Source organism: Ascaphus truei, chromosome 5 (genome assembly GCF_040206685.1).
Source record: "Ascaphus truei isolate aAscTru1 chromosome 5, aAscTru1.hap1, whole genome shotgun sequence".
NCBI classification, from domain to species: Eukaryota; Metazoa; Chordata; class Amphibia; order Anura; family Ascaphidae; genus Ascaphus; species Ascaphus truei.
In genome coordinates, this window is record NC_134487.1 from 156,182,325 (window position 1) to 156,254,413 (window position 72,089).

Below are 72,089 nucleotides of genomic sequence, written 5' to 3' on the forward strand. Positions count from 1 at the left end.
GAGAGGCTGGCCGGCCAGCATGGGCAGAAACCCTGATCGCCCGACAGAGAAGCCCTACAACCCAAAGCCTTTGATTTACACCTAAAGGCACCAGGGGAGGGTGGGGGGTCCCTGTTTACCTTTTATCCTGATGACCAGCTGAACCGGGAGGCCCCTGCGTCTCACGGGCTGGACGGCGGGAACTAATACGTACCTCCCCGGTAGCAGAGCAGGCGAGTTGAGATGCGCGGAGGCAGGAGAGGGGAAACCCGATCCCTAAGGCAATACCATCTGCTAAGCCCCGCTGGGAACTCCTCGACCTACCCGCAGACGGAAGGCCCCATTGCCCAGGCCAGGTTTGAAAATTCCCGCCCAGATAAACATTATATCTGGGTCCGGTAAGATATAGCCGGTCCCCTGCCAGGACTAATACAGGAAAGCCCCTTACCTCTGTTGAGGATGTTGAACTACCCCCGCAAGTTACATTCCCCCCACCACTTCCATATGTTGATTAACATCCTGTTAAAAGACAAACCATAGTTGCGTTAAAATGTTTGTTATTACGGGCTGATCCAGCAAACTAAAAAGTAGCCCAATATCCTCCCCTCCCCCCCATCCCTCCCCCCTCAGTGCCTTAGAATGGGCGCGAAACAAAGCAAACCCGCATGATCCCACAACCCCGAAGTTATTATTGTTTTACCAGATGCAAACTGTCCAATACGTATCTCATACTGTTCCCATCAACTGGCCTGCTGAACCCCCCTCTACACCCCCCCTCCCACCCTACCATCCCTCCTCCCCCTAACCCACCAGCCCCCCCCTCCAACTTCCCCTCCTCCCCCTCCCCCCATCACCCCCTCCTCCCCCTTCCTCCCCCCACCAACCCCCTTTCCCCCTACCTCCCTCCTCCCCCACCATCCCGCCCCCACTCCCCCCTCTGCACTCCCTCCCCCCCTTCAATCCCTCCCCGCTGACCCCCCCCCTTCATCCACCCCCTCCTCCCCCCACTCCCACCTCCCCCCCCACAACACCCACCCCCCCTACCCCCCTCCAACCCCACCCCCCCCGCTCCCCTCCCATCCCACCACCTCTCCCTCCCTCCTCCCCTTCCCCTAACCTCCCCCACCTTCCCCCTCCCCCCTCCTTCTCCCACTTCCAATCCCCCCAGACCAACTCCTCCTCACCACCCCTCCCCACCTGAAATCACACCCAACAGGCTCAACAAGGAATAGGTACCATAAGCACACACCAGCAAACATGAAACCCCCAGCACCTACTCCCTCAAAAACCCGGCATAAGTAGAAGTGACTCTACACCCATCTTTACTCTAACCGCCGAGGATGATACCATACAAAAAACTGTTTGACCACTCAATGCAAATGCCGCCTCATCTGTTATTTTCACAATGTAATGTACAGTGCCCCCCTGAGTATCTCAACACAGAAAAGTAGCAAAACAGTGAACTTATATGACCACAGTGTGTAAAGAGGTTATTATATTGAAAGATGTAACCAACTTAATGTGTATACCCAGCTGTGACTACCTGCGGATTCATAGCAACCTACCCAGGGACCCACCCCTATCTCCCCCCCGCCCCCCGCCACCCCCTTTCCCCCCCAACCACCTCCTCCCCCCTACCTTTTTCCCCATGCCCCCCCCTCCTCCCCACCCCCCACCTCTCCCTCCCCCCACCCGTCCTCCCCCAAACCCCCCCCCTCCCCACCTCCCCTCCCCCATATCCCCTCCCCCTCTTCCCGGGAACTGCGTCCCCACAGACCCAGCAATACGTAGGGACAACAAGGCATAAATGTGAAAACCGCAATGAATATGAACTCCCTCACAACTACCTCCCCAATAACTAGACATACCCAAGAGGGACCCCACTCCTTCCTGTACAACCAGAGTTGAGAATGTTGTTATATAACTGTATATATGATTACCCAAAATGAATATCTCACTACTATATAAATAACCCAAAGCATTGTGCCAAAATACGCTCTATGCCTCTTCTCCCCTCTCATCCCCTCCCCCTCCACCCCCTCCCCCCTCCCCCCCACCTCCTATCACCTCCCTTCTCCCCCTTTTCTTTTTCTCTTACACACACCCCAGGACAGAAATGCCCGCAAACCCCCCCCCCCTCCACCACCCTAGGAGGACAACCCCTGCCCTAAAAGGACAACCCCCCAGCCACCCCCCACTACCAAACCAGATAGGAAAACTCACGGTGCATGCAAAGATCCGCCGAGGATAAAGAGAATGAGATAGAGGTCACAAAAGAACCAGAGGGTTCATCCCCCCCCCCTACTGCCCATCGGCTGCCGACACCGGAGTCACCCCCGATGGGCGCATTCGCCCAAAAGCCGGTCGCCCAAAGACCAGGCAACTTTCTGTCAGGTTCAAACACGAACCTAATCTTCTTTTTCTTTCAACTGCTGACCCTGTCCCAGCAGATCTGTACCCCACCCCCCCCACACACTCCCCACCACCCCCTCCTCCTCAGTCCATTCGACCAGTTCCCCATGGAAAGCAATTTACCCCCTGATGTTTGCCAGGGCACAGAATACACCCACACTACCAAGTCAAGACCCCCCCAGGTGGGAAAGGAGGGGTCCTAAGGTTCTGTACCACAAAAGAAATCAATGACCTCTAAGGCCCCAGTGAAGATAGTATCACTCAACGTTAAAGGGCTACAGTAATAGAAAAAGGAGGCTCGCCCTCCAGGATGTGAAACAATCAGGGGGAGACATCATATTCCTGCAGGAAACCCACTTCACATCACAAGACCCCCCAAATTTGTTCAAAAAAGTGTTTTCAACATGCTTTTTCGCATCATTTAGTAGTAAAAAGCGGGGAGTGGCTATACTAATTAGACAAGGAACTCCATTTAATCATGTCAAAACTACAATGGATCCAGAGGGTAGATTTCTCGTGGTATATGGCTCCCTAGCGGGCTCAGCAATCGCTCTTATCAATGTATATGCCCCAAACGAAAACCAAACAGAATTCTTAAAAAAAGTACTTGAGGGCATTGGACCGGGATATCTTTCATCGATGATAGTGGGAGGAGACCTAAACATGGTCTCTAACCCCACAGAGGACAGATCAACCGCAATGGGTCACCCCTGTACAACCCACTCCCAAATCACGGGGAAAAGGTTCAGGGGAATTATGGAGGAGTTCTCTTTGGTGGACATATGGAGATCCCAGCATCAGGGCCAGAGAGACTACACCTTTTACTCAGCACCTCACCAGACCTATTCACGCATAGATTATTTTCTGCTGACCAAAAATATCTTAGAGGCGACCACGAAATCAGACATCGGCCCAATCACGTGGTCAGACCATGCCCCGATCACCTTGACCCTATCCACACCATTCGAAAAGACCACATCTTACTCCTGGAGATTAAACGACTCCCTATTGAACCATCCTGAGATAGAGAGAGAGATCAGAGCCTCCCTTAAGGACTACTTTTTCTTTAACTCAGGATCTGTCTCGTCTCCAGCGATCCTATGGGAAGCCCATAAGGCGGCAATAAGAGGCAAATTTATCTCTATTGCGTCCCATAGGAAAAAAGTCAAACAGAAATTGATTACGGAACTCACCGATAACATTTTAAAATTAGAACAAGCCCTTAAAGCTAATTCCATTAAAAAAATCTATAAAGCCTTAACCACAGCCAGACAAAAACTCAAGCAAGTCCAATTAGAAGATGTGGAAAAAGCCCTTAAATGGACTAATCAACATTACTATGATAAGGGCAACAAGGTGGACAGGCTGCTGGCCAGCAGACTAAGAGGCATCCAAAAGAGATCTCAAATAACAGCGATCAAGAATAGGTCTGGTGAGACACAATATACTGTAGTGACAAAAAGATAGCAGCAGAGTTCACAAAATATTATACAGAACTTTATAACTTAAGCTCTAAAACTGGTCGACCAGAACCAAAGGCATCCGAAGCAATCAAAAAATACTTAGACAAATGTCAACTCCCTACCCTGACAGAGGAGGAAAACGAGGTCCTCAATGCTGAGATCACAAAAGAAGAATTAGAGGAAGCAGTAAAAGCTTTGAAAATCTCCAAGTCACCTGGCCCTGATGGCTTCACTAATGTCTACTACAAGAGATTCTTGCCCATACTATCCACGCATCTATTAAAAATGTTCAACCATTTTTTGGAGGGAAATTCGATCCCCACCTCCATGTCTCTCGCTAACCTAGCCATCATTCATAAGGAAGGCAGAGACCCGATGCAATGTGGCAGCTATCGTCCAATCTCCCTTCTCAACAATGACCTCAAACTATATAGCAAAATCCTGGCTAATAGATTAAACCCTATCTTACCACGGCTGATAAATATAGACCAAGTTGGATTCGTGGCAGGTCGACAAGCCTCAGATAACACACGTAAGATAATTAATATTATTGAGCATGTCCACCTCACAGGAACCAAAGCAATACTACTTAGTTTGGATGCAGAGAAGGCGTTCGATAGAATCGATTGGCTATTCTTAGACCATACCATGCGTAAATTCGGCTTCAAAGACGCATACTTAGAAGGGGTCCGCAGACTCTACCAAGACCCATCGGCAATGGTAAAATTACCAGGGGGCAGTATCCAGAGCTTCAAGATTAAAAATGGCACGAGACAGGGGTGCCCCTTGTCCCCTCTCCTCTTTGCACTAACTATAGAACCCCTAGCGGCCACAATTCGAAATAATGTAGATATCCAAGGGATAGAAATTGGAAGTACGCAATACAAAATATCCCTGTTTGCAGACGATATAATACTAACACTCTCAAAACCCCAAATCTCCCTCCCAAACCTACAAAAAGAGCTCTTAGACTTCGGAAACATATCAGGATATAAAATCAATAATGACAAATCCGAAGCACTAAATCTAAACCTGCCAGAGCCAGAGGTGAAACTGCTAAAGCTACATTTTAACTATCGATGGAGCTCCTCCTATATCAAATATCTGGGAGTAAAGATATCGGGGAGCTACCATTCCTTGTACCACCATAATTATCCAGCCCTTTTTCGAAAAATCAAATTAGACCTAGACAAATGGGGAGCGTACCAAATATCATGGATCGGGAGAATGATCTCGGTGAAAATGAATATACTCCCCAGATTACTATACTACTTCCAGACACTCCTGATCCGCATCCCTGGCTCAGAATTGAAGAACATCCAAAAACAAATTTTCCATTTTATCTGGCAGGGGAAAAAACCCAGAATCGCAAGGGCAGTTCTGCTTGCTTCAAGGGGGAGAGGGGGCCTGGGAGTCCCAGATATTATAAGATACTATCAAGCCACCCAGCTGCGACAGGTAGTAGTCTGGAACGCGGAACCAGGCCAATGCTGCTGGCTGGACATAGAAAGGCAATACGCTGGCACGCCTTCTCTGCCAGCATGCCTTTGGTCCCTGAGCAGGGAGGACTTGCAGAACAACAAATTTAAATTAGGACCAATGAGGCATACGTGGGAGACCTGGACGACATGCAAATTTAAATTCAAGCTTACAACCACCAAATCTCAACTCACACCAATTATCCAAAACCCCAAATTCCCACCTGGTTGTGAGCCCAGACAATTTGAGCAATTCACGACCAAAAAAATAAGGGCGATTGCCGACTTCTTGAGCATAGGAGAGTTCCTGAGTTACCAAAGACTACAAAACAAATACGAAATAAGGGGATTAAATGTCTTTAAATATTTTCAAATTCGGCACTTCATTCAAACGGTATCACCAACATTGGAATTTCCCCCTCTCATGAGCTTTGAAAGGCTGTGCAAAGAAACGACACACCAAAAAGGTCTTATAACACAAATATACGCAGAGCTGGAATGGGCAACAGAGGCCCAAGTTCATGACTATATGCTCCATTGGGCAGCAGAATTGGACATAGTTATAGACCGAGAGGACTGGGAAAGCATTTGGGAATCAGCCTCAGGAACTTCCATATGTACCACAATCAAAGAAAATATATATAAAATACTATTTCGCTGTTATCTTACCCCAGTTAGAATAAATCAAATCTATCCTCTGGCTTCCGACCTATGTTGGCGAGGCTGCGGACAAAAGGGTGACATGGCCCACATATGGTGGTCATGTCCAGAAATTCAGAAATACTGGGAAACCATACAGTCTTTAATTACAGAGGTCACAGACCTCACCATACCCATTGATCCGTTGACCTATCGAGAACATTGACCGCCCAACAAGAAAATTGATCTCCTTCATTCTTACGGCGGCAAGATGTGCGGTGGCGGCCTCGTGGAAAAAGGTGTCTCCCCCCCCCCTAGGCAAACAGTCAAAAACAGAATACAGGAAGTTCTGTTGATGGAGAAACTCTCGGCCTTCCTAAAGAGGAAGACGGAACCTTTCTATACCACGTGGGAACCATGGCTGACCCGAATGGCAGACTAAAGAGGGCCATCACCAACTAACTACGGCCATTAAAAGGGAGGAATCCCATATGATGAGCAGAGGAGGAAGGGCCCACCCTTCCCCAGACCCCCCCCCTCCCAACCTTTCCTTCTCTTCCCCTCTTTCTCCCCCCCATACTTTCTATTTCCACTCTCACGCCAACCCTGCCGACCCTTGTTTTAAGGTCGGGGGAGCGTTGAGTCTTTCCCTCTCACTGTTATCAAACCAGGAAAAACTTGTATTAGGCAATAAGATGTTTATTTGTTGATCACATAATGTATGCCAAATAATGCCTAATAAAAAATTTGAAACAAAAAAAAGGTCATTGTTTATATGTAAACATTTTCATTCAGTGTTTGTAACCAGAATAAGATTCAAGCAATTGTAGAATAGTATTTAAAGATTTTATATTATTATTCATCATTTGTTTACTATATATTTGAATTTTTATAATATTCATCTATCATAGATATTATTTATAAAACAGCATGTTAAACAAATGTTAGTAGCGTTATCCCTTTTTTTTTTTACCACAAATTTGAATCTAAGAGATTTACATGAACAACTTAATTTTGTTGTTGTTAAAGGCAGGAACACTTCACATGTGAGAAGGGAGTTACTGCACCGACACACTTTATTCGAGCAAATACCCAGTATGTACCTGGCAGATACCTGGAATGCGCCGCTCCTCACCTCTAACAAGCCCCGTTGCGTTTGCCTTCCCAGCCTGGGTTCATGCCTGGCTGACGGGCGGCTGATCTGTTAAATGATAATGATTAGGATTTAATAGGCTGCAATGCTTCGCGTGTCTACCAAATGGCATAAATTCATGAATTGTAATGCAGTATATATATATATACTGTGCAGTATTGCAGCCAGCGGGAATAAAATGCTTCAATCCCTGCCTAGAAAATACCTCAATGCACTCGGGCAGAAAACAGTCACAAACCTCAATACACCCGGGTATACCCGAATTCGTGGGACTAGCCGAGCTCGAATAAAGTGTGTCGCCAGTGTATGGCAAATATATTATAGTGTCTGTATCCACCTGTGGAAATCAAGCCACAACGTATGACATCTGCACGAAGCGCTTGATGATATATAAAGAAAATTAAAATCAAAGTTGCAAAGTGCACGTTTGCATGCCTCAGCATTGGTGGAAGACCTCCAGCACCCAATATAAGGCTGACTCCATTGGAGGAGCAGCTAAATGAGAAAATATTACCAATAATGGTTGAAGGGTTGCCTGGTGATAGGGATATTGGGGTATACGATCATCCGTTTCCCCCAGGTCGGTACTTTTACAGCAAGAAATTGTTTTGTATCTTAATTGTGTGTTTAAAAATTAAAAAATATATCATTAGTGTTTTTTTTATTTAGTGTGTGTCATAATAACATTATTTTATAGTGTATGTGAACAAAAAAAGACATAATAAATACTGTTTATGTATACTTCCAGAATAAACTGTTTAACATAATATTTGAAATGATAATTTTAATTTAATGCTAACCTTTCTACTATTTAGCATATACAGCTGCTGCTGATCAGTTAAACTATCACATACACAGTTTAACAAAACAAATGAGTGTAAATTTAACAGGAATCACAATTGAATGTAAATATACTTAACAATAGTAACACCTGTCTTATCTCCAATTTACGTAGTGCAAACTGCATCTCCCTTAAGAAAACAGCTGACAGCACCAGGTTCAGAAGTTGCAACACCCGTAATTGAAGGTGAGGCCCTAAAATTATAAATGTTATGTGTCAATTTAGATGCCACAACTACACATTCATATGAGCATAGGATAGAAGCAGATGTGAGTTACATCTGCACAGTTAGATAATAAAAGTTAAGATATATCATGTTCCAGTAACCTAAATCTAGTTATATAGTTTGTTAATATAAAGCATTTATTATGATAATTCAAAAATAATCTGTATTGCTAAGATTCACAATCAATAGTTATTGTTGACATTTTGTCAAATTATTGATGCACAATTTCATTAAAAAAATCTACATGCATTGGTTACCTAACAAATCTGCATAATATTTTTTTATGTTACAAGCTATTAATGCTGTAGTCATTTTGTCAAAATAGATATTTCATCTCCTGGACACCTCTCTGGACTTGAGACATCACCGTGTCTGTCTTTTGATACTGATGTTCCCAGTCCAGAATCACCACCAAATCAACCTGCAACCGCACCTCCTGATCCTGGCAACCAAGAGCATTTGTCCGCTATCGAGCTAGCTATATATTGGTTACTGCAAAGCCAAATTACACGGCATAATGAACTGATGAGGGTTCAGGAAAGGATGGTATCTGAAATAAGCAGTATAAAAGATATATTAGTACAAAATACTGTTGAGTTTCAAATTCTGAACAGATCTATTCAATCAATAGCTACAAGTTTCATACAACATAAACAGTTTCGTGCCTCTGCAAGACCTGGTGATGCAGGAATGCGTACTTGCGAAGAAGTGGAAGCCTTTGATTGTCCTGTGTTTTCCCCAGAGACATCTGTTGGCAAATCTCCCAGAACACCCGTTCAATTGTCATCGCCAAAGATCGCTGCACCATTGTCTGCCATTATTGAAGGCTCTACAGACACACCTGCAAAAAGTAGCACAAAGCGAAAATGACATCCTATATGTGCTGTTACTACATCTCTTCAAACTAAGAAACCTTGTGATCCACAGTGTATTCTACCCACACCACCCTTGCCACAGCAACCACAAAATGAAGACACAGAACAGAAGCCACAGGACCGAAATCTTGAAGCCGATCTACAGCAGTCACAGCCACAGGCCCAAATTGTTTAAGTCTATCTACAGCAGCCACAGGCCCAAATTGTTGAAGCCTATCTACAGTAGCCACAGCCACAGGCCCAAATTGTTGAAGCTTATCGACAGCAGTCACAGGCCCAAGTTGTTGAAGCTTATCGACAGCAGCCACAGCCACAAAACATTCAAAGGCAACAAATCGCAAAGATTGTCAGGGAGAAATGTACGTGCCCAACGAGCACTTTCCAGAGAGACAAACACATCTAGGCCGGTAACCCGATCCCAAAAAGAAATAAAATGTTTTATTGAAAGATGAAATTCTTTGTTGATGTTCTTTCTAACAATGATACACAAGCCTAAATTTTGTACAATTTTTTTACATTGAATGATATAATTTAAATTCAGAATTGTTTTATTTTTTATTTAATACATATACTGTATTAACAGGGATGTAATATTCATTGTATTAGAAATGGCAAAACAAGTGAATTTTTTGGGACCATTTTGTGGGGTTTTTTAAGAACGTGATAAAACATAAATAACATTACATATAGTTAATGTAAGTGGCATACAATTACAAATGAATAACTGCAACACTGTTAATGTAATAGCAAAAAACACTTATGTGCTTTCACTTTCATTTAAAGAACACAATTAGCTTTGATTTAATATTTTAATGTACTGGTTACGTTTTAATGAGATACTGTTTAATTAAATGTCAATATATTTAAATACATTACTAACATGTTGAAAAATAAAATAAAAATAATTGACACGTTGAAATTATGTTAAATAAACATTTTTAAAATTTATAATCGAATGTCAGTGTATGAGTGTGTGTGTATACATTTAAACAAATCTAATGATATATTTCTATATACAGATGCAGCTGCCATAATTTTACGAAATCACACGGTTTATACCTCAGACTACCCATGTGATGGCGAGGAATTACTTCCAACCGTACTGCCTTAAGACGTGAGTGCATGCTAGTGCATAAAATGGCATTTTAGTGTTCTGGCTTTTAAACACCTGAAATTGACACAGTAGCCAACTAGCACAGTACTGTACACATTATAATTCATTAATTTCATTCCATATAATTGATGGTCTAAATGAAGGGTTTTTATACACTTTCTTTCTATGATTTTCATGCCACTCCTTTTGCATTCCCAGTACAGGCTATATAAAGCATCTAGCCTAGTATTATTAGGACATTTAATCATGCCCCCCACCCCCCTTTTTTTCCCCCTCCCCTGCATATCCCACTATTTACACTCAGGTTCAGAAGTTATTACGATCCTGACTCTGATATTCAACCTTATTTTAGTGGGCTAAATATGTCTATATAATCAGCTCCTTTGTATATGGCCCATTCACAATGCTCATAATACTCTGATATTCATCAATATGGCCTATTTATAATGCCATCTACAGGGAGATCTGAATTTGTTTAGGGGTCATTTGACTATACATTATGCATCTTGATGGACACTGTTCATCAGTAAGGTATGTGACAGCACTACATTTACTTTCAGTATAATCACTCAGCGCAGAGAGGTGTCCCCAGTGACATAGGAAGGAGGCTTCTCCCTCCCTCTCTCTCTCTTCCCCCCCTCCCTCCGGCAGGGGAGCGTCATCCACAGAAGCGCTGCGATTGGTGAGGAATTACAACCAATCATAGAGCGCCAGTGTTCAGTAGCCATGGCAATGTTCGCGCATAAAAACCTCACAGGAGCTCCTAGAACCCGCCCCCAATGAAGCCAGTTGCGGTGAAACGTACGTAGGGTACGTCTGACGTCACCATCACACGACGATGGCTCATCGGAGAGGTGTGGGCCTGTGTTCCGTCTCAGTGCTTCGTAGACTGCATCCGTGGGCAGCAACAGCACTCAGAAACTTAGGGTATGCTAATCCTGTTATCGTTTACCTGTTCTCTGAGCCATAACTAGTTTTAGTTAGCTACAGTGATACCAACTAGGGCAGCTCCCTCAGTTCAAGTGCTGCAGCCATTACAGCTGCAGCTCTTAGGTGGGAACACATTTATGCTAACTTGAATTAGCAACTAGCAACCTCATGTACCTTACCCTGCACTACTGGACTAGGTTCCTCTGGGCTTACTTGCACTCCTGTGCCTGCTGCAGTGATACTCTCCTTCCAGGCAGCACTCTGAGTGCTTATCCTCACCCTTCAACTGGCTAGAATATCACTATACAGGTTTTTTCTCTAGACTACACTTTTGTCTGCGCAGGATATACTATATAGACAATACCCACACTATATATGTGATACACTTAGTCTAGTAACAGATATATATATAATACTGCAATACTAGCACTTCCACGCCACACCTCTTCGGTTCTTTTAATTGTTTTCAATAATGTTTGGGTTCTGTAATTGTGGTTTCCGAACTGTTTCATTTTAAGTTACTTAATAAATATTATGTTTTAATTAGGGTGTTTCTTTTGTGCCACATTATAGGGATTCTTTTCTGTCTCAGTCTACATATGACAGCATTAGACGCATCATATGTTTTACGCATGCGCTAAACTACACACACACACACACACACAAAGTCCCCCAAAAATATATATATACATATATACATATAAACATGAAGAAGAAAGGGATCCTGGTACAAGCACTCTAGCGTACAAAAATATTAATTTATTAATTGCATCATATACAACATATATACAACATATTATGATTAAAACCATGCCACAGTGTCACTGAACCTGAGTGATTAAGTTGAAACCTCAATATATAGCGTAAACATGACCTCTATAATACATGTAGTGTCTGTATAACAAACATGGATGTTACTGCAAATAGCACATAGGATAATAACAATATTAGCCTTAGGTGTGGTGGCAAGTAATAGTCATCCTAATAGACGAAATAGAAAGCAAACTAGGGTACGATCAACCCTTCGGGTCCCAAGTCCGGATTTATAACATCTGACATAGAATTATCTGATGGGGAAAACAGAATAACAGGGATAAGATACATCTTTTTTAGAAGTAGGCCAGCGGTTCCTCACAAGAGATCCATGGCGCGACGGGGAAAAGCGAGTCCAAGGGGACAGAAAAACCTTGTTAAAGGGGGCCTACAGCAAGAAAAACAAGCAAATACTGAAAAAATGAATGAAATGACAATCATCAATTTGGCAAATATAGAATTGACCAATGATCAAATTTCAGTTTTGAAACTCGGACTCTCATTTTCACCCTCATTTTCGGCAGACAGGTTTGATTGGATTAAGGATCTCAACCTGTTCTGCCGAAAACTTTTGCTGCACAAGTTCTTTAATAAAAACAAATATGACCTTGATAATTCAGAATTAGGCATGGAGCCTCTGTGGACAAGCCAGGAATTAAGGCTAATTGACGACATGGAGGTACAATTTGGGGAGGCAATGGGTGGGTCTGCTGTGGGTGAAGTGTCAGCCATATTTCCGTCATTTAACACCAAATCTGTATTTTGCCCTCCTTTCCAGACTTGTTCTCAGGTCGAGATATTCACCTATTTGGTGACTAAAGAGTTTTCCAGCATCTCGACAAAAGGTGTTTACACTCCTGAGGAAGCCATATACTATTTGGTAAAACGCATAGAGTGAGACCGCCCAGAGGAGGAGAAACTCTGTCAGATGTTCCCAAATTTAAGGACAAAGATTAATTTGTCAGCCTTAATACATTGTTGAATCAAGTGAGATTGTACACATACACAACAAAATGTGTCTCTATCTCAGATATAGATATGTTTACAATGAAATTAAACTCAACATTACTGCAATACAACACATTACTTTAACTTATTAATATTATGTATCCATACCTTAAATAATATATATTTTTTTGACTTATTAAATGAGGACTTATTACATACGGATAACAAGTTTTTTTTTGCATAATGTTAAATATCAAGAAAGATAATAAATGTCAACATGTATATATGTAAACTACGTTAACAAGAAGCATAACAAAATACAGGCAAACATTCCACATATTGTGCTAGGCAAGTGATGGTGTAAAAAATTGGTGCTGTGTGATGTAGTGCATGTGAGTTCTGAGTGTTCCATTCGTGCATGTGCATGAGTTTAATGTTAAAACTTATCATGCGTACGCGTCTACAAATATGTTCCATAACAATTCTACACAGTGTCCCCTTCCTCCCCCCAAAGAGTATGGACACACAAGACTCATGGACTGTGGCAATGCTAAAAATGTGGAATTAACACATTTAAAGCACTTCAAGTAATCTGTTAATACCTGTAAGCTTCTATGCCCGGGTTAATGTCATCTCCTGTTTTTTGCGGCCAATAATAATGAAGCCATTTCTGCTAGAGAAAGGACATACATGTTTTGTTATCTCAGTTCATTATAATGTATCTAATTGTCACGTACATATGTTAATATTTCATCCAAACTTTTTCTTTATATATAAACACAGAGTACATAATGTTAACCAAAATTGATTTAATGGTAAACTTTAATGTGTGTACATTTTTAGAGATGTCCAATGATGATTAGTTTAATATGAATGAAAAATAAGAATCACCAAATTTTAACGTATACACAACACAAAAATGAACATAACATTTGTACATGCTCAACATAGTCCTCTTATGCACACGTTACACTTGTTATTACATGTTTTTATACAAGATTTTTGAGCTTCACATACATTAGCAGGATGTGTTTGTACACTTGGGCAAAGAAGTTGCTTACAGGCATCCCTATCCTAAGATGATAACATTTGTAAAATGTCATTGTAATACATTCATGTTAACATATACATTGTTGGTTACCTGAAAAATAGTTGTTTATCACATTCAGACGTGTCTCCCCCCCACTGCCTGTGTGCTCCTGATCCCCTAAAGCAAGGACTAGAGGCTCCTCCTCCAGACCCTCCCGTATGTCACCTTGAAGATTATGACCCAGTTCAATATTGTGCAGAATGCAGCAACAAATCACTATGTCAGACACCTTTCTAGGCCTGTACTGTAGGGCACCACCTGAGTGATTCAGACATCTAAACCGACTTTTCAACAGTCCAAATGTCCTCTCTATAACCGACCTAGTGGATACGTGTGCCACATAATATCTTTCCACTGCAGGGATTTGAGGGTTAGCCAGTGGGGTTAAGAGCCACGGTCTGATCCCATATCGTGAGTCACCTATAATACATCATATTCAAATAATTAAAAAACATAGTACCATGTAATAATATTTCTACTTATATATTGTTATTGACTCAATAGTGATGTCAAACATATTGTATATCTAACTTATGAAGTGTTTATCCATATCTGAGAGGATCATGAAACATGAAGATATCTGTATTTGAAACCTTACTAAATCATATTATTTAATGACATTAAACATCCATAGTAAATGTAATAATAAATGGCATGTTTTGATGTTAGATACAGTAAGTAGTATTGAAATATGGCTCATCTAATTTTTAACATAACAGATGTATTGTATGTCAAATATGTTGTTGTGTGTGTTTGTGTTTTTTTATATGTGACAAAACCAATACATGGATTTTTTTTATTAACATACAGTAAATCGAATCTACATTATAACAATTAAGTTTACAAAATATTTATGTAGATGTGAGTATTTGACAAAGTGTATATGTGCTAATAAAAATAATTTAACTTATAAAACCAACAACATTACCACAAAATGTTGCCTAACAGTGAAATTAATTATTTTTACTCACCCATAGGGCTTATCGGCGCTTACAGCATAGTCCTCTTAGTGTTTTTTATTGATGTACATTGTTACATACATGTGAGCACCTAGATCAGGGGTGGGGAACGTCCATAGGCCCGCAAAATCATTTGGTCCGGCCCCGTGAGTCAGGTGGCCCGGCCGTGCCCCTGGTTACCACTGGCTGACAGGATTTAGCGCGCTCGCGAAGCGCCTGCAAGAAAGGGGGGGAACCTCCCCCTTTCCTGATTGGCTGCCACGTGTTGACTGCCAAGATTTTCTTTTTTTTGGCCCCTCCCCCCCGCACACATCCACGGAAGAGTGAGTCTGCGGAGTGAGACACCTCACTACCGACTCTGATCATCTTCCCCACACCAGGCAGCAGCTGCGGAGGAGGGCACCTGCTCCAATCCCCCCCTGCTCAGATTACCTCCCCCCCCCCGCGGCGCACGTCCACGGAAGAGTGAGTCTGTGGAGTGAGACACCTCACTACCGACTCTGATCATCCTCTCCACACCAGGCAGCAGCTGCGGAGGAGGGCACCTGCTCCAATCCCCCCTTGCTCAGATTCCCTACCCCCGCGCACATCCACGGAAGAGTGAGTCTGCGGAGTGAGACACCTCACTACCGACTCTGATCATCCTCCCCACACCAGGCAGCAGCTGCAGAGGAGGGCAGTGTAAGAGGTGAGGGAGCCACGCAGTGCCCTGACAGGGAGAGGGCAGGAGGGCCTTGGGACACCACCAGGCCTGTCAGTCACTGAGTGACACCTAATCCCAGCATCATTGGTCTCCTTGACTTCAATACATGTTGTATGATTAACTTTTGCAGACACCCCCCCCCCCCCCAATAATCTGTGCCCCATAAAATGACTCAGTGTGATCTAAGCTGTCAGACCGTACTTCATGCATCTCAAGTTGTCACTTCTTGCAGCGGATTGTCATTCTTGTTTAGAGAGTGTCTGAGAGTGAGAGAGAGAGTGAGTTTATGAGTGAGGGTGTGCGTGTGTGTGTGTGTGTGAATGTCAGTGTGTGTGAATGTCAGTGTGTGTGTGAGAGAGAGTAAATACAGACACCAACCTACAGTCAGTCATAGCACTCACCACCCAAGTATCAGTCAGTCACCCAAGTGTCAGTCAGTCACTCAAGTGTCAGTCAGTCACCCACCCCCAACACCCACTCACTCTCAGTCACCCACTCTCTCTCTCTGTCTCTCTCTTTCACCCACACTCTCTCTGGCTTATCTTAACTGTCCTATACCTACACCGAAATAACCTATACTGCTTTCTTCTAGATCTGACTCTCAAGCTTCACACGGGAGAACAGGGATCAAAGCAAAATAATTGCGTTGCTGGCGACACACACTGGATAGTTATTAAAACGTAAGTGGTGTGAATCCTACAAATGGCGACTACAAAGAAAAGAAAAGTGGATGCAGAGCGTTGATCTTTCCAAGAGAAATGAACAAATGATAATTTTTTTGTTGAAGTCAAAGGCAAACCTGTGTGCCTAGTTTGTGACAATGCTTTAGCAGTAATGAAAAAAGCCAATCTGGAGCGTCATTACAGCTCAAAACATGCTAAACTCAATGAATTGGGAGGCTAAATGCATCTGGATAAAATCAATGCTCTTCAGTGGAGTTTGGAATAACAACAAGCTGCTTTCACTAGGCCTCGTTGTGACAGAGACAATGTTATTCAGACGAGTTATGTAGTGAGCGAGCTAATCACAAAGAAGCTGAGGCCTCATGTAGAGGGAGAGTTTGTGAAAGAGTGCATGGTGGCTGCGGCGGAGTTGTTAGCACCAGACAAAGTAAAATTGTTTCAGAGTGCTAGTTTGTCTCGGAGAACCGTCTCAGATCAGAATACTGACTTAGCACAAGATATTGAAAAAACATTGAAGGATTCTGCAGGAGATTTCCAATTTTTCTCTCTGGCTTGTGACGAGACAATGGACATAACAAATACTGTCCAACTGACCGTTTTCGTTCGTGGGATAACTGCAGAGTTTGACACGCGAGAGGAACTGCTGTCACTGGAAGCCATGAATGGCACTACAAGAGGTGAGGACTTGTTTGAGAGACTTGTTTATTAATGAAAAAACTCAGATGAATTATGTAGTGAGCGAGCTAATCGCAAAGAAGCTGAGGCCTTATGTAGAGGGAGAGTTTGTGAAAGAGTGCATGGTGGCTGCAGCGGAGTTGTTAGCACCAGACAAAGTAAAATTGTTTCAGAGTGTTAGTTTGTCTCGGAGAACCGTCTCAGATCAGAATACTGACTTAGCACAAGATATTGAAAAACATTGAAGGATTCTGCAGGAGATTTCCAATTTTTCTCTCTGGCTTGTGACGAGACAATGGACATAACAAATACTGTCCAACTGACCGTTTTCGTTCGTGGGATAACTGCAGAGTTTGACACGCGAGAGGAACTGCTGTCACTGGAAGCCATGAATTGCACTACAAGAGGTGAGGACTTGTTTGAGAGACTTGTTTTATCAATGAAAAAACTTGAGCTAACATTTGAAAAGTGGCCTTACTACAGATGGAGCTCCAGCCATGGTTGGCTCACAAAAACGGTTAATTGCATTTGTCAAGAAAGAACTGGATCGTCTCAGTCTTGATCCAAGTGATTTAATTATATGCCACTGCATCAAACACCAAGAAAGTCTCTGTGCACAGTCGTTGCGGCTCAATAATGTGATGTCAACAGTAGTGTCATGCATACATTTTGTTAAAAGCAGAGGGATTAACAGCCGCCAGTGTAAGGAGTTACTGAATGATCTTGACTCTGAGTACAGTGATCTTGTTTATCACTGTGAAGTGCGGTGGCTGAGTCGTGGGAACATGCTCATGAGGTTTAACAAACTGCGGGATGAAGTCAAGCAGTTCATGGGGATGAAGGGAAAACCTGTCAGGGAACTCAATGATAGCAAGTGGCTGTGTGATCTAGCGTTCATGGTGGACATTACCAAGTACCTCTCAGAGCTGAATGTCAAGCTGCAGGGCCCCAACGAGCTTCTCAGCTCCCTGCTTTCAAAGGTGAAATCATTTGAAGCTAAATTAAGGCTGTGGAAAGTTCAACTTGAAAGGAATAACACAGTGCATTTCCCCACTCTGGAAGGACAAAAGCCTTCTAGGACACTTGAATATGCTGGTGAATGTGCGTAACTAATTGAGGCATTTAATGAAAGATTCATGGACGTGAAATGTAGACAAATGGAATTGAACATCTTTGCTACACCGTTCAATGTGGAACCAGCTGATGTGCCTGATAACCTACTGTACAACACGAAATCATTCAGCTGCAAAGCGATGATGAGCTGAAAGCTAGGTACAACAACCTCCCACTGCTTGAGTTCTATAAACGTTACATAAGCAATGACAAATTTCCCACTTTGAGGAAACATGCATTGAAATATGCATCTGTGTTCGGAACAACTTACTGCTGCGAACAGTTCTTTTCAAAACTTACCATCGCAAAGAGTCGACTGCGCTCCAGACTGACCGACCCAAACCTGGAAAACCAGTTGCGAGTAGCAACATCATCAATACCAGCTAACATCACATGCCTCACCAAAGAGAAGCAGTTCCAGCCATCACATTAGGGGTGATTTAATTAAATGTTTGACCAAATATAGCAGGCTACAGTAATTTTTAAGTTGATAATTCTGTATGGCCTGCGAATGATGTTATAAATATCCAAAAGGCCCTTGGCAGAAAAAAGGTTCCCCACCCCTGTCCTAGATCGACTTTGTAAGATCAAATGCATGCCTAAACACTCGTATTACTCTTTGCAACATTCTTGGCATGTTTGTACTGTAGCAAGAGAAGTCCGAACATGATACACAAGTAACTCAAACTCGTCTGTTTAAGAGTTTACAGCATTCAGGCACGCCAGCTACAGCATAGTATCTCAGCATACAGCTCCTCACAGATACCTCCGCATGATGACGTCACCGCGTCTGATCACCTGACGCACGTTTCACGTTTTATCAGCGCTTTTTCGAAGGTGAGTACATTCTATCTGCATAATGTATTTATAGAGAGAAGGTTGTCATGGCTACCGGGATTCTATTAATCCTTGCCATTCCAAGCTGGTTAGATGAAGGTGTCACCAGAATAGAGACAAGTTTAATGAAAAAGACAAAAGAGGACATCTTCTTCTTAATGTTAGAACACTAGTACAGAGAGGTTATTTAACAGATAAAAGACATCATGAACTAAACTACAGTCTAGAGAAAAATGGAGAAAAAATTCCCTAATCCAGTGCTCAAGGGTAATCCTAAAAACAAGCATCAAAAATAATAGTCATTGTAATTGTAATCCATATGTAGGATCTTGATTGTAGATGGATATGTATTGATATCCTTCAGGTATATAAATGTGAGTAAAGCTAGCAAAGCATGGTCATTAATGCTCACAGTTTAAGTAATAGACAACATATGGGTATCTAAGGGCAACACACTTACACTTAGAGCTAGACCTCCAAACTCAACACTTGGTGAAAGGAAAAAGGGTACTCACAATCTTTATAGGGTAATCCGGAAGCCAGCATGCATCAGCCCCACGTGGGGAGGGTATAGGCGGTGCACTGCATGTCAATACATACGTGATGCGTTCCAATTAAAGGAAATTTGACGGATACTGGATCACAGTAGCGAAAAAGAGGTTCCCTTCAGGATTCTTGTTTTTACTCTGCATGCTGCCGAACGCTCAATAAAATCTTTTTTGCTACTGTGATCCAGCATCCGTCAGATTTCCTTTAATTGGAACGCATCACGTATGTATTGACACGCAGTGCACCGCCTATACCCTCCCCGCCGGGAGGGATTTCCTTTCATAAACTACAGTCTAGCATTCATAATATCATTTTCTCGAAGACCAAGGATAATTCATTTGCAAATCTTTTGGAGTTCACACTACTGTAGTAAATAGTGAAGTATAGCTTACAAATAAAGATTAACAGAAAAACTTATCTGCTGCCGTTGTAATTGGCAAGCACTGTTTATGAGGAGTATACAAGTAAAACAATGGCACAAATGAGTATTTATATGCAAGCTACAAATACAGGAGGGGAGAAAAGAGGCATAGTTTTTCTATATTATATTTAGATCAGCAATCAGACCGCTGTGTTACTGAGTTAAAGCTATCCAGTTCCCATTATACCTGTCGGTAGGATTTTGGGGTATAAATCAAACCATCCTGCAGCGTAAGGTACTATTGCAAGATAGAAAAAATAGGCTAAAGCGCTCTAATGCAGATATGATGAAATGAAGTAAGCCAAACCACTAAACCAAGGTACAAAATGAGTATGATATAGTACTTAATATGCAATAGTATGGGTACTATCCTCCTGAAGACAGGTGGTAGATGTTACAAGCCCACTCACCCTCAGTCTCATCGGCAGGTTCCCCTGAACGTAAGCAATACTCACATCCTAGGAGTGGTAGGCAGGCTGTGCAGCTTCAGATATGCAGTATAACAGGAATATGGAGAACAAAAGCGCACTAGCAAAAACGGAGCAGGAAGGACCCAGAATCAAAAATAAATTAAAAGGGCACTTTAATGTGACAAAAGACCCATCCAACGCGTTTCGAACGTCACAGCGTTCTTTTTCAAGGATAAAACACAATGTAATAACATCCATTAAATACCCTCTTACCTGTGGGCCGTTTCGCGCCAAAACGGAACCATGATGACGTCATGACGCAATGCGCGTCATTGCGCATGCGCAGAGCGACCCAGTGCTGTTCTAAGGGCAAAAAACATCCCACCAGCAGTGTGGCCATGTTTGTTAAGGGCAAAACATAAAAACAACAGGTAATCTTACAAATCCAACCACCTTCAATGCAGTACAAGTCGCCATGGCGCCCACATGCAATGCTAATCATTGCGCATGCGCAACACGGCGCTGCGATGTCAATAAACAAAAAATAAGAAAAAAGACAGGAAAAAGGACATCCTAATCCATAAAGAAAAATATAAAAACAATGAACAAGTAGCTGGCCTCCTTATCTAATCATAAAGAGAAGAATTAAAGATAAAAAAACATATAACCACAATACCTAAAACCTAAGTGTAATAATTTTAAAACATATGAATAACATAGAAAACACAAGTAATATATAATGGGTCTTTTGTCACATTAAAGTGCCTTTTTAATTTATTTTTGATTCTGGGTCCTTCCTGCTCCGTTTTTGCTAGTGCGCTTTTGTTCTCCATAGTGTGAGGTACTAATCAGAAAAAGTGGACAAAATTGTGGTCAATAGTCTGTATATTTAATTAAAGGGGGAAAAGACGAATCCCTCATTAAGACCTTGTGGGGATAGCGTCCCTATATTAAAGATCCAGCGGGATTCCCTCTGTAGGATATCACTATCCCAATCACCCCCGCAAATGTTTCTTGGGACAGACTCAATTCCAAGGAACTTAAGACCAGTTGTGTCACTCTGAGGCATGCATTTGAACTTACAAAGTCGATCTAGGTGTTCAAATGTATGCAACAATGTATATCAATAACAAATACTAAGGGGCCTACTAAAGGTTCATTAAATAAATCACCGGGCCATTTAAATCACCGTTTTTATGAGCGTTGCTATCACGGTATTCAAAAAAACCTTCATTACCTGTCCATAGCAAAATTCACAAAACGGGTGATTAGCCGGTGATCTGATGAACGACCCTCTGAAAAGGCCTTACCCGGCGAGTTGTATCTGCTGCAGAGAGAGCTGCTCTGAGAGAGCCATCTCTCCCTGTGCACATATCGCCCGAAATTTATGTGTATACATTTTAATTTTGTTAATAGTTTAGATGAGCAGGGGGTCTTCTGAGCTGAACCGCATTGGTTTCGGCCTCAGGACCCCTTACTTCCAGAGATACTGCCCCGTTATGGTGTGCTGGTATCTCCTATGCATTTTATTCCCACGTCACGTGACGCGGACATTTAAATGCATAGGAGATATCGGCACCCCATAACGGGGCCTGTATCTCGGGAAGTAAGGGGTCCCAAGGCTATCCGCTATGGTAATGATGTTTACTGTAAATGCATTTTTATTGCACAGGATTCATGCCAGGGGTCTCTGGTGTTAATATTAATGGATATCAGCTCCAGAGATTCCCGGCATCAATCCTATGCAGGAAAATGCATTTTTTTTCCTATTTCCCATCTCACCGCTTCTCTGCAGGTTTCCAACACCTTTACGCCAACTTTTTCTGGCGTGAGGATTTTGTGATAAAATCACCATTCTAGAGCGGTGCTAGGCGTTCATAGCCTAATCACTGCTACTAGAATTGCGCGAGTTTATGAACATGCCGAAAAGCGGTGATAAGTAGCTTATAACCGCTGCCTCTGTGATTTTTTTTATGAGCAATTTTTTTGAGCGATTCAGTCTTTTATCACCCATTTATCAGCGCTTACTGAATAGCAGTAGGCATTTTGACCGATAATTGCTTGATAAGTGGCTTATGAATGCTTACTGCATAGGCCTCTATGTCTAATATATAGGCTGGATATTACCAGTTCCAAGATATATATGTTTAATATGAGGGCTAGTGAACCCGCTAAATACAAATGTGTTTAAACTAGCATTTTGTTACATATTTATTGCAGCAGTTATTTTGAATTAGAGGTTATAACTGGATACGGTGTGTGAACCGTGCCTCAAGGAACATATACTCATTAAGTGTGCTCCTATAACTGCAGCATTGAATAATCATATTTCACGGAAGGTACATATCAGACATTTACACATACCATTGAATTGACTATGCTGACTCTAATGTTAATGCATGAATACTAATGTTTAACAACCTTTAAAGGAACTAAGACATATGTTTGCAAAAAACAAAACAAAAAGAAATCCATTACCCACATGCTTAACACCACGTGGAGTAAACCGGCTAAAAACTGCTGGGTGTATTAATTAGCATTAGGTGTATTCATTAGCATTAGGGATATATAGAGTGCAGCAAATATCATTAGAGGCTATAATTGGATATGAGAAAGTGACTTTTGTCCATCCTCTGGAGAAGAAAATTCAACTTCAATTATCATGACAAATCCCAGTAGAGTAGAGGGCTATAAAGCTCCAAAAAACGGGGGAAGACAAGAAGAAGCAAAAGGAAAAGTGCACGTGGAATGCCAGCCAAAAGATTAAAGATTTAGAGAAGGGAAACTGTAATGTGATTAACATCTCTAAATATGAACTTACTGCTGCAGAGCAATCTGTGTTACATCTGGGACTTTCTTTTGCTCCAAACATAAGATTTAATTTATTCTCTACGATGGTTGATATGTATTGTTTTATATGCAAATTAACCCTTAAACGTTTTTTCTCCACTAGGAGTGTACAATCTGCAAACAATGTTACTGCCCCTCTGTTTGATATCAATCATACTCAGTCTCTATCCTTAGATTTCAGGGACATGTGTTTTCAGCAAGATTTAACAGATCTTTTTAATGAGAACAATAGTACAGCCTATGATCCTTACGAATTTTTAGGAAGACAAGACTCAAGTTTCAAAATTAAATCTAAGTTCAATCCCTCGTATATGAAGGGACAATTTATTGATACCTTCCAAAAGGCGGTTGAACATGACCTGACACTTTTGGCTAGAGACATCAGAGTGAGAGATATAGAGTTTCATGGATACAAACATGATAACTTTACTGTCTCACAGAGAGAGGCCATTAACACATTGTAATCAAACAGTCAGATTGTCATAAAAAAGGCAGATAAGGGGGGTGCCACGGTCGTCCTGGATAGAGAGTTTTACATTTCTGAGGCATTAAAACAACTGGGGGACACGGACGCTTATAGTACCCTGGCATGAGACCCCACCTTTTCTTTCCAACAAGAATTTGGTGAACTTTTGGTCGAGGGAGAAATGTTACATGTCTTGACCTCCGCCGAAAGGGACTTCCTCACCACTCCAGACCCCATCATACCCATCTTTCACCACTTCCCCAAAATTCACAAGACACTCACTGCACCCCCAGGTAGACCCATTATTTCCAGTACTGACTCCCTGGGTGAACACCTCTCACAATACATTTACCACTTCCTTCAACCACCAGTGCACAATTTACCTTCTTATGTTATGGACACCAAACACATTTTATCACTGCATTCACCTTTCACTTGGCATACATCTTATTTATGGGTCACTCTTGATGTAGCCTCCCTTTATAACATCATACATCACGAGCATGGCATCACAGCCACCAGGTTTTTCCTTGAATCACAATCCAATCTATCCCTTGCACACATTGTTTTCATTTTGGATAGTATCCGCTTTTCCCTCACACACAACTATTTCCCATTCAATCAGCAATTTTATCTCCAAACACGTGGGACTGCCATGGGGACATCCTTTGCCCCATCCTATGCCAACCTTTTCATGGGTTGGTGGGAGGCCTCCGACGTGTTTGGAGATAACAATCCTTTTAGGCACAAAATAGCGTTTTATAAACGCTATATTGATGACATGTTGATGGTCTGGAGTGGGGGGGAAGTCGAGTTGCTCACATTCTTTGACTACCTGTCAGATAATCAACTGAACTTTAAGTTCACACATAATTATCATATTAAGATTCAATTTTTGGATCTTAATTTATATGTGGACAATTCCAAATGCATTCAATCGGACATATTCCATAAATAAAACGCTAGGAATACAATATTACATGCTGACAGCTGTCATTCCCGCCCCCTGATCAGACGTATCCCACGGGGGCAGTTCGTACGTTTACGTCGGAACTGTTCCTCCGTGGAGGACTTTGTTCGGAGGGCGGAGGATATGCAAGATAGATTCTTGGCCAGGGGCTATCAGCAGGAAGATCTCAACACTGAAAGAGATTCCTTAATTTCCATGATCCCAACTAAATCCAAGCCAGTTGATAGATCAGATGTTCCTTTCTTTATCACAGGTTATAGCGACCAAGCCCTTGCTATTAAATCTATCATTAACAAACATTGGGGTACCTTGACACTAGATCCCCTGTTATCTAAAATCGTTAGTACAGGTCCACGAGTTGTGTTCCGCAAGGCTCCTACATTAGGTAAAAAAACTGTCACCTAGTGTGCTTAAACCCATTCAATCCGCTAGGTCGTTCTTTCCCAAACTAATTGGTTCATATAAATGTGGGAGATGTAAAATCTGTCCGAACATGCTGCAAGCTACCCATTTCTCCAATTCAGATGGGACACGTAGATTTAAGATACAATCTTTTATCTCATGTCGATCCGATTATCTGATGTATCTACTGACTTGCCGTTATACTAAACAATACGTCGGCCTAACAAGTCGTATGCTCAAGATTAGGATTTTAGAGCATCTTAGATTGATCCGTAATCATGACATGTTACATCCTGTGTCCAGACATCTCAATTCATGTCCATTGGGTTCTGCAGGGTCCTTCCAGTGTGTGGCAATAGAACAAATTGCTTTACCTATACTGGGTGGAGATAGGATCACAATCCTCCACAAAAGAGAAGCACACTGGATCTTTACTCTTAATACACTGCAGCCCAATGGACTGAATGTTGATTGGGATCTAAGATGTTTTTTTTATGATTGCATTTTTTTCAAGTCCCTTTATATACTGTGTATTTATGCATATCATACTGTTTATAATGTTATGAATAATTCTGCTCTCCTTGGCCCCTTCCCCATCCCCTTCCCCGCCCCCCCCTCCCCCCACCCCTCTTTCCCCTTTCCACTTCCCAGGGATTCGTGATTCATTAGAAGTCTTATGTAAAAGAGTACCATACAATTTTAAGAGTACAAATATTCAAAGACTATGTTTCATGGGACCCACTCAATGTTGCAATGTTTATTAACCCTTCATATGTTTTTTATTTGTGTTCTCAGCAATTAGTACCATCCTGAGATTTCTTAAATTTGTTCCTTGAATGTAATATAGGAAAATAGAATACTATTTGTCATGTTTAGCTCATGTGGTCATTATATGTCAATGATGCGATCACTGAGACAGACTTGTTCTCTCTGGAGGTCTACAGCTGAAACAGTTTTAATTAAGTCCCTGTTCGCGGGGTTTGTACTTTAAATGTTGGTCTCGCAGGCACTCTCCTCACTCCAAGATGAAACGCCAGCAGAGCGTGAAACACGTGGAGGAGGAGGCTGTGCTGCAGCCTGCTGTTTCACCTGTGTGTGTTCAATGAAGCTACTGTGTTCAACCTTGGATCTGACGTCATTTGGCTGTTTGCTGTCGCACCGGATTCTCCCCTTCATTTCTACACTTTACATTGCCGGATGCACGCTGTGGGACTGGTTATTGAGGAGCTGCAGGACCCAGGACAGATGAGCTGACAGGGGTAAGATTGCCTTCTTTGCCCCTGAGCCCCTACCTCTCTAGTGGTCACCCGACACTCCCTGTGCCTTACCTTCAGCCCTTTCACACTTTCCAAGTGTGTTTACCATTTGCGCCAGCCAGAGCGCATGACAGCCAATCACTTCTATAATTGGATATGGTTTGAGAACCGTGCCTCGAGGAATAAATACACATTTAGTGTGTTCCTTTATTTGCAACACAGAATAGCTATATTTAATAGTAAATCTACAGTACTAACTTGTTAACAGCATAAATTTAATGATAATGAATCCTTCCACATGCCTGATCAGTGACTGTCCTTATGTGTCAAATTGATTCTTCTGAGAGAAGAGCATATATCTACTCACAATACCCACGTGACTTCATGACAGCACCCATTCACAGTGCTGCAACTGCATGATATATATGTTCCCTGTGAATATACCTTCATTAGCACTTTATTATATTTTCTGTAGATGTTTGTGTCCAAGTATAGCTCTTTTCACTACAAAAGTGAATCAGTGCATGGAGATGTGTATATTCTTGTAATCCACAACTCTATGTTTAAGAAAAAAGTCTTCCTATATACTTAAAGAGCGCTTCCGAATGCAGTCAAATTATATATGTTGATGTATACTACTGTTAACAGCTTGACTCAACTCGGATGTAGTTAGTACCTCAGGACATATATTCTATGACTAAATATCTACTACAATATCAATTGAAAATGTTCAACATTATGAATTAGAATGTTTATGGGATGGGTCATGGATCTTTATACCTAGTCCCTTTACAAAATATTTTTAGTGCATGTCTAATTAAAAGGTTTTTATACCAAAAATTAATTCACACAAATCAATTTTCATGAGTGCATTCATTAGGGGTTCTTTGTCTGTGTATAGTGGACATAAGTAGGATAAGCGCGGTGGATAATCTGAGAATATCCCCTCTCATAGATGTTAGGATAGCCAGATAGTCCACGTGGTGCGCCGCGTCCCAGACCTGCTGATGGACACGAGTTGTCAAACTCTCCGACGGAACAGAAGGGTGCCTGATTCACACCGTGTACTCCTACTGCCTTCCGTAGTCTCCACAGGCTCCCTTATTTATATATTTATTTATACAGTGCCATTAATGTACATAGCGCTTCACAGCAGTAATACACATGACATAATAATATAAATAGCAACTAATACAAATAATAGATAATGGGAATATGCGCACCTCTGTGAGCTGTCCTAAAGCACAGTCACCTCCCGTGATCCTGATTTGTCCATCACGGCTAACCCTCCCTCTGTGATTGGCCAACGTAGCATCCATGCTGTGATTGGTCGACACCCAGTCGTCCATGCTTTTAGATGGGGACCAGGAAACTATGTAAACCCCTTCCGAGTACAGGTAGTTAGATTAGATCCAGACTCACTGACTGGGAGACAGTGGGTGTGTTATTCTGAGGTTTTTGCCTGAAACACACAGATCCAGAACTAGGCCTGGTGGTATAGTTTGCTGGCCGGACGTTTACACTTGTTAGGATGCAGCTAGCATCCCACCGGTACCGTGGTACCCAGAGACCCTGGGCATGTGGAAAACATCTGGGAAAGTGTACCAAAGTGGTTCCCAGCACCTACCCCTGTAGTGATCTAGGATTCCCTAAATAACCAGTGTTGTGCTGCGTTTGAACCTAATGCATTGTATCATGTTGCTCCTGTTGGCTCCGGAATAATACTGTAAACTTGTTTTATTTAACTCCTCCGTTCAGTCTGGCATTTGAGATCCTGTGTAAATTGTCCTGGTCTACCGTGACACTGCGTACAGTGCACTATATTATAACTGTGACGCATTTTGAGTCCTGTTGAGAGAAAAGTGCCATAAGAAATAAAGTTATTATTATATATGAGCGTGCAAAGTGAACAGAACAGTGAAGTCAGTCAACAAAAATGTGTGAACCACTATCTATGAACATGGAGACTGCAAAAGGCGAAAGGTCATGTTAAAACCAACTAAGAAACGTCTGTTGCTGGCAAGCAATGCGACAGTGACAGCGGCAGCTTCCAATAACAGAGGATTACAGAGCGGTGACTCAAAGCCAACAATAGGAAAATTAGGCACGCAGGCGCAGAGAGGTGATGCTCGGCTAGGGACGGGCGATTAAAAACACAATGGCAAGCTTTAGAAACGGAATGGTTCTGGAGAGGTGTCGGTCAATAAGAGGTTCAAATCCTTGAGCGAGCCTTGTGTGTGTACGTGGGGGAGGGGGGTACAGGGTACAGCTGCATGAAGGATTAGATGTACTGCAGTTCAAAGAAATGGCATATTTTCAAAAGGCAGGTTATCATAATAATTTGATCCCTACACCCCCAAATACATAAAAAGCACACAAATCTACCATGTGCAGTCAAACGCACAGTGTCACAGTCAAAAGATACAGCACAGATTGAATATCGTAATATCAAGATGGTTTAGGCAGACTTGTGGAGAAAATAAAAATAAAAAATGAGGAGAAAAATATATATATTTTTTTTTTGGTCACTCACTCTTGAACTTCGCAAGCAAGCAGTGGTGAACTTACAGACGCATGCACAGTAATCTTCAGCTATCAAGCAGGAATGTGATTGAAACCAGAAAGACATACATTCAAAGGAATGGTGTGGGAGAGGTGTACTGTACTGTAGATAAGTTAAGAAGTTGAAATACTGCAGTGCAGTAAATTATCCTGTGTGTGCGGGGACGAGCGAGGGGAGAGCGCTGTATATGCCGAAATGTGATACTGCTACAGCACATGCCTATGCGTTTCAACAATTTTCAAATGAGACATACAGCACTGCACATGCATGTATAAATATGCAAATTTACAATTACTGCGCGCGCACACGCAGACTGTGTACTGACGTAGGTTGAACTGCTAAAGTATTAGACTTCGAAGACAACAGCTCACGAACGCCACCCTGAGTTTTTAGACGGTATTGCAGTATTGCAGACAGCGCTAATAAAATGCTAATATTACGAGCGCTAAAATACCGCAATACACTCCGGACAAAAAAAAAACATACTGCATCTGCCCGCGGTTATCAGAGTTGCGCCGCTACGGCCGCACTAGGGTAAAGGCGGCCGCAGCTGTACTGTATCTTATACATTATCGTGATTCATCCCTTCACAACAGGTGTTAAACGGTATTAGCTACTAGATATATTATCACGTTTATTTACACTGTGTAAATACACATAACACTGTTACACAATCATTGTAGATATTCTGTAGATTAGTGCAGAGTTCTTATCTCTTTCCGTTGGATATTTCTAGTATTTTGTAGTTGTAACAGTTTGACCCCCACCCAATCTCATATTGGACCCTATGTGAGGATACTGTCCCCTATTACATGTCATGTCGTGTGGTGCACCTGGTGCTTTACAGGACTCCTGAGTCTCCCGCTTGATGGTATTTCACCAGGACTGGCTCGTGAGGTAGTGCTGAGATCGTACTCACAGTTGGTACAGCGCCTCCATCTCTTCCAGGTCCCCACGACAGCAGGGAGGAGTCTCTGGAAGAGAACCCCTGGGTGCAGCTTCTCCCTGAATGACTCCAGGCTCAGGCGAGAAGGTATTTTTAATCAAGGCACTCTTTATTAACATCTTCATTGGCAGACTGCCCCTCACAGCGGCCGATCTCTAGCCTCTCATTTTCAAGGTTGCCCACCTCAAGGAAGTCCCTGGACACCACTCCTAGTCAGGGCCCTAGAAGCTGTCCTTGCTCTTCCCTGACTCTCTAATAGAGAAAGGGGAATAGTCTGTATCCTCTCCCCTAAGGGAGGGCCACAATCTGTGCCAGAGCCCTGGCACAGTGTGGGGTCAGATTGTCACACTCTGCAACACTTGACAGACTGACACTTGAACTGCACAGACTCAACTCACTCTTGCACTGATAACTTTAGGAAGTGATGTGTATTATATAGCTCTAGGAGGCACCACCCCTATGTCACTGTAAGTGGACACAGAGCATGCTGCCACTTACTTTGCTACATATTACACCTCACAGGGGTTGAGGGCAAACCTCATGATTACTCCTGGCAAACATGCCCTCTTAACAGGGTTTACTGCACAGGGGGAGAGAGGCATGTAGCCCCAAAATTACACAGGGCTGCATAGTATTTATAGTGAGATAAGAAATCTTCTTATCTTCCCTTTCATCTCAGTGACTGGAAATGGCTAATGCCTAGCAGTTACCATTATGTTTACATGTTACATTATCCAGATTTATCATGCATGCATTTCTAGTAACACTGAAGGAAAATATCTTACCGTACATGTATTTTATACCACCCTGAAAATAAACTGCTGTAATAGAATAAGGTTAGAGCACAGTGTTTCCAGTATTTGTGGAAAATGTTTACTCAATCAGTAAGATTACAGTTAATGAGGGTTGTGTATCAAAGTTTCCCACCTGCAAAACTTGGGCAAAATGTGGTGCAAATATAGCACCAGATTTATCAAGGAAAAAGATACAATTCAATGTAATGGATATTCTTTTTTTACTTGTTTTTAAATGCAGAAGATGTTGACACACAACACCCACTGTGTTTATTGTGTTGTTCTGCATCTAATGCTTCCAGCTGCAAAACTAGGGAAAACTGCAGAAAAAAATTATAATGCACAAAATGCATCAAAGCAAAAAAATATTGCTTACTTTGGGACATTTTAATTTGATAAAGGGTTCAGTTTTGCCGTGGTTTGCTGCCAGGAGACTTTAATTTATATGCCTGCTGATCTCTTTACCCCATAACATGGGACAAGATGCTGTAAGCTTTACTGCACTTTGAAACCTTAGTACCCTTTAGTCCTGGCACAAGAAGTGTAGTTATGCAACTCGGAGGTTGGCAGCAAGTATGTTGTTTAGCCGGGTAGGAGGTGGGAAGTTGTTTGACATTGTGGGAAGGAGGGAAGATGGGAGTTGTTTGGCTTGATGGGAGAGAGGGAGGGAGGTAAGGAGGGAGTTGTTTGGCCCAGATGGAAAGAGAAAATTGTTTGAGGGTGTAAGAGAGAAAGGTGGGAAGTGAGAGAGAGGAAAGCAAGAGAGAGGAGACAGAGAGAGAAAGGTGAGGGGAGAGAAAGAAAGAGGGGAGAGAGAAGAGGTGGGGAGAGAAAGGTGAGGGAGGAAGGAGGAGGGAGAAGGAAGTAGGGGGAGGTGGATGTGAAGGGAGCAAAGAGAGAGAGAGGTGATGGAGAGAGGTGGAAGAGAGGGGTAAGGGGGGGGGAGGTTTGAGGGTTTAAAGAGAGAGAGAGAGAGGTGAGGGAGGGAGGGAAAGAGAGAGGGAGGTTGTTAAGAGACAGAGGAATAGGGAAAGAGAGAGGAAGAAAGAGAGGAGAGAGACAGAGAGAAGGGGGGGGGGGGAGAGGCAGTTATAGTGACTATGTGAGTCAGTTAGCCTGTAGGCTATTTTCTTTTTTTCCTTCCACCCATATGAAGATGCGGCTCATGGTTTGCAGTCGGATTTAAGAATTGGACCCCAACCTATTCTGAGTTCGACTGGGCTGCTTTAGACAGTTCATATATTATTACAGGAGAAATTGCTTTTATGATGCCCTCACAACACTGTTCAACACTTTTGTTTAATTATGTTTTGATTAAAATGTTAATCCTTTGTGAGATTATGTTTGCTTAATGTGTTTTTTTATGTTAAGAACTGCTAATTTATTGAATGCTTACTTAATTTCTCTGGTGCACCATGTAAAAAGTAGGGAGGAAACTACTTACCTTTACATCACATTTTTTTCAATCCCATTTTGGTCTGCTCAATAGATCATCAATGCATCTTAAATTATGGAGAAATATTGAAGCAAATTAATGGAAGACCAAAACTTAACTCAAGGATCAAGGCACCAGACAGGACAAAGCAGTTCCATAAAGAATTTTTATTCTAGCCGGACTCGGCAAGTACAACACAAAACATAGATCGGAGCTATACTCACAAAAACAGGAACACACAGGGGAAATCTAGCTGGATAGGTGCTGAGTGCCACATTGAAGGCTTACCCATGGTTTGCTTCCTTACTTCATAGGTGTAGATCTCTCTGGTCCAATTCGCGGCCAAGCACTTTCAAAATAAAAGTCATGCTCTCCGCTTGTCCGGCAATACACATTCCTGTATCACAAAGGACTTTCACATTTCCAGCATGGCTAGGCTCCCAGCCTCATTTTCAGGTGTCTGCAGCAACGCCTCAGAGCATACGCTTAGTTCACCTCCACATAAGGATCAGAATGAGCTCTGGAAGTGAGATCGTCAACTCTCGGTCTCCATCTGAAACTATGGAGGAGGGCTGCCAACCAATCAGAGCATGGATGCTACATGCGAGCCAATCAAAGTACAGATGTAATGTGGGCCAATCACAGAGAGCAATACATAGGCCAATTAGGGTCACGGAAAATTCAAACTAACAACTGGGAGCAAAGTGAGTTGGGGCTTAGGTCCAGACCTCAGGTTCCAGTTTCAACCGGATTCCTCCTGCAGAGATGGATGACTCAGAGTCTGGGCTGAACAATGGCCCTGCTCTCAGAGTCACAGATCCCCAGGTCTGAATACACACCCCTCACCCTTCAGTCCCAGCAATATCCATTTCTTCAGACATGCTGGCTGCACACAGGATTTCTCAGCCCCGCATGTCCAGAGATTTGGGCTATTTTTAAAAACATATTTTTACACTCAGTACATTTTCGCAACAGGAATAAACAAATCACAGTACAGGTTATGCAAGGGGCTACTCTGTACATTAAAACTATGTGGCTCCAGGTACTGGTGGCCATAAGAGCCCCAGTGAAGGATGGACAGGCGACAGGGAGCTGGCTTAACCTTTGTTTTACTGGTCCCTGGGCCCCTTTACGTCATAATCACTGTGAGCGTCTTCCTTTTACAAGGAAAGGGCCAGAAGGAGTAACTTTTGCAGCAAGTGAACCCAGTTGAAATTCCAGTGTCAACACTCCTTGTGACCTTAAACAAGTCACTATCTCACTGTGCCTCAGGCACCAAATTAGATTGTAAACTCATTGTGTACACTGTCAGAGCTATGTAAGAAGGAAATATTGTATTATATGTGTCATATCACATACCCATTATAGGACACATGCAGAATTGCAATCAACTGATTTCTATGGCACAGGTTGCTCTTTATTTTGTGTAGCTCTTTGCTCCCAAAAGTATCCAAAGTGCTTGATAATTACAATATAGAGTGCCCATATTAATTAGGCACTCATTGTCACTTCATCAGGTGGCATCTGTTGTGACATGCAGTGCTAGCAGTATGGGCTCCAGTCATCTGCCTACATTGAAGTTTTAATGAAGCAGGCAGCAATCACAAGAGCTGGCTACTGATTCTGTGTGCTAAACTACAGAGTGGACTAACTGCTCAATCCCACGTGCCAAATTGAAATCATATTAATTTAACTCTGGTGCAGAGGGACAAAATAAATGTATAAACAGATAAGTGAGATAAGATTCTCAGTGGAGGTTCCCTATAACTTGCACTCTAAGTACATAAATTGTGTAGGAGATATAGAAATCTCTGAGAATATAAATATTCCCATACAGAGAATCTATTATAGTATAATTGATCTCTTATGTACTGTACCACTAATGAAAACTAAAAATAATAAAGTTTTATTACACATAAATGTCGACGCTTAAATGATAAATTATTTACAATGTTTAAAAATCCCCAAGTGGAGAGGCTGTATAGGGGATATGTAAGCCCAACTGGGATACAGGTCAGAATAGTCCTTGATTGAACCCACCCGGGAACAAAATCCTTATCTTAATATGTCTCTTCAGAGATAGGTTGTATCCATGGGGTAATTTTCATAATTGTTAAAATAGCGTGTCACATATGATAGACTCGCAATATCTTATATGCAGTGGATTAGGTAGTAATATATATAAATCTACACAGTAACCTGCCTCCAATGTTGGTCAATCTGATGAGTAATACAGGAATCAGTATAGAAGCAGCAAATTTATTTATAACGTTAGCTGTTATATATCCGCTCTACAGACATACAATATGTATCACCTTAGCCTAGAAACACACCACTGGCAGATGTTTACGCAACCAGAGTGATGTTGTTACAAGCTGCCACATATACAGTACATCCACGGAGACCAGTGTCTCTATACAGCACATAAGAGGTTAAATTAGTACAATATATATACACCGGGACCGGGGCAGCAACGTGAGTACAGCTACTCTCTGCCACGAAGACCCACTGGGATTGTGAGACCCGCCCAAGGGGGGACCGCCGGGTGCAATCATTACACACAGGTCAGGTTAGAGGTTTCTCTCCCTATAGTGGTTTTGTTTACGGTGTTATGAGATTTTGCTGCTATTTCATTACTGACTTTATTGTTCTACTGGGGATAGAAAAAACCCTGCCCATTGATATATTGGATACTCTGGACCCACTAACTTATAATTGAAGAGAATGCATAGTCTTTCACAGTTGATGTTTTAGAGCACCCAATTAGGGATTTTTTTCCCTTACTAGTTGCTATATATAGATGTAATATGGGCCGTTCTTCCCACTTGGGGCCAAAGTTAGCACATTAATACAGACACAGTGCCAGTAGCTAATTAACCCAGCAGCAAGTAGGCTTATAATACCTGCATCTCAGAAATCGGTGTCAGTGGTTAAGTGCACATACAGTAAGATGTATTGAATACATATGGCCTCTCTTATTGCTCATTCAACTAACACTCTATGTATTAGATGTATGTTGTACCAACTGCAGCTGTAACGTCACGTACTGCAGTTCAAGTACACAGCAGCATCAAACACATCTAGGTCAGAAACAGCAGCAAATTATAGCAATGTTGTAATCATTTGCAATGTAACTAGGTGTGCAGAATTCCCGTGTCTCAGAGATCAATGCCTATAATATGATACACATGGAGTACATTGTATTCATGTAACGTAATACTGACACTGTCCATACCTTTTGTTGCCAATTCGACTTACACACAATGTGTTTGGTTATGATATTCTGACTGTAGCTGTAGCGTCACATTCCGCAGCCTAAATATACGGTAGAGCCAGACATAACCAAGTCAGAAGTACCAACAGGTAATAGTAGTGCTATAATCATGCATCATGTGTCCAAGTACGCCGTGGCACTAAACATTGCTAGATCAAATAAGTCAACCTATGTAACATTAGTAACAGTACTAGGATCGGGCACTGAGTATCTCCATACGATCTGATCCTGGTAATTAGCGAGCTCCCTCTACCTCTCACAAGTGTGGCGCTACCGTCGTGGCGTCCATTAAAATTCCCCCGTGAAGTTTATACATCTAATACATTTTTAATTACAAGCTTGAAGCAGGTGTCTCTGGTGCTGAACTGTGTTCATTTCAGCTTCAGTTACCATCTTCGCCCAGAGATACTTACCCCTGTAGGGGGTGCCGATATATTTGTGCAGTTTAAAGGTCCTGATCACGCTGGCCAATAGAAAGCTGCAACGAATTACATCATGGTTTCCTATTGGCTCGCGTGACGCGGAACATTTAAAGCCCCCATTATGTTAGGCACACAGTTCCCTGGCTGCAAAGATATCAGCATCACTACCGAGGTACTGTAAGTGTCTGGGAACAGGGGGTCGCCGGAGCTGAAATTAACACAGTTCAGCTCCGGAGACTCCCTGCTTCAATCCTGTAGTCAAAAAAATATAATAATAATTCAACGCAATGCAGCCTGTTCTGCAGCTTTAAATAAGTGTACCAGATTCAGTGCAAATTTATTTCTCTATGTTATGGGATCAATTGCAACATCTTGACACATACTGTATCACTCTTTGACTTGTTAGCCTAAATAAAATATGTTGTTGTTTAAGGAATTTATTCAATACTGTATTTGATATATATATATATCTATATATATATATATATATATATATAGATATATATATATATATATAGATATATATATATATATATCTATATATATATATATATATATATATATATATATATACATACACACCTTTCACCATTATCCCCAGCATACCATTGCTTCCACTGCAGCAAGGGATTCTGGGAAATGACATGCAAATGAGCACACAATGTGTCACCTTTTGTCTGATAAACCATTGTTACATGGAGCTCATATAAGCTAATGCTCGCTGTTAACACAGCTTTAAAGCACAGCATGGGAATCAGATGCAAAGCCAGAGAAACCATTCACAGACATGTTTCAACCTTAATGGGTATCATCAGTGTGACGTTGGTTGTACTGCTGACTTTGCATTTTCAAGACTGTAGGGTTTACCATCACATTTTAAGTTATGGTGGGCGAAAAAGGCAACAAGGAACCTCCATCGTATTGCATATAGCAAATAAAAAGATCACTTGTGAGCACATTCACGTGTCTTAGGCAGGTCTGCAACCCTGCCTTACACCATTATCCCCAGCATACAGTGCTTCCACTGCAGCAAGGGATTCTGGGAAATGACATCCAAATAAGCATACAATGTGTCACCTTTTGTCTGGTATATATATATATATATACACACACACACATACACTTAGTTAAGTTATGGTGGGTAAAAAAAATTACAAAAAACCTCCACAGCAAGGCATATAGCAAATGGAAATATTACTGTATGCTCATTTGCATGTTTTAGACAGGTCTGCAACTCCGCCTTTCACCATTATCACCCAGCACACAGCACTTCCACTGCAGCAAGGGATTCTGGGAAATGACATGCAAATAAGCACACAGTGCCACCTTTTGCTTCAAAATCATAAACATGGTTCCCTATAGACTTAAGCTTGCTGCATGATCACAGCATTGAGCACAGCCAGGGTTAAGATGCATAGCCAGCAAACCCACCCACAGACCGACTGTTTCGACCTTAATGGGTCTCCTCAGTGTGGGGTTGGTTATACTGGCTATGCTTTTGCATGTGAGCATAGAGTAGTAGTTCCATTTGCTATATATATGTAACGGGTTTTCCCTCCCCCAATCGCAGATAGGGTCCCCTAGGGAAATACTACTCTGGTTACACATGGCTATAGTGTGGTGCACCTGCTGGCTTACAGGACTCCTGAGTCTCCCGCTTGATGGTATTAAGGGGAATGGCATCAGGACTAGCTTATGAGGTAATGCTGAGTTATACTCACTCATGGTACAGCGCCTCCATCTCTTCCAGACCCCCAGCGTAGTAGGGAGGAGTCTCTGAAAGAGAACCTCTATGTGCACCTTCTTCCCAAGTGACTCCACACACAGGACAGAAGCGTTCTTACTCTTTGGCATCCTTTATTAACAGCAGACATGGGCAGCCACCCATCATAGTGGCTGGTCGTCTAGCCACTCATTCTCAGGTTGCCAACCCAAAGGTGGTCCCTGGCCTTATACTCCCAGTCAAGGGCACTGAAAGCAGGTCTAGCTCTTCCCTTACTCCCTAATGAAGTAAGAGGTATAGTCTTCCACACCACTCCCTAAAGGGAGGGCCACAAACCCTGCCAGAGCCCTGACAGGTTGCTGGATAGACTCACCTCACTCAGATGGTGAGGCACACCCACTAAATTCAGGAAGTGCTGCATATTATATAGCTTCAGTAGGCACCACCCCTGTGTCACTGTTAGTGGACACAGAGCCTGATGTCACTTCCTTCACTAAATAATACACAGCATATGAAGTGAGGGCAAACCCCATGATTACTCCTGGCAAACCTGTCCTTTAACAGGGATTGTTGCACAGGAGGAGAAAGACATGTAACCCCAAATTTACACAGGGCTATATATATATATATATATATATATTGTGGCAAGATTACCGTGGTTAGTGAGGAGGCAACACAGTTCTTCTAGTGAAATAATCTTCTGATGGTTTTATTTGTCCATAAACATAACAAAACAATGGGTGCTCCTTACCTTTAAGTAAAACAAAAACATAAACAAAAGCCTATCCCCATTAGGGAAGCTAACTAAACTAGGTTAAGCCTATCTACCCGGTTGGTTAGCTAAGCTAGACCAGACCAACAATATTTGGTAATATCACTTGGCTCTTTAACTGGGAGCTTTATTCAATTCGGGAGAGCATAAGTCTGAGCAGCCTTGGTCTGTGTCCGCTCTCCTCTGTCCTCTCTCAGTGTCTGAGAGAGACTGCTGCCCTAGAGGCATTTCCTCTTCTCCTTTTTAAAGCAGGTGCGCTCACTTAATTAGGATCACCTGTGGCCTGTCTAACAAGTTTAACTCATCACATACTGGAAAGCAGGCATAATGCAGCTTCCTGCTAACATATACAGAGTCTATGACTCTGTCCCAATATATATATATATATATATATATATATATATATATATATATATATATATAAAATAACACGTGGGGATTTAACCCCCATAAGATACCAACGGCCAGTGAGTATCACAGGATCAAGAGGGTCCCCAGAGCTGAAATGAATGCGGTTCTGCTCTGGAGAGTCCCTGCTTCTTTAAATAGTAATAGGTTTCTGAGGATGAGTCTAAATTTCCACAGAATAGTAAAAAGTTGAATGTCTTATCACAGTTTCTTATCTCAAGTAAAATGTACTTCCTCGTGCAAAATATTTTAAATGACAGAGGATAATGCTCACAGTCAGTCTTACCAGCAGATCATCCTAAGGTGTTGATCATGAAATTTGACCTGTCTCTCCTTTTTATAGTATTGTGTGCTCATAGCACATCTAGTGATAATCTTACGTGCTGGACTGCTAGTGAGGTTTTGCATTTGATCCTAAACCAAAATGTTTCATTTGGGGTAATGTTCTTTTTTTAATTCGTATTAGTACAAGCAAATTATTTTCCATTCTTAATTTTTATACTAATTTGAAGAACCTAAAACTGCAGTGCCATAGAACTGGATAATCTTTTACTTAGATACTGTGATGTGTATTTGTCAGTAATGATTACAGAACTAAATGAATTGTTTTGTTTCTCTTCCAGAACATATTTGTTGCAACTCCAGTGGAAAAACATGTAAGTAAAAAAAAAAAGATCCATAAAAATGTTATACTTGCTAAGTGTAATATAAATGTTTAAGTAATAATCCCCGAAGAACAGGGCCTTACTGGCCAATAATGACCTGGCTGGAAAAGTTGAAGGCCTGAGACGAAGCCGAGGGACTTTAACCCAGTCAGGGCATTATTGGCCAGAAATGCCCTGTTCTGAGGGCATAATTACTATTATAGGCTAAATGTAGGCTAATTTTTCATAAAAAGGATACACTTTTGTAGTCATATTGATTTTTATCAGCATGATCGTCTACATTCTTATGCTTTAACTGCAAGTTTATTAAAAGGAAATTTTACATACACACATCCCCCTCTATATGCACACACATAAACAGACACACACACTGCAGCCCCCTCTATACACACAAACACACTCTGCAACCCCCTCTATATACACAAACACACTCTGCTGTCCCCCTACACACTCTGCAGCCCCCTCCTCTACACCCACAAAACACACTGCAGCCCCCCTCCTCTACACCCATAAAACACACTGCAGCCCTCCTCTAACCTCTACACTCACAAAACACACACACACACACACACACACACACACACACACACAAACACAGCAGACACAACAGACACACACCAACAAAACAGACTCTGCTGCCCCCTCTACACCCACAAAACACACCAACAGAAGACACACACACACCCCAATAAAACACTCTGCTGGCCCTCTCTAGACACAAAACAGACACACAAACCTTTCCCCTCACTCTCCTATGCGGTTCTTCCTGCAGGCAGGGTGGGGGAGGAGTTAGTGCCTTGCTGCTGCCTCCTGTCCAATCACCTCCCCTGTCTAAGAGCTAATCTCACTCTTTGTGAATGAAAACTGAAAGCTGATTGGCTGAAAAACTTGGCAGAGTGCCAAAAATTCCAGGCCATTACTCATTTGATAATGCCCAGAATTTTAACCAATCAGAGAGCAGGGATTTCAATAATGCCTGGAATTTACCAGCTTTAGCCTATAATTTAAAATAACAAATCATTGAACAACACTTTTTTTCAGTCGGATGTACCATTGATATAGGCAAAGAGAAAGAGATATGGTCAACTTTAATTATGTCACTGGCACTTCGGGGGAAATTCTGTCTGAGAAATTTTTTCATGATTAACTCTATTTATCATATACATAGTGTAGAAGTGTTATTTACAGTATGTGTTATATGCATGATGTGGCATCGCTAGGAACAGTGAGGCTGGATACATCTGTATTTCAATTAAATAATATCTAAATATATGTATATTTGTAATTATTTCTTTTCCGCCCCCTCCTTAATATATAATAACATAGATTTCTATGACTATTTATTATGATGTCAATGTCAGTAGATGTACACAATATAGCAACTGTTATAACTTCACTGTCAACAGTAAGATTATATTGACTTTTCTTTTTGCTTTAGATAGAGAAATGTACAAAGGAATTCCAGAATGGTCTAGAAAATCTGCAAAGGAAATCGCCCAGCCTTACAAAGTTAACTGCTAGCTTTGGTAGTTTTGTGACTCTTCTAAAGAACAATGGGGTAAGTTTAGGGTGACCAAATGTCCCGGTTTAGCCGGGACAGTCCCAGTTTTTTAATGTCTGTCCCGACTGCCGCACATTCTTTAAAATGTCCTGTTTTTTTGTGGCTGGCCCGGTTTTGACCATCAGAGAGGGGGGGGGGGGGCAGCAGAGAGCAAGAATGCAGGGAGGAGAGCAGAGGCGGGGTCTGAGTGGCAGAGGGTGGGGTGGGGTTAGTGTCAGCGGAGCCCCAGCAGTGAGAACTTCCGGTGTCAGGGCTCAAGATGGCTTCCCCCCCCCATGTTCCACAGTGACAGGTAGGGACACACACACACACTCACTATAGGGAGACAGACACACAGCATGGGGAGAGAGACACACACAGCATGGGGAAAGAGAGACACACAGCATGGAGAGAGAGAGAGAGAGACACACACACACACAGCATGGGGAGAGAGAGAGAGACACACACACAGCATGGGGGAGAGGGAGAAAGAGAGAGAGAGCGAGAGAAAGCAGGGGGAGAGAGAGATACTGCATGGGGAGAGAGAGTCACAGAGAATGAGAGAGACACAGTATGGGGAGAGATTGACACACAGAGAATGTGGGAGAGAGAAACACACACAGAGAATGGGGGAGAGACAGGGAATGGAGGGGAGAGAGAGACACAGAGAATGGGGGAGAGAGATACATACATAGAATGGGGGGAGAGAGACACAGTTATTGAGGGAGAGAGACACACACATACACAGAGAGAATGGGGGAGAGAGAGAGATAGGGAATGGAGGGGAGAGAGACAGAGAATGGGGGCGAGAGACACAGAGAATGGGGGTGAGAGAGACACACAGAGAATGGGGGAGAGAGACACAGAGAATGGGGGTGAGAGAGACACACAGAGAATGGGGGAGAGAGAGACAAACAGAGAATGGGGGAGAGAGAGAGAGACAGGAAATGGAGGGGAGAGAGACAGAGAATAGGTGCGAGAGAGAGACACAGAGAATGGGGAGAGAGACACAGAGAATAGGGGAGAGAGAGACACACAGAATTGGGGGGAGAGAGAGAGAGAGTGGGGAGAGAGACAGAATGGGAAGGGTGGAACAAAAATGGAGAGATGGGAGGGGGAACGGAGATGGGAGGGGGAACGAGAATGGAGGGATGGGAGGGGGCAGAGAATAGGCTGTGAGTGAGTGGGGCAGAGAGACTTAAAGGAGACATAAAGCCCAATTGATGATGTCATTTGTTTTATAAATATTTTTTTGGAATGTGTCCCGGTTTTTACTTTTGTAAATCTGGTCGCCCTAGGAAAGTTAATGTTCATATACGCAACTCTCTGTGTCTTTTTTTGACAGTCCTCCTAAGGCTACGCTTATAGTAAGTGTGGCGCGATGACGCGACAGCTTGGTCGCGATCGCTGGAAGTTATCTCAATTTTATTTTTCTAGCGATTGTAGTCTGACGTCACCATCGCCGGCACTATAAGCCTAGCCTTATATACCATTTACTGTCAATAGTACAGTATTTGCTCATAGAGTTGGAAGACAAAGCACAAGTCTTGTACAAAACCAGTGTCAGACCTATGTGCACCTTCCCAGCAGAGCAGAATTATCTGTGAATATGACATTAATTCCTCTTTTATAAGTGCAGATTATGGTGACATTATAAAGTGGCAAATGTGCAGATCCTTTTTCACACCCCCAGGTATTAACACAGAATTACATGCTTATTAAAGTTAAAGGAAGATGTATCCAAAAGTTCAAAACGTTTAGACAAATACAGTACCTATGTACTGGGCCTTTTGATCCTACTGTAGGATGTACTGTATGCCTATGTGTATATCCTATAAGCATGTGAAATGGCAACAGAATGGAGAAGTTGTAAACACAATTCAAGTCAAAGTACCAAATAAAAGAAAAGTTTGCACCATATTTGTGTGCTGTTGTGTTGAATATAAGAAGCAGTGTTTTGAATCTGGTGCAGGTTTTTAGGAGATATGCGCTCCACCAAATGTGCCACATGTCTTGCTGCTAATACTGTACAATAGAAAAAAAATGATAGGCAATAACATAGATTTTAATACATTCAATTGTAATCTGTGTCAACTTCTCTGTACTTCCTCTGACTGGCAATCATCAGATCTTAAAATGGTGCACACAGGGTAAAATGATATTCTTGATTCGATAACATAAGGTGAAAGCCCTGGTTATATGTATGTGTGTGTATGTAACGGTTAGGTAAAAACCATATTTCAATTGTCTGTCTCCAAGTCATCCCCTACTGTGTCTCTTAATTTCATTCAACTTGTAACACCTAGGCAGAGGCAGGACAACATCCTGTTTAGAAGTACCATTTGTTTTAATATGCCCCACATGTGCTAATTGAGCTGGCTGGGCTGAACTTGAGTCAGTCAGATAACTACAGACCTAGCAGCTTTTTGCTGTGTAGCAGCCCATATTTAAAGTAGCCCGTTTTAAGTAGCATGCAGTGTGGGTTTAAAAGGGAGTTGAAAAGGAGTGTACAAGTGGACAATATAACACCTACTGGTCCTGATTCCTGAATTTGAACTACTGTACGCTGGAAAGGAGGATATTATCTATCCCAGACTGCACATCTCAGAATTAAACTACTGCTGGGATGCTGCCTTTACTATTTGCTGTGACCTCACTTCTCAATGTACAGTACACACTTCTTTCTACCAGCCTCATTATGTCTAACTCTATTCATACTGTATTTCTCCATCTCTCCTTCCTTTACCACTTCTCAGTTCACATGAACTCATTTTTTACCTGTCACTAAACAGCTATACTCCCTGCAACAAAACACACCCCTACAATCATCCTCAGACTTTCTTTCCATGCTTTTCTTCCTTGCTTCTGGGGATGTATCTCCCAATCCTGGTCCCTGTCTTATTTCTACATGCTCTCGTCCTCACCTCCCACATGCAATTTCCACCTCTTCTTTAGTCAACCCCTCTAACCCCATACCCTCTCACCCTCCCTCCTCTCTCTCTTTCTCATGTGCCCTTTGGAATGCTCGCTCCCTTTCTAACAAGTTCCTCTCTGAGCATGACTTCGTTTTCTCTCATTCTCTTCTCCTATTTGCTATAACTGAGACTTGGCTCACTCAGTCTGACTCTGCTCTGGAAGCTGCCCTCTCTTATGGTGGCCTTTCTTTCTCCCACACTCTGCACACTAATGGCAGGGGTGGAGGCGCGGGGCTCCTGCTCTCCTCTATCTGCCGTTACCGAACCCTTCCTATTCCTCCCTCTCTTGCTTTTCCCTCCATTGAGGCTCACACTGTCCAGGTTTTCTCTCCTCTCCCTGCCCACGTGGTGGTCTATCGCCCACCTACCTCTACTAATCCCCTTTCTACCTTTCTCTCTCACTTTGAATCCTGGCTCTCTTTCTTTCTCTCCTCAGACTCCCCTGTTCTTCTTCTTGGGGACTTCATCTGTCACATTGATGACCCCTCTCTGCCTTAGGCTTCCCGCTTTCTCTCTCTAGCCTCTTCTTTTGGCCTTCAACAGTGGACTGCAGCCAGCACCCACAAAGATTGTCCCTACCTAGACCTGGTTTTCATTCAAATCTTTTCTCTCTCTGATTTCTCCATATCCCCCTTTACCCTCTCTGACCATCATCTCATCTCATTTTCTCTCTCTCACTTCTCCCCTTCTCTACCTTGTTTCTGCAGAGACATGCGCTCTATTAACCTACCAGATTTTGATTCCACTTTACGCTCCTCCCTCTCCTCTCTCAGCCCTGCTCCAGACCCTGACAACCTGGTCAGGAACTATAACTTTGCCCTGTCCTCCTCTTTTGATATACATACCCCATTTTCTCTCTGCCGTTCTCGCACTTCTAACCCCAGACCTTGGCTAAATTTATACACGCACATGCTGCGTTCCTGCACTCGTTCATCTGATTGCCTCTGGAGGAAATCTGACAATCTCGTAGAATTTCTTCACTACAACTTTATCCTATCCTGTTTCAAATCTGCACTCTCTCAGGCTAAACAAACCTACTTTTATTCACTAATCAACACACACAACGACTCTTCTCTGTCTTTGACTCCCTACTCAGACCACCCTCAGCTGCCTCTTCTTCTTCCTCCTCCATCTCACCTCAGGACTTTGCTGACTATTTCAAGGAAAAGGTGGAATCCATATGTCAGGACATCCCCTCTGTTGCCTCCTTCCATCCAAGGCACTTTCGGGTTTACTCAATCTAATTTATTACAGCCAATACACAACATTTCGGCCTATAGGTCTTACTCAAGTCTTGAAAAAGACCTATGGGTTGAAACGTTATGAATTGCAGTAATAAATTAGATTAAGGAAACCCGAAAGTGCCTTGTGTTGCTTCTCCCTAATATATGCATTGGATTAACTGCAGGCTATCCTTCAAACACAGGAGCACCTGTAACTGTATTGCTGTTATTTTTCTACTTATAGTGTGCAGCATCTGTCTTTACTTTTGCATCCTCCTTCTATCCCACACCTCTTCCTAACTCTCCTCCTACCTTCCTTGACTCTTTTCCACTGTCACAGAGGATGATGTGTCACTGCTGATCTCCCCTTTTCCCTCTACCACTTGCCCTCTTGACCCTATTCCCTCCCATCTCCTAAAACCTATTGCTCCTACTATAATCCCTATGCTCACACACATTTTTAACTCCTCCCTCTACTCTGGCACCTTTCCCTCCTCCTTCAAACATGCAACAGTCGTACAATTACTCAAAAACAGCAAGCTTGACCGTACCTGTCTTTCTAACTACCGTCCTCTCTCACTACTGCCTTTTGCCTCGAAACTCTTTGCACGTCTTGTATTCTCTCGCTTGCTCCATTTTCTCAACACCTATTCTCTCCTAGGCCCTCTACAATCTGGCTTCCACACTGCTCACTCCACTGAAACAGCCCTCACTAAAATAACTAATCCCCTCCATGCTGCCAAAGACAGGGGTCATTACACTCTGCTCATATTACTCGACCTCTCTGCAGCATTTGATACTGTGGACCACCCTCTTCTCCTTCACATTGTCCATATTCTTGGTATTCGTAACTAAGCTCTATCCTGGATCTCCTGTTACCTCTCCCATCATACTTTCAGTGTCTATTTTGCTAATATCTCCTTCTCTATCGATCTCTCCATGGGGGTACCCCAAGGCTCTGTCCTGAGACCTCTACTCTTTTCTCTCTACACACTATCTAGGTGACCTAATCATCCACCACACATCCCCCCACACACATCCACAACACATCCCCCCACACACATCCACCACATTCCCCCCACACAAATCCACCACACATCCCCCCACACACACCACATCCCCCCCCACACACACCACATCCCCCCACACACACACCACATCCCCCCCCACACACACACAACATCCCCCCACACCACATCCCCCCACACCACATCCCCCCACACCACATCCCCCCACACCACATCCCCCCATACATATATATATCAAGTGCAAAGATGTAATGTAACATGTTATATTACACAACTTACAAACTAAACGCTGCAAGGGGAAAAAAAGTATATTCAGTGATGTGAAAAGAATAATGTTGTAGTGATGTTTACAGAATAAATTCTTTGTTTCCAAACAGTGCTTGCAAAGCATTTGTTTATATTATCAATCCTCCTCTTATTAAGTTAGAAATCTCCAAATTCTGATTATTTTACTGGCAGCAGTTGAATTAGCAGACACTGTGGGTGCCTAGCTAGTTTTATCTATTGGCACAAGATCTACAGAGTATGCTCAAAATGCAACTCCTACCGTAGGTGAAGAATTATTTCGGCTGAGAACTTGATAAAAGCCAATTTACAGTTCTAATCATGCTGCACGAAAATGACCAGTGCAAAATATGTTCTTATACAACAACATGGCTGCATGTTTTGGAGGATGGAATGTGGTCCAGACCAGCCAAGTGCTGTGAAATTGCTAAAGGAACATTTTCACTGAGCCATCAAATGATTGATGTTTAGTTAGTATTATAATTTACATCCTTTATGATGTATGTACTGTATAGTGACATACATAAAATGGCTGTTTACAGTATAAGATAAGATCGAACAGTTTAGTTAAAGCAGCAGTTAAGAAAGTCTATTCTACTGTTTCTTAAAAATGAAGATTCTGCTGAGTATATACCGTACAGTACATGTATACATTCAGCCTTTTAAAGTTATTTTGTATAGAAAATAGTTATTTTAGAACATAGTCCCCTATACTTGTTTTAAGTGTATTCTTCCTGTTGCCACTCTGGGTCCAAGGCAAAAACATATATAGGGCATCCTTTAGCGATAATCAATTTTATGCTATAGATAATTAGTAATGGAGGCACCGACGTGGATTTTCCCATGTTAAATGTTTGCTTAATGTGCAAATGCTATTTCAGATCTCTTTATGCAATCAATGCATTTGTTTTTATATGCACAGTTCAGTAAGGCACTTGTAGTTTTATTAGGACATAGCCTTAAACTACTTTCATTATGTAATGCTTCTCATTCTGTTTCTTTCAGACCAAATGTAAAACTGAATACAAGGAAGTAAATCGTTTTTTTGAAGCACTGAGAATTTTTATGACGAGGATTAATAAGCGATGTAGTTGGACTTGACAAATTTCTACAAACATCACAACTGTGATCTTCTTCAAACCTAATAATGTTATTTTCACATAATTTATTTGAATTATTTTAAGGGTGTAATTACAAATGGTAATACCAACTGCGCTGCCTCTTCTACATACTGTAAATGGTCATATAAATAAGGTTATATTTGGCGACATAAACAACAGCAGCAGCAGCAGTTGCACCTTTGGTATTTACGGTACTGATGGTTCAAAGGCAACAACCCCAAAATATTATTCTGAATGTAGTCCTAGTCCTGTATAGCAGGGGTGCACAAACTTGGGGCGCAAGATTTTTCATGGGGGGTGCTGCGATTGCAGAGTCCCCACGCTCTTCCCCCAAGGCATTTAAATGTATGCCGGGGATCGCGTGAGGCCTCTGCAATGTCCCTCTGCAATGTAAAAGCTTCTATTAGTAGTAGGCAGACTAGTCAACTTTCACTGATTTAATGTGAGCCTCACTGATTTGGAGACAGTCTTAGTGATTTATGGAATCAGCAATGATAAAAAAAAAGTATCCATTTCTAATTAAAATACATTTTTTTTTGTCTGAAGCTGCCAAATTTGACTGATTTTGGTGCTTAGAGGTATGCATCTCTGAGTGTAGTCACAGGCAGGCTAAATATATTTTGTTTACGGCAAACACTATAAATAGGACATTAACTTGATGTGGCTTGTGCAGTTTAGAGAGAGTGTTAACAGATGCACACGGACAGTATTATTTATTTATTTATAAAATATTTTACCACGAAGTAATACATTGAGAGTTACCTCTCGTTTTCAAGTATGTCCTGGGCACAGAGTTAAGACAAATAATACATGGTTACAAATACAGTTACAAAAATGAGCAGGGTATATATTATATACAAGACATTGCGTGCACAGTTAAAGATAATATATATTATGGGCGTATGAAACAGTTACAGACCAGTTACAGTAGAAAGTGATCATTGAATATATAAAACTATGTCTACTTATGTTGACAAAAGAGGAGGGTTGGAAGAAGTGTGGTGGCAGTGGTAAGCAGGGCCGCCAACAGAAATCATGGGGCCCAGGGCAAATTAAAGGAGCAGCCACACCCCCCCAACCCATAGTGCACCTACAATGGAAATATTTTTTTTAGCGCTCATGTTTTACTTAACACCCCAATATATATAAAAATACACCCCCACCCACCAATACATATAAAAATATACCCCCTCCCCAATACATATAAAAAAACACCCCCAAAACAAATAAAAATCAGACTTACCTTGTGGATGGTCTCAAGTCAGGCCTGGTGGCAGCGGGGTGGGCGGTGGCTTAGGGAGTGCCGGTGGCTTCTGCTACTGGGGGGGGGGGGGGGCGGTGGATGCTACTGGGGGGGCGGTGCATGCTACTGGGGGGGCCTGGTGGTAAGAATCGCCATGGCAGGAAAAGTGTGGAATCCTATTAACTGCTACTATGATTAAAACACCAGTGGTTTGTATTTAAACCTTAGCAGCCTTCTAGTACTGAAATAAATGAAACTGAAAGGAAGTTTTTATCAATCACATTATCTCCACCATCCTCAGGTCAGTACAAACAGGTCACCAGGGCAGAGAAGGTTCTCCACAAAGAACTACATTCTTTGCATGTTGTTGGTACTACTCGAAATGGCTTAGAGAGAGTAGCCATTCATACATAGTTAGCAGCAGATGGCATCACACAGCCCAAGTCATCAATGTGACAACCAGAATGATAAAAAATGAAGCAGATCCTTTTTTTTAAGTATCTTATTACTAAAATATAGAAAATATTAATCTAGTGACCACCCTAGTAAGGAATGTCCCATCCTAATGCGTTTCGTACCAGAAAATGGTGCTTGGTCAAAAGATACATCCACATCTGGCAGTAAATCTTGAAAAGAAAAAACTCTACAGGAAACAATTAGAAACAAGTGTGGGGCAAAAAAGGAAACACATATGCAATCGGCAGACAAAAACAGGAATATAAATGATAAATCTTTTTTTACATAAAAAAAGGTATACAAAACAAAACATACATTAGGGAGGGGGGTGGGGAGGGAGGTGAGCAGCTGATGAGGTGGCAGCACAGAGCTGAGGCTCTGTCTTTGAGCAGAGACAAAGCTGAAAAATAAGATGCAGAAATGGCAATGTTACAATTCTGCAATACTGTACTACTTAAGACAGTGAAGATCGCCACATGTGGCTCTAAGGAAGATGATTCTGATTCCTTGTGTGCGCCTATGGAACTAGCAATTAAAGGGGATATAAAATAATGATGCACACAGGACGACTTGCACGACTTATTCAGTCGGATAAAGCAAACAATAAAAGAGGAGATAACAGAGATTCAGTTTGATGTTTTGCAGATAAGACAGGGGTCTCCGAGCTAGTGGAAGAAATGGAAGCTGGACAAACACACAGGGCACTCTTCTCATCAAACTGTGTGTGCGCAACATTTAATGATAACAGAACTCAAGGACCAAGTAGGAGTTCTGGATAAAAGAGGGAGGAGACATAATGTTTGGCTGAAAGGCATCTCGAAAGGAATTCTCCCTCAATATATAAATGTATACTTCCTAAAGCTTTTTGCATTTTTCCTTAAAGCAGAACCAGCAACACTACGAAGATTGATAAGAGCCCGTAGGGCACATAAAACCAAGCTATTGTCCTCTGATCCATAATAAAATATACAGTAGTGGTCAAGCTGCACAACTTTACAGACAAGTTTCAGCTCATGAAGAAAGCAAAATATATGAAGAAGATAATATTTGAATACTCTGAAGTAAAAATGTTTAATGATTTGGCATTCACTACCTTGCAAAGGAGGAGAAACTTAAAGAAGGTCACTCCCCACTTGCAGAGGATGGAGCCCAGTATAGATGGGGGTTCCCATTCTGCCTTTTTGTAAGCATCTGGAAATAATGAATGATGAAGAAAAATTCCTGTCGAAAGTAGACCTACTGGCACTCCAGATCACGCAGATCTGGGAGTCTGCTTTGCTGAGACAACAGCACTAGAACTAGGTGACTGCAGAGAAAAGCAGGAGAATAGAAGCTGCCGCTGATCACAGGGCAGAGGAAAGTTCTGCTTGAAAGAAAGTTTACTCTGTTGTGAAAATTTGAGGCTCCCTAAAGCTGGTTCGATAACATTATTATTTCTCTAGTGTACGCAAACATTGCATATCTAAATGTGAGTTCTGACGACAGTATGTCATGAAAATAACACCTGTGCTTACCCCTCACACTCCCTATTCAATATTTACTTTCTCCTGAATATGATATGATATATATATATATATATTTATATATTCACAGTATATATATGTAACGGTATTTCTGAACCGGCCTGACCCACCCAATCTCACATTGGCCCCTGTGGTCTAACCGGTCCCCATTACAGTGTGATAGTGTCTGGTGGTGCACCTGTTGGCAGCAGGACTCCTGAGCCTCCCGCATGATGGTGTGTGGGGAGAACCCGTCCAGACAGGCCGCTGAGGTAGTGTGCAGAGTCCTACCTAGTTCCAGTGCAGCGCCTCCACCTCATCAGGGTCCCTGCATCCGCATGGGGATGGTCCTGTTGAGGAACTCCTCCGTGGTGCTCCTCTCTGTACATTCACTCCACACATGTACACGAGAGGGTTTGTGATTAAGAGCATCTTTATTGCTTGAGGTGGGCTAGCTGCCCTCCACAATGGGGTGTACTTAGCCCTCCATCTTCCAGCTGCTTCCCTCCGAAAGGTACGCCTTCCCTTAATAGGTGGGTTCCCTATCCCCGCAGGGATCTCGGCCCTGTGCCAGGTCCCTGGTCACAGTTCTCTCAGGCAGCTTGTCTCTGTCTCCTTGTGCTGCCAGACTCACAGCTCTGCATTCAGACTACTGCAACAATGTTGCAGACCTCCATCTGCCTCTTACTGAACACAGCAGCACAGCAACAGGAACTCCTAACTTTGGATCAGTGCTGTGCCTTATGTATACTCTGGAGGCTGACACACCTCTGACATCACTAACCATGGAGTCAGAGCCTGTGACCACTCCCATCCATACATATGGCACCTCACCAGGGTGTGAGGGCAAACCTCCATAATTACTGCTGGCATGCCCACAACTTACCAGGCCTTACTGTCAGCAGGAGAGATGACTGCAGCCATTTTACATGACCGCTACATATATATTGGAAGAAATAAGGAAAGAAGGAAGTAGCGCCTACTGTGATCCTATACTAATGAATGTGATGTGTGTCTGATTACCTAACTGCTGTGTACTAATGCTGACCAAAAAGGATATGGTGTGTGTGCAGACTAATGTCTTGAAACAACATTGTGTCTCAATAAAAAACCACATAAAAAATAAAACACAAAAATATAAAAAAATCAATGTAGGGATGTGTTAGGTTGCCTTCTGTGGTTGCAGTGCGTCTCCGGAGGGAGCGGAGTAAGGTTCCACGGCGGCCCGACAGTATAGGGTGCCGCCATGTTGATTGTGCAACAGTAAGGGCACTGTCAGAACGCCCTTACACCTTACCTTACAGAGAGGTCGTGCATGCGCGGTGCAAGCGCGCGAACGGCTGGCCAATAAGATAGAGGCTCAGCCAGTAACTACAACTCCCAGGAGCCTTAGCGGAGTCACCTGATGCCAGGGAACCAATAGGAGGGAGGCAGGAAAGTGAAGAGTGGGGGAGAGACCACGCTAGCCAGAGGGCACCGGAGGAGCAGGGAAGGAGGTAGTATGAGTGCAGGGGGTCCGTGACCCACTTGCATAGGCTAGATCTTCTCTGAGGGCCCTAAGAGATTCCCTGAGTCACCGTAGGTTGTGTGCTGCAGGGAAGCCCAATAGTGATAGGAACATCACCCCCTACTGAATACAGATAGGGACAAAGAGAGTCGAGTCGCGGTTGCTACTAGTCATCTGGGACCAGGTTGCTGAGCATTGTGACTGCGCTGGATCGACGGATCCTTTGTGAAGTTGTTGCCAGTCACTGCAGTGACCGGAAGGTATTTACAAAAGTGCACCAACACCGGTCAACAGGCGCTGATCCCGCCTTAGGGAACACCCTTTGGGGACACTAAGAGGAGTGGCCAAAGGACTGAGCCTAATATACATTATAGTACATGGACACAGTGTGGGGCACGCGGTGACGGGACAGAGACATTACTCCTTAAGAGTGGCCGAGCCACTAACCATATGAGAATAGTATAATAAGTGTGTGATATGTGTTTCGTTATGATTAAGTAACAAAGGTTATTATTGCGTTCCAGTAAATTCAGTTCAAAGCATATGTGTGTTGCTATGGTTCTTGCCCAGGGGAATCTCACATCACGGGGATCCTGGGTAAGTGGAGGCACTGCCGTTAAGATAAGTGTTACCCCAGGCTCCCAGTTAGCGGAGGCTCAGATCTCCTGGAGCCCACAGGTGTGTGCAGTACCCATAGTCACTCTAGAGCGTGGGAAAGAGGGCTACATCAATATATAAAAAAACAATACAAATGAAAATCCAGTCCAAGTACACTGTCCTTCAGAGTCTTTGCAGCCTGGTTATAGGGATCACAATCCCTCAAGGATATCTAGGAAGAACCAAAAAGAAAACAGGTGCACTCCTAGTGTATTAAAGTTTCACAATTTATGTTTTACTGGAAATATATATAAAAAAAACGCACTCACAAACAAATCTAGAACAACAGCATATACTGTATGAGATAAATCTCAAAACCCAACACTTGTAGCAAGGATCCAGCGGAGCTTCTCTGGTAAACTGAGAGCCTTTCTGGTAAACTTGGAGACTCGTCACTCTCTCCGTGGACCGGACATGATCCCCCTGAGGAAGTCATCCCAGACAAAACGCGCAGGGTGTGTTTGGAGTGGCAAGTGCAGCAACTCTTAATTTTATTGCACATTTACACGGAGACTAGAACGCATAGCCTTTTGACCGGAGGGAAGCCCAAGCAGACGATCCACACCGCGAGGTGTTGCGAGTGAGCTGGAACTGTTGGAGGAGTGCCTGTGAACGGAGAAGCCTGAATAGAAGGGCGCACGGTGCAAAGTCATCACATTCGGTCCGCGGAGAGAGTGACGAGTTACCAAGTTTACCAGAAAGGATCCCAGTTTACCAGAGAAGCACCGCTGGATCCTTGCTACAAGTGTTGGGGTCTGAGATTTATCTCATATATGCTGTTGTTCTAGATTTGTTTGTGAGTGTGTTTTTTATATATTTTTCCAGTCCTACATAAATTGTGAAACTTTAATACACTAGGAGTGCGCCTGGTTTCTTTTTGTTTATATATATATAAAGCATACATTACCAGCAAAGGTAAGGAGACAACAGCACTCAGAAGGTATAAGCAGCTATAAACTGTAATAAAGAAACTTGCACATATATCCAACATTTCGGTCCGCTGAACGGGACCTTCCTAAACCATATATCAAACAAACAGAGATTTTGTATCCGAGATCACAAATCTCGCAAACTGAAAAGAATGCACTATGCAGCAAAAAATATTATATCGCTGTCAGTAATAGAGAAAGTCATTATCTATATTCTAAACAATAAAGATATATATGTGTGTCTATTTCTCAAATAACATAATTGCATATACGTGAAATAAAGTATATATATGTGAAAAACCGTGTGTGTATACCAATTATTGAAATATAAATATATAAAACATTGTGTGATATATATGTTCTATGTTCTATAAATATATAGAGCATTGTGTGTAATATATGTTCTATATATGGTGATGCTAATATATATTAAACTAATAAGAATATATGTGATAAGTGTTTTATATATGTATTTTTATTTTTTATTTTATATATTTTTATTTTTATATATACTTTTTGAAAACAATTTATTTATATGATTAAATCTTAATTTCTATAGTGAAGTGATAAAGTATTGTTATATATTTGTGACCTATCTAATAAACAGACATGTGAGAAGGAGACTCCATGAGACAGTGTCAGGGCGTGCTCACCACAAACGAGACGGGACCGCTGTGCTGAGGTGGGATAGGATATAACGCCACCCACAGCCACGAGGGCATGTCTTGAGAGTACAGTGGTCTGGGAGTCCGGCTCGGGGCAGGAGAGGTACGGATGGCAGAGGGTGCTGTATGCAAAGTCCGGGGTTAGAGATAAGGACGTAATCGTTTACCGTTTGCCAGGATCGGGATTCCAGAGGTTCGGAGAGTCGTGGTGCCGTATGCCGAGTTCGGGATGCCAGAGGTGCAGGTAGACGTAGCGGAAGCCGGTTCGGTACACGAGGAGGACTGCAAAAACAAAACAGGACAAGACAGGACTAGGGAGGCAGAGAGTGATGAGAACAACTGGTTCTATGCTCAGCCAACGAGTCAGTGACACTGTTAGGTATATATAGGAGAGCGGGTCCAATGGCAGCGCAGCAAGGTAGGGGTGTGTGGAAGGGCCAGGCTACGGCAGGGATAGACCATGGACAAATAATGTGAGTGTCATCATGTTTTATAGGCATCTCCATTAACATCCTCATTATGTGGTGGGGTATACACAATTTTTCCAGTCACCAACGGGCATAGGGACGCATGCGCAAGCACATAGTACTCTGGGGGCATTGCTCTTGTGATTCCTGACTGATTTATGACATACTTTGCTCTGCGCATGCGCGGCATGAACGTGGCTTGCATGAGGCGCATCTCGCGAGATTTGGCCCTCCATTGCAGTGCGGTGCGTGTCACCGAGCTTGGTGTTTGGAGGCGGCTCTCCTGCGAGTGCCAACAGGTAATTAGCCATCCCCACATGCCCTCACAGCTATACACTATTTGTTTAAGCAGTTTAAGTAGCTTGAGGCTTTCAATTAGTGAGTTTTGGCGCCAAAATCGGCAGACTGTGCCCCTATATATACCTGCTATATACCATGTTGATACACTTCTTGATAAAGTGCAATTTGTCTGCACGAAACGCGTAGAAGGTTGCAGCCTTCTGTTTTTATGACCACATAATAAAGGAACATTTTTGCCAGACCTGCCATCACCCCCTTTTTTTGCTGTGCGTTGCACCAACCCATATTGCATACGGCAGGGATAGGTCCAGCATGAGTCCCAGGGGAGGAGCCATAAAGCCCAGTAGTCAGACTGCATTGGATTGCAGCAATGGTTTGAGGTGCTGTGCCTTTAAGGGGTTGGTGCGGCTCTGTGTGGCCGCGCCTCTGTGTAGCTGTGCTTGCGGCCGCGTGACCGAGCATAGCCGCCGGAGCGAGAGTAGAAGGGGAGTTTTGGCGTGCGCGTGCCCACGTGGAGTAGTGATCGGCGTTCCTGAGAGAGGCTGCCTGCGTGCCACGGGAGGACCCGTCGGAGCTGCCGGTAAGTGAGGAGCACGCCAAGGGTGGCGTGACTCCCAGACCCTTACAGTACCCCCCCCCCCTTCAGGGGCGGCCTCCGGGCGTCCATGAGATGGCTTGGAGGGATTCTTACGATGGAAAGCCTGGATGAGTCGAGGTGTGTGGAGATCCCGGTGGGGAATCCAGGAACGTTCCTCTAGTCCAAACCCCCTCCAGTGGACCAGGTATTGTACTCCACCTCTGGAAATTCTAGAAACCAGGATCGCCTGAACCTCGTACTCCTGTAGATCTTGGATCAGAAGAGGAAGTGGGGGAGACGTGGTCTTAGAAAAGCGAGGACTCTGGAATGCTGGTTTAAGCAACGATATATGAAAGACTGACGGAAACTTTATCGAGGGTGGAAGGCTTAGGCGATAAGCCACAGGATTAATCCTCCTGACCAGAGGAAAGGGACCGAGGAACTTGGGTGCTAGCTTCATGGTAGGAACCTTTAGTCGGATATTCCTGGAAGAAAGCCAAACCCTGTCTCCTGGGACGAATTCTGGAACTGGGCGTTGAAGGCGGTCAGCCTGGAGTTTCTGTCTCCCTGTAGCCACCTTTAAGTTCTCCTGAATCCTCGTCCATAAGTCTTTCAGCTGGGAGATGCGCTTGTCAACCGCTGGTACTCCTGAGGATAGAGGGGAGAAGGGTAGACGGGAAGGATGAAAACCACAATTTATGAAGAAGGGAGATTCTTGAGTGGAGTCATTGCGAAGGGAGTTAAGAGCAAACTCAGCCCAAGGAAGCAGATCCACCCAATCATTCTGTGTATCGGTTATGAAACACCGAAGGTATTGTTCCAGGTTTTGGTTGGCCCTCTCCGTCTGCCCATTGGTCTGTGGGTGGTATCCCAAGGAGAATTGAAGTGAAATACCCATATTACGGGAAAAGGCTCGCCAAAATCTTGACACAAATTGGGACCCACGATCAGAGACGATGGTTGCAGGCACTCCGTGAAGACGAAAAATCTCCTGGATGAAAACATCCGCAAGCCTGGAGGAATTTGGAAGACCCCTCAAGGGAACAAGGTGAGTCTGTTTGGAAAAACGATCAATGACCACAAGAATCGTATTCTTTCCTTTGGAGTCTGGAAGCTCTACAATGAAGTCCATAGAAATATGGTTCCAGGGGCGATCTGGAATTGGTAAGGGAAGAAGAAGGCCTGCTGGTTTGACCCGAGGTACTTTGTTGCGGGCGCACGTGCCACACGCTTTAACAAACTCCTCCACATCCTTAGCCCTCTCTGGCCACCAGAAGGTACGTTGAACAAGGTCGTTGGTTTCCGTATCCCTGGATGTCCTGCTGATTTAGAGGAATGGCACCACTCGAGAACCCTTTTGCGGTGTTGGGGTGCCGTGTAGAGTCTTCCCTCCGGAACCTTGAGCCCCCTCGGAATTTGTGATTGTTCAGATCGAATTTTGTCCAAAATATCAAAGGAATTGGCGGACAGGATACATCTAGAGGGAATAATTGTCTCTAGCTGTTCTTCAGACTTGTCCTCTGCCAGGAACTGTCGAGACAGGGCGTCCACCCTTAGATTTTTGGAGCCAGGAATAAAGGAGATAAGAAAATTGAATCGTGAAAAAAATAGTGCCCAGCGGGCTTGTCGAGTGCAAAATCCCTCTCCAGTCAGTGTTATAGGCAACATTATCCTGGTGGGAAGTACGTCTTTGACGATGGGAGAAAGTGTCAGTATTCCCAATGAAACTCTCCGGGATTTCATTGGGAGTTGGCGTTTCCCGGCTTGTGTTTGGGAGCCGGAATACGAGGTTCCAAAGCAAATGGAGGTGCTGGAAAGGCGGTTGCGGAAGCTGTGGAAGACAGGGGTGAAGGTTGCCGACTGAGAGCTCGGACTTGAACAGTAAGCGAATGAAGGCTTTGCTGTAACATATCCATACGCCTATTAGCTGGTTCCAAATAAGTCTCTAGCCTGGTGAAGAGATTAGTATGGGCATTTATAGTGCGCTCCACCTCAGCGTGGTCCATGTTTGTAGGGCTGAGCATAATGTCAGGGCGTGCTCACCACAAACGAGACGGGACTGCGGTGCTGGGATAGGATATAATGCCACCCACAGCCACGAGGGCACGTCTTGAGAGTAGAGTGGTCTGGGAGTCCGGATCGGGGCAGGAGAGGTACGGATGGTAGAGGGTGCTGTATGCAAAGTCCGGGGTTAGAGATAAGGACGTAATCATTTACCGTTTGCCAGGATCGGGATTCCAGAGGTTCGGAGAGTCGTGTTGCCGTATGCCGAGTTCGGGATGCCAGAGGTGCGGGTAGACGTAGCGGAAGCCGGTTCGGTACACAAGGAGGACTGCAAAAACAAAACAGGACAAGACAGGACTAGGGAGGCAGAGAGTGATGAGAACAACTGGTTCTATGCTCAACCAACGAGTCAGTGACACTGTTAGGTTTATATAGGAGAGCGGGTCCAGCAAGGTAGGGGTGTGTGGAAGGGCCAGGCTATGGCAGAGATAGGTCCAGCATGAGTCCCAGGGGAGGAGCCATAAAGCCCAGTAGTCAGACTGCATTGGATTGCAGCAATGGTTTGAGGTGCTGTGCATTTAAGGGGTTGGTGCGGCTCTGTGTGGCCGCGCCTCTGTGTAACTGTGCTTGCGGCTGCGTGACCGAGCGTAGCCGGCGGACCGAGAGTAGAAGGGGAGTTTTGGCGCGCGAGCCCACGTGCAGTAGTGATCGGCATTCCGGAGAGAGGCTGCCTCCGTGCCGCGGGAGGACCCGTCGGAGCTGCCGGTAAGTGAGGAGCACGCCGAGGGCGGCGTGACTCCCAGACCCTTACAGACAGACACAGAGGGAACATGTCAAGCATGTTCAACCCAGACCTCTATGTCACATCCTAAAGGAGAAAAATCCATCAAACTACAGTGCTGATGTCGATGCAATCGTTTAAACCAAATGGGCTAAGAGTGTTTAGAACATAAATCCAGTAGGTTTCTCTCAAATGTAACCTTTTTATGTCTATCACCACTTAGAAGAGTGGACTTAATACTTTCTATGCCCATCACTGATAGTGTGGCTGGATCTTTATTATGTTTTAACTGGTAGTGGCGGGATAAACTATGCGTTTGTAGTCCATGTATTATGTTCCTGCGATGTTCTAAAAATCGTATGCTTAAAGGACGTGCTGTCCTCCCAATATATTGTATGCCACAAGAACACATAATAGCATAGACCACAAAACTGGATAAGCAATTTATATGTCCCTTCACTGAATGTGTGGTTCCGTTGGAATGAGATGAAATACTATTTGCTGTTTTAAGATGTTTACATGTTATACATCTAGGGCGTCTACAGGGGAAATTACCATCAACATTATTTGTATTCTTCATATGCATGACTTCTGAATTTTTTATCTACTTGGTGCCAGGATGGATTTGATGTTTTTTGCCTTTTGAAATACAACTGGTACTCTGGTCGGAAGTTTTTTTTACCAATAATCGGGTCATTCAACAGGATATTCCAATGGGGAGTTCAATATTGATTTGATCTTATAAAAAGCATTATTTTATTGTGTAACAAAAAAGGTGAACTAAAATTACCACTCAACTCTTTATCACATTTCTTGGTCTTTTGTTTTGATTTCTCCAAAATATCACATCTATCCATTGAACCTATCTGTTTGACTGTATATATATGGACAAAAACAAAGGAAAGAGTCCCGTAGAGAGCACTCAAGTGTACCAGATATGAGAATAAAAAATGTATTAAGCTGACACTAATACATAATAAAAAAACAGTACAGAATACTTCAAATAAGGCATGGACCACTGACACGAGCACTGCAGAAAACTCTTGTATATAAGGAGGGTGAACCACAGCAGTAGTCAGCAATCCTATAAAATTGCAAAACAAGAGCTCACCTACATCCACCAACAATAAAGATAACTAATATGAAGGCATATAGAGCACACCGTTTACACAACAAGAAACACTTGCTATAAAAATGCTAGAGTAAATGTATCTAACTCAGCACATCAATCAAGAGCCATTATCTTTCAAGTTTTACTGCTTAGGCAGTACTCAGAGAATAAAGACTGCCTATGAGAAACAACTCCCAGAGTGTATGGTAAGTTATTACTCAATAAATCTCCCAGGCATGCACAAGGAGAAATAAATCTCTGAGTAAGGAGCTGGCCACATAGGATGTGTATACATAAACACAACCTAAAGCATGGAATGTTAAATGTTTGTGCATCCGTCCAATAGCTTGCTTGCTATAGATAGTGGTGGGTGATGTAATTGCAGAGAAAGATCAAACAGACGTGTTGCTGCAGTATAGTTACGTGTGCTTGTAAGAAGAAAATTCCAGGGGTCCTGCCTAGCGCTCCCACTCCTACGCGTTTCGTCCACAGACTTAAACTTGGAGTGGTGAGGAGGTTAGAGCAGGCGGCTCTTTAAAAGGGGAAGTTTCGCGCCAGAGAGGAGAACAGCTGACCGCACTCACAGCTATTGGAGAGGGGAAGGAGACACTGTGTGTCAGCGTGACACGCACTCGGTTAGCACTGGCTTCCATGTTCGCGCTGTGTGTCTGCGCATACGCAGTATGTACCTGGTGATTAAGTATGGTTAACAGGTATGCCGGCTACAGATAAACCCAAGAACCAGTACTGGGACTTAATACCTCGGCTGTACCAGTTCTATAAAGTATATACATCCTCTCCATAGTTCATGCAGTCCATACGTTCTTTACTTTGAGCCCGATAGTATATATCTCTACCACCGCAATGCTGCATATAAAGCACCATATGACTGGCCATCCTAAGATTCATTCTTTGTCTTTTGTCAGTACAGGACAGTCACTGCAACAAGACAAGGGGAGAGAGATGCAGTAAATATGCTTATAGGATAAAATAAATATACAAACACGTATGTTCATACAAGTTGTATCACTACATAGGGGAAGAAGAACATGCCTCTCTCTAAACAGACGGAAGGGAGGGGGAAAAAGGGTTATCATAGTAAAATTCTCCATTGAAAAACCCACATACTACAATAACACGGAAAAAATCTGTATAATTCGCAGTAGGGGTACATATTATAAAAACACAGAAAGCCCAGGTAGTCATTCAGACCTTTTGGAATCATAGACTCCATCTGAATGATCCACATGGACTCTCTGCGTAGTAGGGCCCTCTCCAAGTCGCCCCCTCATATGCCCAGTGTGACCTTCTCAATGGCAAAGGCCCTCAGAAACATATAGTCCGAGTCATGTTGATTAAGGAAATGTCTTGCTATAGTTGTGATTTTTTTTAAATTATCCAGATCCTTTTTGGCATTTTGACATTCCTGGTATGTTTAAGTACCCGGAACCTGACCTCCCAACATATGGGAGACCACAGGGGCATGAGATGCACCCCTTTTGATTTACAGTTGAGGGTGTCCTTAATACTAAACTATGGGTTTTAGAGCCCCCTTCTGGAGAGGATAACAGGAATGTTTTAATGATATTGGAGACGTAGTAGCTGTTCACCAATCTATCTTGCAGGTTTGGAGACCTTAAATTTATTACCCAACACCCTTTCCAGATCGGGGTCCGTCATAAGTATGTCCCAATGTTGTTGCAGAATAGTGCAATAGTTAGTCTGGATCACCCCTTGTAATAGAATAAGAGGAGTGTCCCCAATGCAATGCTCACAAGGAAAGTCCATGCATAAATATATCCTTATATCACAATTGTCTTTCCAGAAAAAAACAGCATACTTAAGTTCAGACCTCCAAACTCCACAATATCCGCAATCAGTAATATCACTATCTTAATAGCCACTCTGTGTGGACTCCCAATAACCTTAAATAGGTATATCTTATATGGGTGTCACAGGCTATAGGTACAATGAATATAATGAAACTTGATAAACTGAAAAGCAAAGAAATGGAGTTAACTCACATAAATGATAAAGGTTTAGTGTCCACATGAAGAAAAGTGTAGCACTTCAGATTCACTTAGTAGCGGTGTGAAATGTATTAAATCTCTAATGTTTCAGCCTTGTGAATCTGGAGAGTTACTCTTTTCTTCATGTTGACACTAGAGGATAAGTGACAGCCATTGTGGCGATCTGTCTTGTTTTACTATTATTTATGCCAAAAGGTTTGAACCCCTGTAGTGTATTGGAATCTGTTCCAAATACACAGATATTTTCCAATTTTATTGATGTAGCCATGCCACCTTTGGCTACTAACCTGCCCGACTCCTGGCAGAAAGCCCTGCTAGAATCAGGCTGCCAGTAGTCAATATGGGTTTTCCCCACTCACTGGAGCTGCACTTGAGTGACAGTGGGAGGCGGTGACATCCGGCCTGAGCATGTCCAATCATGGAACAGACCTGGTGCCCTCCTCCTAGCTGTACTTAAGGGCAGTGCCGCCATAAATTTAGTAGTGCCTCTACCTACTTGAGAGGGGCATGTCACACAGCCAAGAGCCTGACTATTGGGCCTTCTCTGGTCCCCTTCCCTCTGGGGGACAGTAAGTGTGTACCATACCTATGCCTCTACTAGAGGGGCAGGGAAGAGCTGGGACTGTAGCGGATGCCCTTGGCCTGTAGTGAAGGTCCAGGAACCATCCTTCAGTGAGTAGCTGACAGTTGCTGCATTGGGCAGAACCCTGTCATGTACTGTGCTGCACAGAGTGAGAGACTAAACCATTCCTGTTGTTATACTTCCGCCTCCTGTGTGATCTTACTGGGGGTAGAGGTGATAGTTCTACTGTAGGAGATCTTCTTCAGTTCCCTGGAGCCTACAGCAGATAGAGGCGCTGCACTGCTAGAAAAATATGTGGGTAATGTACCCCAGAAACCTGATCCTGTGTCCCCACTACCACCAGCGGACAGCTCAGCCTTCCTGTTACCAGCAGGTATCATGCACCACATATGTAGTAATGGAAGAATCTCCCAGAGGATGGGGAAGCACATTTGGAGGCGCTGCTGAGATGCTGCACAACAGGACAGGTTTTCAGAGACCTAAGGCTGGAAGTACTGCACCGACACACTTTATTCGAGCAAATACCCGGTATGTACCTGGCAGATACCTGGAATGCGCCGCTCCTCATCTCTGACAAGCCCCGTTGCATTTGCCTTCCCAGCCTGGGTTCATGCCTGGCTGATGGGCGGCTGATCTGTTAAATGATAATGATTAGGATTTAATAGGCTGCAATGCTTCGCGTGTCTACCAGATGGCATAAATTCATGAATTGTAATGCAGTGTATATATATATACTGTGCAGTATTGCAGCCAGCGGGAATAAAATGCTTCAATCCCTGCCTGGAAAATACCTCAATGCACTCGGGCAGAAAACAGTCACAAACCTCAATACACCCGGGTATACCCGAATTCGTGGGACTAGCCGAGCTCGAATAAAGTGTGTCGCCAGTGTAATAAGGTATGCTTCCAGAGCAAGTGCTGAAATTGAAGGAGGGAGGCAAGGTGTTATGACGGGGGAAACTCCTTTCCCCAATCACGGAACTATGCTTTAGACTGCCTTATCGGGTGAATGGTCTGGAGACACAAAGGCTATTGCTGTTCTGAGTCACACTGGGGCGGGTAGCTAGGATACCTAAAGGGGGAGCTCTGGTTAACTTAGTCCCAGGGACCTCTGAAGAGGGTCCACGATGCTGGCAGCCAAATGGGGCGGCGTAAGGTACTGGATAGGGAGTGTCTTATGAGGGGTGCCTGACGTACAAGGTGCCTAGACCCCTCTGTTGGAAGAACGCCCAGAGTACTACTAGTCATAGCCAGATCATGGAACCACAGAGTGCTTGTAATGGACTGTGATCGTGTGCAGTGTATAGAGATGGAGCCTGGGGTATAACCTACTCTCTGTAAACCGCAACCATGTGCTGTACAGATCCAAAAGGAACGGATTCCTGCCGGAATCATTACTCCTGTGGGGTCAGAGAATGGACTGTGTTCAAAATGGAAGTTCCCTTGTCCGGGAATGCACCACGTGAGTTGCATCATCTAAAATGGTGGTTTCTGCCGTGAATGGGAACTGCATGGGAGTTTTGCAGAAAAGCTGCACTCCTTTTTGCAAAGTACTGCAAGGGTCTGGCGCGAAAACCTGGACCCCACCCAAGCATCAAGATTGTCTCAGCCAGGAGTCAGAGTCACGCCCCGTCCATCGTGTGTCCCTCCTCTAATCTCCACCAAAGGGAGGGTGCACGCTGACAGCCAATGCCTAAAGACTTTGGAGAACAAGGGAGGTACCAGATGTGGTGAGCCGCACCTTCAGTTCTTCGGAGCCTGGTGAGTAAGAGGGGTGAAGCTACTATTTCTCTTGTGCCCGTGTCTACTACGAGTCCTGAACATGTCAAGTGATATGGACTTTACCCACTATCGACTGCCAGGAGGGCTCCTGGTGGTAAAAGTGGAAGGGAAAAGGTACCTCAGATGTCTATGCCCCAAGTGTGCCCCAGGTGGCGAATTGACCAGGGGAGCCAAGTGTGTCCACTGCGGAGCCCGTTTCCTGAAGCCCACAGTGCTGCGGCCTACGGATTTCGCAGAGAAGGATGCGACTGACCCCAATACCTGGGTGGTCGGCTCCGTTGTTAAGCAAATGTCTACCTCAACTATGGAGGCCTTGTAGGGCCCATTTGCCTCAGAAGAGGATCCAGGGGATACAAATACCCCGATAACCACTGAGCAGGCTGAGATGGTTCCAGACCCGGTCCCTGCAGAGGAACCAGAGACAGTCAGTGAATTGTAACCAGTTCACGAGTACCCAGGTAAGGTGACTGCCTGGGGTGATGAGACACCGTTGTTCTCAGATGCGCATGATTCGGGACCGGCCCTGCCACTAGTGACTCGCAAATGATTCGGTGTCTCTCCCCTGCGGAGATGTCCCTGCCTTCCTCCCATGCCAGCAGCAGGCGGTCTTTCGTGGTGTTTCGACCACTGTCGAATATGCCGAATGACGGTGGGGAGGAACAGAACAGTTCTAGTGGCTCCAAGAGACAGAGGCGTCCTACTACAGTGACTTTGACCGTGAGACCAGAGAGGGAGATGAGCCTACCCCTCGTGGAGGTGCTCAGAGGCCGATCCATGGATTTTCCGTTACAGATAGAGGTGCCTTCCGTGCCAATGTCCACGTGGACGATGACGAAGTTACACCCGAGCAACGACTGGATGTCGACGTGTTTCCGGTGTGGATCTGGAGCTGTACCAGGACCCCTTGATACCTGCCAGAGATGACGTCTCACTATTAGCGACTGCTGGGGCGGATGAGAAGACTCTGATCCCCACTCCGTGAATACCGCTATAGCTCCGGTGAAAAGAGCTACCTTTATCAATCCATGAAGGAACGTTTGGCCCGTAACCAAGCGGCCGCTGCCATGGCCAATACGGCATTGACCTCTGTGACAGATAGTCCTGTGGTGTGGCCGGATGTTTCGACCCCTGCTTTTCTGGCCCAGTACCGGAAATATGTAATGGCCCATAAGCCTATGCCCAAACCGGCCCCTGCACCACATGTAGTCCATATCACGTTGGTGTCGGGTCCAGGAAATATATCTACTAAGAACATTGACTGGGACTGTGCTACATTTAAAGCCCCATCCCGCCGACCAGCACCACCTCTTTTTTGCAACCCGCAGAGGGCAGTGTCTCTACTCACCCTTGCCAAGGGGGTGCCCCATCTGGAGAAGCCGACCAGGCCTCTAGAGACTATTACTCCAGCAAGAGGAACCACGAGCCGCTAAAACCTTAAAACCTTCCAGTGATTACCGGGACTGGGATTATGAGGGTGATGAGTTGGATGATAAGGCCGAAAGTGTAATTTCTGGGGGAAGTCAGCAGGCAATTGTCACAGTAACTTATGACAAGATATAATATACACCAAATAACTGGGTTGAACTGAACGAGGCTTAGATATAATAAAGTATATTTATTCCTTAGATATGTGAACACAGCAATATAGTACAATTAACAGATGTGACATAGTCCAAAGATGTTAGGCAGCTTTCTGCCCCATTTTAGAGCAGAAAGTGCAGGAATAGCTAAAAATGATCCGTTCCACAGCTTCCCATTAACTCAGGCAGCTGGATGGAAAATCCAGACCACAGATTACAATGGCTCTAGTTCTCCCTCACCTGCTCTTCTAATCACATGCACAGGTATTTAGAGCAGAGAGGTTTTGCATTTGACTCTCTCTCCTTGGAGCCTGGGGGCTGGGGGTGTCGCTACTCTCCTGCATCCAGTATCGAGGTTGACGGCCTCTCCACGTATCACAGTACCAGAGGATTTGCCTGGACACCCCAAACAGATAAGACAAACAAATGGTTACTGCTGTTGCTAAAAGACTGTGCTGTATCTTGTGTCCCTAAATGAGAGAGCATTGTTTTAAGCTGGGGAACCAGTTTAGTTGGCCAGCAGCTGTTAGAGAGACTGATTCTGATGTGTAGTTAGATCCCTGAAAGGGATAGGATTTGCTTATATGATTTTGGTTTTATTTCTTGAAATAACAGTGTGGGAAATATTGTAACACTGAAATGTGTGAACTGCTGAATGAAAGTATCTGAGTACCTCTAACCTACACATGTTAAAGCTGCAGTACCTTACTTGGATGAAAATAAAGCAGGCAGAAGCCTGAGTTAAGCAGCATAATACTTTGCATGATCCTGTTTGTTGTATAATTAACCCTAGAAGACTGTGTCGGGAAGAACCCAGACAGACGTCAGCACTACAAAAGAGGGGCGTTTGTCACATATGGTGGAGAATGCGGGCAGACACTAAAAAGTCTGTGGGTTTGCAAATAAATGCGGGGGTTTAAAATGGCCGCCCAGCTGAACTAAAGTACAGATGCTATGAGTGAAGTCTGTCCCGCTGTGTATATCAGTTGTGCTTCTAGCATACACAGAGAATGTGCGAAGTGTGGATGCAATAGCACCCTGAACCAAACAGAAAACCAAAATGTTTTGCTGAAGAGAAATTTTTTTTTGCATCTAGCAAGTGCTGTTTGTAAAGCTTATGCCTTTTGCTGAAGTGAGTGAATTTGCAGCTAGCAAGTGCTGTATGTAAGCTGCTGAAGTAAGTGAAATTGCAGCTAGCAAATTGTCCCTGCCGGGTTTCTAAAATGGCCGACGTGAAATGTTTGTTGTGTAATGTACGTAACCATACAAAACAGTGTCCCTTCAGGCCATACTATGATCACGACCCTGGAGGAGAGCCGTACCCACAGATGAATTTAGTATGCTGGGCCTGTCGTGAAGTAGGTCACATGGAAGATGTGTGCCCCAAAATTTTCAAAGACAAACAGCTGCAAAAGCAAGCAACGCCCTGTGAGTGCAAGCAAGATGTGGAAGCTGATAACAGTGAGTGTGTGCCCAGTACCACTGATATCTCTGGAGCTAATAAAGCAAAAAGAAAGAAAACTGTTCCTCAAGTCACAGGGGAAGTGACCGAGCCACTTGAACCTGCACTGTCAGGACATGCGTCAGAAAGGCGCCGAGATGAGCAACAGCCCATAGGGCCTGGCGCAATCGTCCCAGGAATGACGACACGCCTAGAGATGACAAAGGCTACTGCTACCATCATAGGCAGAGAGTCAAGCGAATCAAAGAAAACAAGAACTGACTGGAAACTATGCTATGAGATGTCCCAGAAAGATGTGCAAAACTTCATCACAGAGTTGGGGGTTTCTCGGCAAGAGGCTAGCGCGCTTAAAGCAGAGCTGGAACTCTCACGCCATGAGGTCTATGCTCGCAGCACAGAGCTGTGTACATTGAAGAAAACCTATGAGAATACCCTGAGTAATTTAGAGACTGTAAAAAGAGAGAATGTAAGTCTGACACAGAAAAATTCAGACTTGACTGACCAGATCAGTGAAGGTGATGAGAAGCTTCACCAAGCAGAAAAAGTGGAGAAGCAATTGATCCAGGAAAAGTTAGAAATGCAGGAAGCACTGCAGAATACAGAATCAGCGGCGATCCAGGCGACACAAACTGCAGAGCTCCAAAAAATGGAGGCGCTGATGCAAACCCAGAGCAAGCACCAGAAAGAGGTGAAGACATTGAGGGAGGTCTGGCACGATCAGGTTGAAGAGCTGCAGAAGCAGATGGCTGAGCGCGAGATACAGTGCGCCAAGAGAGAGGAGGTGTCCGTCCGTCAGGTGGTTTGCCTGACACTGCGCTATAAAAGCGAGATGGCCGATATCTACAAGCAGCTGGACCACACGGCAAATGAGGGGGCCCGGCTGCAGCTGGAGCTGGGCAAGACCCGGAAGGAGCACCTGCAGCTGCAGGTCAAGAATAGAGAAAATGAAACAGAGTTAAACCTCGCTCTGAAACAGATGACGGACATGGGAGAAGCGGCTAAAGTGGTTCAGTGGGGCTATCAATCCTACCTCCTAAACAAGCAAGCTGTACGTTCCCATACGTGTATCTTCAATGCTGTTGCAATATTACGATTTGCTATAAAGATGAAGTTGGAGAAAGAGATTCCAAGGCTAAAAGAGACACGGTCACAAAAGGAGACCAGGGAAAGTAAACTCAATGCCCTCACTGATGACAAAGAGGAAGGAGAAAGAATTGACTTTGATTGTGCTGCTGTTATTCCAGAAACAGATAGGCACCCTCCTGAGAATATACTCCCTGATCTGGGATTCAAAAATCCAGATCCTCAATTTCATTTACGTTGTCCAGAAGATTATCAAACTAGTGGACACACCCAGGACAACACAGAAGATGTTTTAGCCAAGTGGGTGGCAGTTCCTGAAAAAACAAACTTGTTGACAGATCCTGATGACATGGTTAATATGGACTACGTTTGTACAGAGGCAACTAGGTCTCCAAAACCCAAAGGCCTGGTAATGGCCACAAAAGGGAAATCAAAGATTGAAAAGAAAAAACAACGAAGGTTAACACGGCGCCTGAATAGTTCCATATCTCACCAATCTGGACCACACTGTGGAGCCAAGGAGAATCTGGTCCAAGGGTCTCATCAGAAGCTAAAGAAACAGTCCAGTCATTTGCAGGTTGCAGCGGGCTATGAAATAAAGTCAAAGGATGCAATAGACTGGAAGTCAAAAAAAAAAAATGTTTGGGGGAACTGACCGATTTATTTTTTTTATTACACGTGTGGACTATGTCACGGACTTAACTATGCAAATAAGCATTTTGTCAATATTACAATGTTATATTGGTTCTCTGTGTTGAAAATGTAGCTAAACTACAAATTAATATACAGGGTTGATGGCCCTTAAGATTACAAGGCTGTAGTATAAGAGAAAAAATATTGGTAGCTTACAATATGGGAAAAAAAAAAAATGCCCTTTTCGGTTGGTAAATTTATAATGAAGTTCATATTCGTGTCATGTAAATACTTAATGTTGTACTGAGCAGTTAGCTCAAGCATTTCAGGTAGGACGCTCACCCCAGTGAGGTCCATGGCCGCTCACCCCAGTAGGTGTGAGCTGGGGAGGGGGATATGTGACATAGTCCAAAGATGTTAGGCATCTTTCTGCCCCATTTTAGAGCAGAAAGTGCAGGAATAGCTAAAAATGATCCGTTCCACAGCTTCCCATTAACTCAGGCAGCTGGATGGAAAATCCAGACCACAGATTACAATGGCTCTAGTTCTCCCTCACCTGCTCTTCTAATCACATGCACAGGTATTTAGAGCAGAGAGGTTTTGCATTTGACTCTCTCTCCTTGGAGCCTGGGGGCTGGGGGTGTCGCTACTCTCCTGCATCCAGTATCGAGGTTGATGGCCTCTCCACGTATCACAGTACCAGAGGATTTGCCTGGACACCCCAAACAGATAAGACAAACAAATGGTTACTGCTGTTGCTAAAAGACTGTGCTGTATCTTGTGTCCCTAAATGAGAGAGCATTGTTTTAAGCTGGGGAACCAGTTTAGTTGGCCAGCAGCTGTTAGAGAGACTGATTCTGATGTGTAGTTAGATCCCTGAAAGGGATAGGATTTGCTTATATGATTTTGGTTTTATTTCTTGAAATAACAGTGTGGGAAATATTGTAACACTGAAATGTGTGAACTGCTGAATGAAAGTATCTGAGTACCTCTAACCTACACATGTTAAAGCTGCAGTACCTTACTTGGATGAAAATAAAGCAGGCAGAAGCCTGAGTTAAGCAGCATAATACTTTGCATGATCCTGTTTGTTGTATAATTAACCCTAGAAGACTGTGTCGGGAAGAACCCAGACAGACGTCAGCACTACAAAAGAGGGGCGTTTGTCACACAGACAAGAAGGTAACACTTACGTAGGGGGTTGGGATGAAGAAGTATCAAATAGCAATTCTCCAGCAATCAGGTATCAATCAAGATGTAATCAGAAGACAAAGGACTGTAGGGTTGACAACAGTTTATATATCTTTGCAACCCTATTCTTACTATTGAGTGCAGACTATTGGTGAACGATTACTGCATACAATTGCTAACGTGGGAACACAGTTTAACCCATGCCCCCCAGCTAGTTGGCACATGCGTCCTGGGACCCCGAGGGTCATTTCTGTAGCCCCACATCTAAATCAGGGGCGCCAGCCAGTCTACCAGATGGGGTATCTGCCAGGATACTCTTTGTTTGTAAGTGTGAGTGATAACACCCACAAACCACTCCAGCTTCATGCTCCATCGCCCTTATGTAAACAGTTAGAGTGGCTGAGTCTTTGATCAGGGGTCTGCTTCCTTGACATTTGGTCGCTCTCTGACCATTTGCATTCCTTAGTGGGCAGGAATCTTCGCGGGCTTTTGTCCCCACTTTGAAATACACCATGTTGGTTAATACACAAACATATTAAAATATCCGGTTCCGTTAGGTCCAGCGGGTCCAAGCTCCCCAGACCTTAATACCGGAACTGGGACACTATAGGGTCCAAGATTCAGCCCGCTGCGACCTTCAGAACCGGAGATATACAAATACCATATAAACCGTTTCTTATTTTATTACAAAATTCTCCGCTGTAAAATAAATCACAGTTTTTCACTAATTCCCCATTGAAAACAACGGGCTCCGCCGCCATAGACGTTCAATGGTGAACCTCCGCCATTGGCGGCTATGTGAGTCTGCCACCATAGACTTTCAACGGGGCATCGCCGCCGTTGAAGCCTATGGGGCTTCTCCGCATAGCCGGTCAATGGGAAACGGCTGCCATTGAAGTCTATGGGAAAAACTCACGAACTTTTATGGTGGTCCATACTCCGTCGGGTTGGTCAGAGAGGGTCAGGAATGGTTCTGCGGTCATGCCGGAACAGTGACGACAGGCACCCCAAACCATGGCCCTCTGGACCCTCCAGAACCGGAGATATGGGCTTATGATTTTCCAGGTTTCAGACTTAGCCGTTTTCTCGTGCTGCTTCTGCCGCCGCCATTGTAACCTATGGCGCGACCCGCTCAGCCAGCACGACCCTTTCCGGGGGTCCTGGATTTTTGGACCCGGTGGTGGTCAAGTGAGGGGAGGCTCAGGAACTAGGGGCAAAAAGAATTTTATTTCTGGGTGCCCTGGAACCTAAGATTCCCACGCCACTTGTCTTTGAACTTGAACTAACAGTGATGAAAGCTCTTTTTCAGATTTTGTATCCGCTTTGCGGTTTTGTGGTTTGGACGGCTGCCAACTCGTTCCTGGAAAGCGCCGTTGAGGAATCTCCATTGAAGTCAATGAGCCCATTGACTTACAATGGGAAACCGCCGCTCCTCCTCTCGGACGCCACCTGCTGGTCTTTGAGGGAAACAGGTCCAAAACCGCTACCACCGCCATTGAAATGAATGGAGCTTCAATGGCAGCCTATGGGACTCTGCAAAATGGTGCCTGAAAAGGCGGAAAAATTAAACAAAGGGCTATAATCACTATACAACTATTAACCCTTGCCCTCCCGGATGGATCCCAGTGTGTGTGTGGTGCAGACACTTACATGGTGATAAAACATGGGAACAGGGGAATATACATTTTCATTTCATAGCAAGGTGCAAACCACATTCCTGGACCGCAGTCCAGTTAGCCCCTTGCCTCCCTGGTGAGGTCACGGGGTGGCCATATGGGGTGCAACCCCTTTAATACCGGGTCAATCCCCCTCTCTCTCTACAGCAATGTCTGTACATTCTAAGAGTTCTGGGTTCTCTTCACAAACTACTTCACAAACAGGGTACCCTGGTGGCACCCTAGATTTCGGGGATATGTGCCATACATAGACTGCACTCATTTTCTGTTAGAAACAGAGGACATAGTAGATCATTGGTGGGCATTAGGAAAGTTCAGCCCAGAGGAGGCCGCAGAGGCCATGAGACGAAGAGAGCAACAGATACAGATGCAGCTACGAGTATCCGAACACTGCTTTGAAAAATCTGGGGCAATCTCGCAGTAATGCTGCAACATTTCTCT

The 72,089-nt window shown here is 43.6% G+C and overlaps 2 long non-coding RNA genes across 3 annotated transcripts; one reads left to right on the forward strand and one right to left on the reverse strand.

The window, feature by feature from the left end:
- Nucleotides 1-8,502: 8,502 nt before the first annotated feature.
- On the reverse strand, nt 8,503-19,596 carry LOC142494485 (uncharacterized). The gene is made up of 3 exons (XR_012801477.1): nt 19,447-19,596; nt 8,890-9,032; nt 8,503-8,741 (listed from the first exon to the last, which is right to left on the reverse strand). It is a non-coding gene; the product is annotated as an uncharacterized LOC142494485 (long non-coding RNA).
- Nucleotides 18,784-47,896, forward strand: LOC142494484 (uncharacterized). Of its 2 annotated transcripts, XR_012801475.1 has the most exons (5): nt 18,784-18,931; nt 26,006-26,258; nt 39,216-39,248; nt 40,696-40,815; nt 47,314-47,896. It is a non-coding gene; the product is annotated as an uncharacterized LOC142494484 (long non-coding RNA). The 2 variants fall into 2 exon arrangements; XR_012801476.1 differs by lacking the exons at nt 18,784-18,931; nt 26,006-26,258 and adding an exon at nt 38,920-39,030.
- Nucleotides 47,897-72,089: the final 24,193 nt, after the last annotated feature.